Source organism: Phaseolus vulgaris, chromosome 9, assembly GCF_051622355.1.
Source record: "Phaseolus vulgaris cultivar YP4 chromosome 9, ASM5162235v1, whole genome shotgun sequence".
In the NCBI taxonomy this organism is placed as follows: domain Eukaryota; kingdom Viridiplantae; phylum Streptophyta; class Magnoliopsida; order Fabales; family Fabaceae; genus Phaseolus; species Phaseolus vulgaris.
This window is the reverse complement of record NC_143506.1, coordinates 5432555-5504643: the sequence shown is the minus strand read 5'-3', so window position 1 is coordinate 5504643 and position 72089 is coordinate 5432555. Positions and strand designations below refer to the sequence as shown.

Sequence of the window (72089 nt, the reverse complement as noted above, 5' to 3'; positions counted from 1 at the left end):
ATGCTCTGGTTTTATTATATGAGTTGGGACACTTATGAAGTGTTTCTTTTAATTTATTAATTTTTTTCGATAAAAAAAAATAGAAACTATATTAGATATCAATGATTTTTTTAGTCTCTACAATACTATCTAATTTAGTCAATATAACAACTTATTATTTTTTGTCTGTAAAATTGGTTTTTATTTAGTTATTTTCAAGTAGTATATTATTATTATTTATGTTTTTATTGATTTAAGAATTAGAGAATCTTCCCCATATAGACCTCCCTTTACACGAAAGACATCTCCTCATCTCCTTAACAATACATAGGTAGAACTAATCGTATATGTTTGAAACTCCCCAACCTCCCCAACCCATTTATCCTTCTCTTCCTAGTCCAACTTCAACCCTTACAAAACCTGAAAAAATGACTCACCAAAGGCTTCTCTCATTCGAAAAAAGACCTTCGTGAGTCTAAGTGCAAAACCCAAACACCATTAGTTTATACCCCAATTTGTTATATGCAAATATAAATAAAGGTTTTGCAATTTAAAGTTAGTTGAGATGCAATTAAAGTTGAAGTATTATTTTGTATAAAAGTGTCTAATTTAAAGATGATTTGATATAAAACTAATGTTAATTAAAAACATTTATTTATTTATATATAGAAGAAATACAATTTAAAATAGTTTATTACTGTCACACCCAAATAAAACACTTTAATAAAAAAATAAAACAGAGGAGTCACTACAAGAAAATCATTGAATAAAAATCAATTTTAGAAACAAAAAATAGTTAGTTGCTATATTGGCTAAATTAGAGACCATTTTAGAGAATAAATTTTTATTTATTTATAAATTAGTTTCTATTATTGATAAATAGTTTACAAATTGGTATATAATTAGCTACCAAAGTTTTTGCTAACAAATTTAGAATCTAAATAATTGGTAGTTAAAAACTAACTTAGAAACCAATAATTCTTTTAGTCTCTAAAATGATTTCTAATTTAATCACTATAGCAACTAATTATTTTTTCTCTCTAAAATTGGTTTTTGTTTAATGATTTTCTTGTAATGAGTTGAAAAAAAATACTTATTGTAATAAGATTTTATTTAACATTTTAAAATGTGAAATCTCACTGGAAAAAAATATAGAATTTTCTTTGTGTGAAGAAAAGGCGTATCCGAGAAGAATTTTGTGATGAAGATTTGGGGTTCTTTTTCGGAAAAAATAGGACAGGATCAATTATGTTTATTTGAATATAACATTAAATAATTTGTATAGATATTATAATTTGGTTAATCAATTATTTTGTCTGGTCATTTCCGAGGGAGCTTGAAAGGCGTTCTTGTTCTTCACATTCACAATCACAAGCATTTTTGGGGCCACATTTAAATTAAATTTGATACACAAATGCCACCTAACTTTTATAGTTGTTAGATAACAGATACAATTTAAAAAAGTGGGGAATATCAAATCATATCATATGCACTGAATAAACCCTAATTCCACTGTCACGCCACTTGTCCAACCTCCATTGCTCCGCTAGTTGCTACATGCCAATCGCCAACTTCCAACAAATCAAATACCTTAATTACATTTTTAATCTTTAATTCTGGATTAATCCAATTTCAACCTTTCAAAAAAATTGAGTTTTTTTTTATATCAGATTTACTATAAAAAAATACTTTTTTAAATACTTTTAGTTTATCAAATTTAATTCTTAGTATTCTAGTGTGGATAAACAATAATAGAATATTTTAGTAATAAATTTTAAAAATCAAATCAAATACCCAAAATTCAAAAGCATAGAGAAGTCATAAAAATTATTTAAAACTATTAGTTTAAAAGGGAAATTTTTTGTGGTGATATATTTTCCTTTATTTCATCACTAAAATGAGGATTATAGATAATATAAATTTAGGCCATTAGTTTTAAATATAAATATTTTAAGAACTATTTTACTCTTTAAAATGATATGACTTGTCATGTATCTAGCATTTAATTTAATTTAATTTAATTATTTTAGTTAAATATTTTATTTTTCCTAATTAGATTGCTCTATCTAATTTAAATTTGATATTTTTGGAAATTAAATTTCAATCACGACATATATCACCCTATCACTAAAAAAAATATTTTAACGGAAGTTTATTTTTACAGTATCGAGGATTAAAACTTCTATTAAGTTATTTATCAGGGTTGTAGTTTCCCCCACTAAACCATTTATGGGAAAAGTGTTCATTGGGTTTTTTTAAACCTTAGGGAAAGTCTTTCACAACCCTTGTTACTATGATTTAAGAACCTCTGTTAAATACCATGAGTTTAAAAACCTTCGTTAAATACCATAGGTTTTAAGAACCTCTGTAAAATACCAATGGTTTAAGAACCTTAGTAAAATACCATGAGTTTCAAATTTTCGTAAAATGACTTGTCCTTTGAAATAACCTTCAATCCCATTTTCCATCATCTCTAATGATCCTCCTGACTTCTCTCTTCCATTGTAGACACACTACTCTCTGACATGGGTTTAATGACCGCCGATGGAAGTCTTAAAAAGGAATCATAATTCAGCCACACTTACGTCTATTATATCTAAGGAGAAGAAACACTATTGCTCCAATATTGCTTCTTCCATCACCTTACTACCCCAACTTGGGTCACAAGTCACTCTTTACTTAGCTAAAAAACAACTGGTGTTTATCACTGATTTATATATCCTAAATAATTGCATTATCTATCAGATGTGGACTTCAAAACCATGTTTGTTCTTGGCTAAAGATTGCAAGAACATATTACGAGGAGAAATTAAATTTATCACTTCTCACTTTCACAGTCAATTAATTATTAGATGCATTTTAAAATAAAAACCTTAATTTAAAATATTTCAAAATTATGAGAATTAAATATCAACAATTATAACTAAAACTAAAATTGCATATAAAATATACGTACATCAAAATTTAAAACAAAATAAGTCAAGTTTTTTGAAGTATGAGTTCGTAATAAAAAAAAACTAGGAATTATATAAACCAACTACCATCAATCATAAAAAATATGCAAATACGGTTAAAATACTTATTATCCAAGATTAGTGTTTGATATACTTATTATCCAATGTTATTTTGCTGAGTTTTTAAAATAATTTTTTAAAACTTTAGAAAACTTATTTGTAATGTAAAGTTACACTTTCAAAATTTTAGAGAATTTAGTTATAAAATATATTAAATAGATTTTATAAATTCAATACATTTATGTAGTTTTTAATTATTTATTTATAAATAGATTTAATTTTATTTATTTATTGAAGTTCAAAAAAATTGGAGTGTTTTATTGAGGTTCTACAATAAATCTTTGGAATTTAACGAAAGTTAAAAAAACCTCTGTTATTTTGTTGAGGTTTTAGAAAAAACCATTGGAATTTAGCAAAGGTTAAAAAAGCCTCCGTTATTTTACTGAGGGTTTTGAATAAATCTTTGAAATTTAACAAAGATTAAAAAACCCTTCGTTGTTTTGCTGAGGTTTTAGAATAAACCTTTAGAATTTAACAAAGGTTAAAAAAACCTCCATTATTTTGATGAGGTTTTTGAATAAACTTTGGAACTTAAAGAAGGTTAAAAAAACTTCCATTATTTTGTTGAGATTTTTGAATAATTTTTGGAACTTAACGAAGGTTAAAAAAACCCTCCATTAATTAAATCAATTCCTATGGTTATATGAACATTCGCTAAATAACCTCTGTTAAACCATTTCTTCTTATAGTGATAGTTATAACCGTCATTATAAAGCATTGAAAATTCAAATTATTCACGACAATGCCACCACGCTTTTTGCTACAACAGGTTTCTATCAAGTGTCATTATTCGTAGTCGTGATTAAGTTTTTTGTGCATGATCTTAACCTATGGTTCATGAATGAAGTTTTACCACCCATCCGGTGACAATTTAGTTTTCTTGAATTAAGTCTCATTTTCCTTCTGATGCTTTTTTCATAGTAAAATAAAAGCTTCCTTTTGTTTATTTTTTTAATATATTTATATTATAAGAAAATTATTTAATAGAAATAAAAAATAATTAGTCACTAATAAATTAAATTAAATACTATTTTAAAAAATTAAAAATATTGATATTTAAAATAATTATTATCAATAAAAATTTATAAAATAGTTTCTATAATTCATGAAAACTTATAAAATAATTTCTAAATTATTATCAAGCTTTCTTTATTAAGATCTTAGTTAATTATTTTATATTCTAAATTACTCGTTTCAAGCAACTTTTATTTTTTACGCGTCTCCATCGGACTTTTCTATCAAAAATTATGATCGTTTGAAGTTTTTTCATGCTAATTTTTGGAAACTCCAAATCTATCACTCTTCTCTTAAATCTCAGGACTCCTCCATCAAATATCCACTAAATTAAGTTCCCACAAACCCTAAACCATACGTGCAAATATTAATTAAAAATTTTAAACAATTCTAACAAACCTTTTATAGTGGAGTTGTGGGTAAAGCAAAGTCTGCGATGGGCAGCGAGATCTCCAGCGTGGTGGTGAGGTGAAAAGGAGGTTCGAAAGGTGTTGGTGGCATGCAAAGATGTTGTTGGTGTAAAGGGTTGGCAACAGAGCGAAGGAGCTGTTTGCGCACGCTGAAGAGAGATGCGACACAACGGCTCGAGTGAGACGACGAGGTTGTTGCAGGGTTTGATGACAAGTGCCGAGGGAAAGGTCTTGCAATGATGGTGGCACGAAGGAGAGGAGTGGAGCAAGATGAGGAGAGGAAGAAAGGAGGCAGTGACGCGAATAGAACGTTGGATAGAGGAGAAAAAGAGAGGGTGCGGATTGGAGAAGAAGAGTGAGTGCGAGAGCACGACGAATGGAAAATTTTTCATTTTTATTCACCTTTATAATGACGGTTAAGTGGGTAACAATCATTATTTTTCAGAAAAATCATTTATAACAACGATTAGGTGGGAGAACTGTCGTTATTTCTCACTATGGTCACTATTAGCGACGGTTATAGCTATAACCATCGAAAATTCAAATCATTCACGGAAATGCTATCGTTGTTTTTGCTACAACAAGTTTCTATCAAGTGTTGTTATTCATAGTCGTGATTAAGCTTTTTTGTAGTAGTGCATGATCTCAACCTTGTGCATGCATGCAACTTTACCACCCATCCAGTGACAATTAGATTGTCTTGAATTAAGTCTCATTTTCCTTCTCATGCTTGTTACATAGTACAACAAAAGCTTCCTTTTGCTTAGTTTTTAAATATATTTATATTACAAGAAAATCATTTAACAACAAATAATTTAGAGATAATAAATAACTAATCACTATAATAATCAAATTAAATAATATTTTATAAATTTAAAAATTATTGATATCTAAAATAATTATTATTAATAAAAATTTATAAAATAGTTTCTATAATTATTGAAAACTTATAAAATAATTTTTAAATTATTATCAAACATTATCTATTAAGATCTTAGTTAACTATTTTATATTCTAAATTACTTGTTTCAAACAACTTTCATTTTTTACGCGTCTTCATCCAACTTTTCTGTCAAAAGTTATGATCATTTGAAGTTTTTTCATTCTAATTTTTGGCAACTCCAAATCTATCACTCTTCTCTTCAATGTCAGGACTTCTCCATCAAATATTCACTAAATGAAGTTCCCACAAACCCTAAACTACTAAACACTAAACCCATAAATACAAATATTAATTAAAAAATTTAAACTAGACTAACTAACCTTTTATAGTGGAGTTATGGGTGCAAGAAAGTTTGCAGTGGACAGCGAGATATCCGACACGATGGTGCAGTGAAAAGGAGGTCCAAAGATGCTTGCGACATGCGAAGGTGTTGTTGGCGTGAAAAGTTGGTGACGAAGCGAGGGAGCTATTTGCGTGCACGGAGGAGAGATACAACGTGATGGCTTTAGTGAGATGACACGGTGGTTGCAGCGACCAACGACGAGCGCAGAAGGAGAGGACTTGTAGTGATGGCAGCGCGAAGGAGAGGAATGGAGCACGATGAGGAGAGGAAGAAATTAGGCGGAGACGTGAATGAAGCGTTTGATGGAGAATAAGAAGTGAGTGTGCGGGCTGGAGAAGAAAAAGTGAGGGTGTGAGTTGGAGAAGAAAAGTGAGTGCAAGAGCACGGGGACTGGATAAATTTTCGTTTCTATTCACCTTTATAATGACGGTTAGGTGGGTAACAATCGTTATTTTTCACAAAAAATCATTTATACTCACTGTGGCCATTATTAACGATGACTATAACTGTCGTTATAAAACATCAAAAATTCAAAATTCAAATTATTCACGGAAATGTCACCACACTTTTTGCTACGATAAATTTCTATCAAGTGTCATTATTTGTGATCGTGATTAAGCTCTTTTGTACTAGTGTACTAGTGCATGATCTCAACCTATGGTGCATGTATGTAGCTTTACCACCCATCCAGTGACAATTTGTTTGTCTTGAATTAAGTTTTATTTTCCTTCGGATGTTGGTTACATAGTAAAATAAAAGCTTCATTTTACTTTTTTTTAATATATTTATATTATAAAATTTAACAGCAAATAATTTAAATATAAAAAATAGTTAACCACTATAATAATTAAATTAAATACTATTTTTATAAATTTAAAAAATATTAATATTTAAAATAATTATTATTAATAAAAATTTATAAAATAGTTTCTATAATTAATGAAATTTTTTAAAATAATTTTTAAATTATTATCAAATATTATGTGTAAGAATTTAGAATTTGGATAATTTTACTATATTTTAATACTTATAGAATAACTTACCTTATTTAGATGATGATTATGTTTTGTTAGATAAATTTTTATTTATATAATTTCTTAAATTTATCAAATGATATATTTTCATCTATTACTAAATTAAACACAATACTTTATAGAATTTTTATAATTTATTAACTTATTTTTAAAATATTAAATTGTCCAATTCATAAAATAAAATGGTGATACATTACGATAAATATGTAATTATATATATATATATATATATATATATATATTTTGTCGTAATGTATTTACACACAAGTAAATGATACTAAATATAAAGAATTCATATTATTATAATGAAATATTTATGCTAATTATATTTTTGGTGTTACATTTTTGTATGGATAATGTTTATAATTATGTATCTATTTTGACTTTTAAAATCAATCTGTTTGAGTATTTTAAAATTAGTTATTAAAGGTTCAATTATTTATATATGCTCATTTTAAAACCTAAACTTAGTCTTTTCAAATCTTTACTAACTAAAAAGGCTAAGGTGTATTTTTTGAAAAAAGAGTTTTTGCTAAAGATTTAAAAATCGTAGTCATTCATGTGACACGCATTGATATTAGTTCGTTTAAAAACTATGGTATATTTGTTTAGGAAAATGATTGTTTCTAACCAATTGCTACACCTACATCCTACTAAATATTAATATTTTAATTTTAAAAATTATTTTAACATTTTACATTTTGTTTATATTTTTATTAAAGATATTTTTTTTATTCTTTTATTACAAAAATTAATATTTTATTGTGGATGTAAACTAGAGCAGGATGTCAAAATATCATCACCCATATATGTTTTATCAAATATCCATATATGCTTTCTTAAAAACGTTATAAATTAAAAAACTAGCAAAATCATTTTATAGATTTTGAACAAATAAGGATAGTGAATACCACGACCAATTTGTGGGTTAAAAAAATATTTTATCGTTCTTAAGAAATTTCCATTAAATGAGTACAAATTTCTGTATATACAAAATTATTTATGAAAAAGACTATAACTTTGTATATTATTAAGAAGTGAACTTTAAGTCTAACTCAACCCCATAAAATCAGCTCATGAGGTGAGAGTCCTCATTGTGAGATCTCCAACATCACTCGCTAGGATAGACTTGAAATGACTATGATACCATATTAAGAAATAGACTTTAAGCCTAACTCGATATCATAAAACAGGTTCATGAGATGAGATTTACACCCACTTATATACAATGAATTATTTTCATCTCTAGTCGATGTGAAATGTCTAACATATATGAATGATCGTGATTTAATCACAAATTACTACAGCATTGAAGGTAACTTATTTCAGCTTCTGTGTGAAAATAGTATACTGATATATACACATGAACCTTGTGCTTTGGAGGATTTAGAAACAGTTCCCTAAGATGAAGGGTATGTTAATGGGTTGTCCCCTGATTGGCAATCGGCAACTATTGCAGTCTTTGCAGAAGCAAGATAGCCCCAACCTCATTAATTAATCCACCTTGCTTCTGTTTCCGGTTTAATTCCATTCACAAAATTATTTATCAGTCATTCATACTTGCATGTAAAAACACTGCATCTAATGTCTTTTAAAAGTAATTATTATTGAAATGAATTTTATTTCTTTTCGAATATTCATTGAAAGAAGATAAATGTTAGGTGTTAGACAGAAATAATTGACAGTAAAAAATAAATGATTAATAATATTTATTTTTTCACCAAAATTTTTATTTTTATTTTGTTTTCATGCTAACCAAAGCACCACCATGATGTCAACAAAATCAAGTGTAATTGGCGTACTAATAGGAATTATTACAACCACTGATGCAACATCAAATCCACCATTAGGTAGGTACTCCATGGCCGATCGATACCATGTCTCGTAATTCGATCACTATGCCGATTGACACCACAAAGACCATTACGTCTAAGCAGGATTAGTAAGATTAATCAACAATCAAGAGTTTGGTAATACACTTCTAAACATGACCTAACTCCATAATTTAACCCAATAAGAAAAGGTCCATAATAACTGTACTGGGATGACCGACCGGTCCAAGGACCCGGTCAACCCACATGTCAAGACCATACTTTAAGGTACGAGGTCGACCATGTGTCACACGTGGCCGACCGACACCGAGTGCTCAAGTCAAAGGTTGACCCAATTAACGAAGGTTAACCCATGGTTAGGAAACGGCCTAATCCAACCCTAATTGCTAAACAACCCCCTAATCCGGCCCAACAGCGAGGGTCCATCAAGGTAATATAAATATCACGCATTCCAAGGAATAAGGTACGTCATTATCTACAGTATTCCTGCCAGCCGAATACGATACCCCACTGACTTGAGCGTTGGAGTGCCATTTGCAGGTACCCCACCCGCCTGAGGAGTCATCCAGCAAGAAGAACCGAAAGAGGAAGTGAAGCACGACCGACCGAGTGACATTCGAAGACAATAGTTCTCCCGGTCCCCAACCTAGTTTGAGAACAATTGGCGCCCACCGTGGGGCCGAGGAGAGCCAGCAACAACCACAGCAGTAGATGGTATCAACCCGCAGCATGGCAAGCATGACCGAAGCAGACCAAACAGCAATGATGATGGCCCTTCAGAAGGAGCTAGCAGAGATGAAGAAGGCACATGAGGAGACGGCTAAGAAGAATGAAGAGGAGATAAAAAACCTCCAAGAAGAAAACAAGCGGATGAAAAGATTGGTCGAGGGGGTGCCATCCCTCGCTGTGACTAATCAGGCCGGCAGGTCCCACGCTACCGGGGCCGGCGTCCAGGCCGAGAAAGACACCAAGAATGATTTCACCCTGGAGATGGATGGGGAATCCCACCCCAGCAAGACCATCAACACCACCGCTCCAGCGGGCCCGTACCGACGCCATCCCTTTACTGACCGTGTCATGGAAACCCCCTTGCCAGACAAATGGAAAGGCTTTAACAGGGACCGTTATGATGGGACGACCGACCCAGATGAACATGTGGACGCGTACACGACCCATATGAGCCTGTACACCACGGACGACGCAGTATTCTGCCGAGTCTTTCCAACCTCACTGAAGGGCAGCGCTCTGAGCTGGTTCACCAAACTCCTAGCACACTCAATAGACTGCTTCGAAACACTGGTAGCTAAGTTTGACATCCAGTTCGCAACCAGCCGCCCCCACCATCTAACATCCATAGCCCTGGTCGGCATTCGTCAAGAGAGGGGAGAGTCCCTCCGAACGTTCATTGACCGGTTCAGCAAGACCGCTATGAGCATTCGCAACCTCAGCCCTGAGGTGGCGATGCACCACATGCTGACCGCCCTCAGACCCGGCCCGTTCGCTGACAGCCTGTGCATGCAGCCTGCTACCAATCTAGATGACCTTAGGCGCCGAGCGGCCAAGTTCATGCAGCTGGAGGAACTTCGTGAATTCAGAAACAACGCCCGAGCCGAGGCAAGCGGGGAAAAGAAAGAAGATAGAGAACGGCCAGGAAGGTCCCGAACCGGTTAGGACCAGAAAAGGGACAATCGCGGACCCCGTTTCTCCCGCTACACACCTTTGAACGCGGAGAGGAGCAAAATTTTACAAGAGGCCCTGAGCGCCGAGTTAATACCACCGCCCCGAAGGGCCTTGAGCCCAGAAAATGCCGACCGCAACAAACGATGTCGGTACCATAAGAATACCGGCCATTCAACCGAGGAGTGCCAAGCCCTGAAGGACAAAATTGAGGAACTTATCCAAGCCGGGCACCTCAGGCGCTTCGTCCGCGGAACCCGAGAAACGCGCCGCTCCCCATGCAAGGAGCATATGGTCAGGAGACGAGACCGAACCCCCCCAGGCCCACGAGATGGCGAGAGGCGGGGAGACCGACGGGGACGAAGAGACGACCCCCCACAAACCGACGCCCGCAGAGGCCGAGAAGTGATTAATACCATAGCCGGAGGGTTCGGTGGCGGAGGCAGTACCAACAGCGCACGCAAGAAGCACCTCCGCGCCGTCCACCAAGTAAATCTTGTCTCCGTCCGACCAAGGATGCCACCAATCACGTTCACAGATGAAGATTTCAAGGGGATAGACCCAACCCAGGACGACCCCATGGTGATATCGGTCGACATCGATAACTTCACGATCAAAAAGACCCTCGTGGACCAGGGGAGCTCGGTCGACATATTGTACTGGAAGACCTTCAAAGCCATGAGAATACCGGAGGAGGAAATGATGCCCTACAACGACCACGTGGTCGGCTTCTCAGGGGAGCGCGTAGGAACGAGAGGGTACATAGAGCTGTACACGACGTTCGACCTGGAAGGGGCCAGCAAAACCCTCAAGATCAGATACCTGGTCATAAACGCCAACACGTCTTACAACATCCTCCTCGGCAGGTCGTCCCTCAACAAACTTGGAGCGATCGTCTCCACACCCCATCTGGCAATGAAGTTCCCTTCCCTCTCAGGCGACATCCTGACCATACATGTAGATCAAAAGGTCGCCCGAGAATGTTACGCCGAAAGCCTGCGGGTCGAGCCCACACAACAGGGGCCCAGCGGCAGCCGCTCGCCCAGGCGAAAGATAGCCGGTCGCGGAAGAAGCCCCCGCCGACACTCACCCCAACCCAAGAAGGGCATCACCATGGCAGACCTGGACCCCAGAGAAGTTGAGCCGAGACTTGAAGCCAAGGACGAGCTGCGACAAGCCGAACTCGACGGGGAGGATCGGTATATAAGCATAGGCACGGCAATGGCCGCCGCCGATGCAAACTTCGTTCACCAAACCCTCAAGAGAAACGTAGACCTTTTCGCGTGGACGACGGCCGATGTACCAGGCGTCCACCCGGACATCATCACCCATCGCCTCTCGGTATATAAAGAAGCCCGACCGGTCGCGCAAAAGAAGAGGAACCATGGAGAAGACAAGCGGCTGGCCGCCAGAAGTGAGGCCGAGAAGCTCTTGAAAGCCGGCTTCATAGCCGAGGCACGATACTCCACTTGGCTAGCCAACGTCGTGATGGTTAAAAAGCCGAGCGGAAAACGGCGAATGTGCGTAGACTACAAGGACCTCAACAAGGCGTGCCCCAAGGACTCATATCCCCTTCCCAACATCGACCGGCTCGTAGACGGAGCGGCCGGCCACAAGATATTGAGCTTCCGGAACGCCTACTCCAGCTACAACCAGATCAGCATGCACCATAGCGATAGAGGTAAAACGGCCTTCACGACGGACGGTGCAAACTACTTCTACAAGGTGATGTCGTTCGGCCTAAAAAACGCCGGAGCTACTTACCAGAGGCTCATGGACAAAATTTTCAAGGGGATGATTGGCCGAAGCGTAGAAGTCTACGTAGACGATATCGTGGTGAAGTCCGACTCGTGCGGCCAACACATCAAAGATCTACAAGAAGTCTTCGACGCTTTAAGAAAGGTCAACATGCGCCTTAACCCCGAGAAGTGCGCGTTCGGCGTCGAAGGCGGCAAGTTCCTCGGCTTCATGCTGACCCACAGAGGAATCGAAGCAAACCCCGACAAGTGCAAGGCCATAACGGAGATGAGGAGCCCAAAAAACTTGAAGGAAATTCAACAGCTGCTTGGCCGACTGACAGCACTGTCCAGATTCGTACCCCGCCTCGCCGAACGGATCAGACCGATAGCCGCTATGCTCCGCAAAACTTCGAAATTCAGCTGGAACGAGGAGTGCGAGCAAATCTTCGGCCAGCTCAAAGAATTCCTGTCCTCGCCGATCGTCATCCAAAAGCCCCGCCTAGACCTACCCATAGTAGTCTACTTAGCGGTATCGGAGGAGGCGGTCAGTGCCGCCCTTGTCCAGGAGGTAGACCGCGAAGAACACCCGGTATACTTTGTCAGCCGGACGCTCCATGCAGCCGAGACCAGGTACCAAATGATAGAGAAGGTGGCACTGGCCCTAGTGCTGACAGCAAGGAGAATGCGCCCATACTTCCAGAACCACGAAATCAGGGTAAAAACCAACTATCCCATATATAAAATTTTGTCTAAACCCGATCTTGCAGAACGAATGATAGGGTGGTCGGTCGAGCTTTCAGAGTTCGACATCAAGTACGAACCGAGGGGCGCCATCAAATCCCAATGCCTAGCGGATTTCGCAGCCGAGCTCCCCAAGAACACAGAAGTCTCAACCAAATGGGTCCTCTACGTGGACGGCTCTTCCAATAAAACAGCCTGCGGAGCCGGGGTCGTCCTCGAAGGGCCTGGGGATTTACTGATTGAGCAAGCCCTCCAGTTCTCCTTCAAGGCAACGAACAACCAGGCGGAATACGAGGCCATACTGGCCGGCCTCAACTTGGCGAACGACCTGGGCGCGCGAGAGGTCGCATGCAAGAGCGACTCCCAGCTGGTCGTCGGCCAAATCAAAGGAGAATTCGAAGTCAAGGAGCCCCTCCTCCAACGATATTACCACACCGTTCGTAACGTCATGGCCAAGTTTGACGCGGCGGCGGTGCACGAGAGGAAAACGAGCGCGCCGATGCACTCTCTCGCCTGGCATCCACGAAAAAACAAAGCCATCATCGATCGGTCGTCCAGGTACGACTAGCACAGCCGAGTGTGGGCGACGCCGAGTGCATGACAGTCACCGAGACCCACACATGGATGACCCCAATCACTCAGTACTTGGAGCATGGGACATGCCAGCCGGGGGAAGAGAAGAATATCAGACGGCAGTGCGCCCGGTACACCATGATCGGTCAGGATCTATACCGAAGAGGGTACTCCACGCAACTCCTAAAGTGCCTCACCAAGGAGCAATCCCAATATGTGCTGCAAGAGATCCACGAAGGGGCATGCGGGAGCCACTCCGGAGCCCGAACGATGGCAGCCAAAATAATCCGCGCAGGGTATTATTGGCCGACCGTCCACGGAGACAGTGCCGACTACGTCAAGAAGTGCCAAAAATGCCAAGAGTTTGGCCCTCTCCACCACCGAAAACCAGAGGAACTGCATAGCATGACGTCGCCCTGGCCGTTCGCTCTGTGGGGAATGGACATCATCGGCCCATTTTCCCCAGGCAAAGGCCAGACTAAACATCTGCTGGTCGCGGTGGATTACTTCACCAAGTGGATAGAGGCCGAACCACTAGCCACAATCACCGCCCGAAACGTCCAAAACTTCGTATGGAAAAACATAGTATGCCGGTTCGGCATACCACACTCAATAGTCTCCAACAACGGCCGACAGTTCATCGATCAAGGCCTCATGACCTTCTACGGCGACCTCGGCATCAAATCCCTCACAAGCTCAGTCGAGCACCCACAGACGAACGGACAAGCTGAAGCGGCCAACAAGGTCCTGTTGAACGAACTAAGGAAGAGGCTCGGCACGGCCAAGGGAAGATGGACGGAGGAATTGCCCGAGGTCCTATGGGCATACCGCTGCACCCCACAATCCACCACACAAGAAACCCCTTACAGCCTCACGTACGGCACCGAGGCCATGATACCAGTAGAAGTCGGGGAGCCATCCATCCGACGCCAACTCTTCGACTTATCCCTCAACAAGGAAAGTCTGGCGGTCGGCCTCGACCTCTTGAACGAGCTTCGAGATAAGAGCAAGATACGAGAAGCGGCGTGCAAGCTCCGAGCGGCAAGGAGATACAACTCGAAGGTCCAGCCCAGAAGCTTTCAGTAAGGTGACCTCGTCTGGAGAATGCGCAACAACGCTAGGAAGTCGGACGGCAAGTTCTCATCAAATTGGGAGGGACCATTCCGAATCCGAGAAGTGGGAGAAGGGGGAGCTTACCATTTAGAGCACCTATCAGGAAAATTTGTACCTAGGACGTGGAATGCCACGCACCTAAAATTTTATTTTAGCTAAACATGAATAAAATATACGCACTCTTTCCTCGCCCGGCCTGTCTATCGGTCGGAGAGGTTTTAACGAGGTGTTTCATATATAAGTGCATACAATGAACGACAATAACGGTTCGGCCAGGACGAAGCCTTAACCGGCATACCCTCCCGAACCCGTACCCACTCGGCCAGGATGTAGCCTTAACCGGCATACCCTCCCGAACCCGTACCCGCTCGGCCAGGATGTAGCCTTAACCGGCATACCCTCCCGAACCCGTACCCGCTCGGCCAGGATGTAGCCTTAACCGGCATACCCTCCCGAACTCACTCGGCCAGGATGTAGCCTTAACCGGCATACCCTCCCGAACCCACTCGGCCAGGATGTAGCCCTAATCGGCATACCCCCCGAGACATACACAACGATCGGCACAATCACTTGGTTGATTTTAGCTATCACAACGATCGCTAAAGGGACGACCGACTTACCGAACTCTGTTACAATCACTTGGCTGATTTTTAGCTATCACAAGTTACTCAATTAGTTACGCCTACCGACCGGTTACTCCGTTCTTTTTACTTCGTTAATGTTACGAGTTAAGTTTAAGGGTTCAAGTCCGTTCGGCTAGTAAAGGCTCGATCGTCCAGAAATGCAGAAATAATTGAAGAAAACTGATAACATTAAATTGAAGAAAGGTGGGGGCCACACCCCGGCCCCAAGGGTCTAAAAGTAAAGCCGACCGCCTAATCTACGATATTCAACACCTCATTAGAGGGGTCAGCTTCAACTTCTTCAACTTGAGGAGGACCGGCCGCTGCAGGGACCAGACGACCATCCACAACTTCCATGTCTTGGTCAAATTGACCAGATGGAGGTGGACCGCCATATAGCACCTCAGCCTGTTGGACGGCGAGATCGAAGCTCTGGCCGATGAGCACCATGGTGTCCTCCATGGTCTTCAGAACTTCGGCCTCCGCCACCCTCCTGGCCTCGCTTTCGGCCACAGCTTCCTCCTCCTTCAAGCGGGCCCGACGGTCGGCATCTTCCAACGCCTTGCGAAGGAGAATAACCTCCGCAGCCTTCTCGGCATCGGCCCTCTCCAGCTCGGCCACCCTTTGCTGACGCAGCTCCAGCTCGGCCCCCTGCGCACACAACTTCTTTTCGTAAGTTGTGTTGGCCTCCACGGCTTGCTTCAGGTTATGGCCGGCCTCCTGGAGTTCGTGTTCAAGGCGCGATATGTCCTTGACCCGGCTTCTCCGAGCGTCTGTGCCCCGGCGGGCCAAGAATAGACCCCGGCAGATCATCTCGATGCCGCCATCCAGGAGGTCGTCGTCAGGGACCGACCGGATCTCACCCTCAATGTTGGAGGGCAGTTTGAAGCTCACGGCCCTGGAGAAAGACCGGTCATCCCCAAGAACGAGCATCGATCCGCCCGCCGTAGCCAAAGGCACCGCCACCCCCGTCGGAATTGGGCGGTTGAAGTCGTCGGTAGGGGGGGCAGTCGGCCTAGATAACCGCGCTGGAGGGGGGGTGGGCATCTGACCCGCCGCCCGAACCGTTCGGGCAATGTTGCCGCCCTCGCGGCCACGCTTCTTGGAGGGGCCAGCCTCCTCCGCCCGGGGCTTAGCACTGGTGGCCCCTCTCTTCTCGTTTAGCTTGTTTTTAAATGAATGCAGCATCCCGACGGCCTGGGGGACTTCTCTCTTGGCGATTTCTACAAACAAACGACAAACGGTCAGTCGGAACATGGCATAAAAAAAAACAATAAGACCAAGTGCATGAAAAAGAACATACCCTCGAAAGCCTCCGCGCGATCGGTCGCATTGTACAGCGACATGAGCGGTCGTGCGGGGAGCTTCCTGGGGAGACTATCAAATAAAGAAAAAACGAGCCGCTCATGCTCGCTCGGATGCGCCGGCCTCGGCCAATCCGTTATCTTTGTCGGACTCCTCGACCAAAAAAGGGGGAAGCGGGACCGGCCAACCTCATAAAAAAAATAGCGTGTCCCGGCCGGCTCCACGTACACTTTAAAGAACTTCTCCTTGAAGTTCTTATAAGAGGCCGTGAAGGGCTTGAACAAAACACTACCCGCCCGGCTGACCAGCGATTGCCAACTGGCAAGCTTGGCCGGGTATGACGAGTAGAAATGAAGAAAGCAGGAAGGAAGAGGGCGCAACCCAAACGTCCGGCAAACAATGCGGAACGCTTGCATCGACGCCCACGAGTTGGGGTGAAGCTGAGTCGGAGCCACGTTCAGCTCCTTCAGAACCCCGGCCGTAAAGGCATCAAAGGGCAGAGACGCATGCAAGTCTGAAAAAAGACAAGCATACATGAAGAAAAAAGGAGGCTCGGTAGATGACCGCTCCCGATACACACGGTCCTCCAAAGAGCAAGGACCGAACGCCATCAAAGATTCCTCGGCCGAAGCCTTCAAGACAGGAACCTCATCCAAAAATCCGGCAACGGAGGCGTCGGTAAGAAAAGAGGACGACACCTCACATACCCGGGGATCTACCCAGGCCGGCCCCACATGGGGGCGCGGCCCCTCAAAAGGGGCCGACCGGTCGGATGCATTACCAGCGTCCTCCCTCACCAAACCTGGAGAGGGGACCCTCTCCACTTCCCCGACCGGGGAAGCCTGGCCAGAAGAAGAAGAAGAAGAAGAAGAAGACGAAGACGAACAAGCCGGGGGAGACTCGGCAAGGACAGACATAACTAACCTTGAAGATGGACGAGGGAAGCAACAGAAGACGGTCGGATTGGTAATAGGTGTCGGAGCTCAAGCAAAGATAACGCGTGGAACGCTACTATTCCCAGCCCCTATTTATAGCCCGGGAGGGCCTCGGAATTCCAAACGTCACAAGAACCCCAACTGTTGGATTCGTTTGATCCAACGGTTCGCATCGCTTCGCGCTCAGAAAAACCCCTCATTAATGCGCGTCATGTCAATCGCTCAGACGCCCCCAAACATCACTTCATTCATCATTACACAAACCGCCCGAGGCCCATTCTTCAGACTCTTCGGCTGTACCACCTCTCGAGCCTGGGAGGCAACTGTACTGGGATGACCGACCGGTCCAAGGACCCGGTCAACCCACATATCAAGACCATACTTTAAGGTACGAGGTCGACCATGTGTCACACGTGGCCGACCGACACCGAGTGCTCAAGTCAAAGGTTGACCCAATTAACGAAGGTTAACCCATGGTTAGGAAACGGCCTAATCCAACCCTAATTGCTAAACAACCCCCTAATCCGGCCCAACAGCGAGGGTCCATCAAGGTAATATAAATATCACGCATTCCAAGGAATAAGGTACGTCATTATCTACAGTATTCCTGCCAGCCGAATACGATACCCCACTGACTTGAGCGTTGGAGTGCCATTTGCAGGTACCCCACCCGCCTGAGGAGTCATCCAGCAAGAAGAACCGAAAGAGGAAGTGAAGCACGACCGACCGAGTGACATTCGAAGACAATAGTTCTCCCGGTCCCCAACCTAGTTCGAGAACAATAACCATATAAACCGGAACAAAATCTAAGAACCAGGTACGTCATCATACCGTGCTCATAATATCGAGTGCCAAATATTCAATTCTGACTTGAGTATTGAAGGTACCATCCGAGTCTGAAATTCGTGGAGACCGAGAGACAAATTAAGAGGAGGAGCATACAAAACTTGCTTGAAGAGGAATAAAAGTACATAATAACCGACCGAAGAGTCAGATGAGCGACTCAAATAGTTTTCTTGGTTTCAAAAAACAATTCGTTCTCCCAACCGTTATGAGCATATGAGAAATAAATGTGTAACATAATTAGGTTTTGTTACATTGAAGAAGGATAAGAAACCTTCGCAGGAGACAGTTTTTTTTTAATTGTTTCTTTTTAATTTAATATTTATTTATTTTTCATTGTAATTGTATAATGTCTTGTTTAGTCTCTATTTATTATATTTTTTATTAATATATTTTTTAATCTCATTATTTATATTAAAATAGTTTAAAGATTTCAACATTGTTATTGAAATTCACTTATTAAATGAATTTAGTTGTATTTTACTCTTTTAGATAGATAAATCATCTATAAAAAAATATTACAAAAATGAAGTCAAAGAGATTGAAATTAAACCATAACAATATATAATCCAAAGTATAAGTGAAAACTTGTTTTAATCACGTCGACATTCTGACTACTATTACATATATTCTCAAGTTTGAGTGGAAACAAATCGGATCCAAAGAGATCATACTTAAACCATAACACTACACAACCTCCAAGTCTGAGTGAAAACTTGGCCAACCTCCATACCAAGTGAATAGACTTGGTGATGACCCATACCAAGTGCTTAGACTTGATGACGAGAAACAATATCGTGACGACCTACAAAACGAAAGGACTTGGTGACGAAAACGGCTACCAAACGGCATAGACCTACCAAATGGTTTAGTACGTTTTTCTGATTAGTTTTATTTGTCTGATGTGTTATACGTGCCTCATTTTCAATTAAACTTAATATCTGTTTCTAAACTCACACACCAACTTAAATGCACTTTAACTTTCACTTCAACCCACTGCATTATACAAGACAATCTCACTCAAGAGAGGATTGGTACAGTTAAAGCCACCGCTGGCTTGTATCTTGTAACTACCTTGCCTGCTTCTAGTCATTCTAAACCGCATTGTTTTGCTCCTTTTATTAATTGTAATATCACAGACAAAACACTATGGCATTATAGACTAGGACACCCTTCACATGAAAGATTACATGTCTTAAGCAAACAATACTCTTTTATTACTGTTGATACTCATCATGTATGTGACACTTGTAGTCGTGCAAAACAGAGAAAACTTCCTTTCACTTTAAGTAATACTGTTACCTCTGCTATTTTTGATCTTGTACACTTTGATATTTGGGGACCATGCTCCATAATTTCTATGCAAGGTTTTCGTTATTTCTTGACTATTTTTGATGATTACTCGCGTTATACTTGGGTTATTCTGCTGCATAACAAATCTGAAGTGCGTCAACACATCATTAACTTCACTGTTTTCGTTCAAAATCATTTCAAAACTAATATCAAAACGATTCGTACTGACAATGGTGTTGAGTTTGCTATGTCAAATTTTTATGCTTCAAAGGGAATTATACATCAAAAATCTTGTGTTGAAACACCACAACAAAATGGCATTGTAGAACGTAAACATCAACACATACTAAATGTAACTCGGGCTTTACTTTTTCAAGCAAATCTTCCTCCTATTTTTTGGGAATTTGCTGTAAATCATGTTGTTTTCTTAATAAATGTTATTCCTACTCCATTACTTGATAACATCACTCCTCATGAAAAGTTGTTTGGAAAACCATGTGACATTTCCTTTCTAAAAGTGTTTGGTTGTCTCTGTTATGCTAGTACCATTACTGCACATAGGAAAAAAATTAGATGATAGATCTATCAAAGGTATTTTTCTTGGCTTCCCGCAAAATACAAAAGGTTATATTATCTTAAATTTAAAGTTTCATAGCATAGAGATATCAAGATATATAATCTTTCATGAAAACCACTTTCCATATAAATTGGACATTGGCTTGCCTAAGGACCCTAACACTTTATCTCTCCCTATTTCTAATGCATATAATTCTGCTTTTGATTTTTTTTCTGATACTGCACCTCCTGTTGAGCCATGTGCCTCTACTCCTGCACCCAATACTGTTCCTTCACCAGTCTCATTATCCTATGATCTTCCAACAAATAGTGCCTCTGCTCCTGCATCCAACATTGCACCTCCATCAGAATTATCACCGCCTGCATCTCCAGGAAGCATCTCACCCCAATTTCCAAGAAGATCAGCTCGTCCTCACCGACAACCTGCCTATCTTGCAGATTTTCACACTGCAACCAACACTGTAAGTAGTAGATATCCTATTCATAATTACTTGTCTTACAATTCCTTATCTTCCAATTTTAGAAATGTTATTTCCTCTATCAATTCTCATCCTGAACCTCGGACATATAACGAAGCCTCCAAACATGCTTCTTGGCAATCTGCCATGCAAGATGAGCTTCAAGCTCTTGCTGCTAACAATACTTGGCAACTTACCCCTCTCCCTCCAGGAAAGAAAACTATTGGTTGTAAATGGGTATATAAAATCAAATACCATTCTGATGGCACTGTTGAGCGCCACAAAGCTAGAGTTGTTGCCAAAGGGTTTACCCAACTTGAAGGACTTGATTTCTTAGACACTTTTGCACCTGTTGCTAAACTCACTACCCTCCGCCTTCTGCTTGCTATTGCCACTACCAAAAATTGGATTTTAAAACAACTTGATGTCAATAATGCATTTCTTCATGGTGATCTCCATGAAGAGATATACATGACCCCCCCACCTGGCCTCTCTCTTCCTTCTCCCCAGCATGTTTGCAAGCTTCAACGGTCTTTGTATGGCCTTCGTCAAGCTGGTCGCCAATGGTACGCCAAACTTTCAACTTTTCTTTTATCAAATAATTACTCTATTTCTGTTGCTGATCACTCTCTTTTTCTTAAATATAATAATGATAAACTCACTGTTATTCTTGTTTATGTTGATGACTTGCTCTTAACTGGTGATGACACAGAGGAAATCAATACAATTACTGCATCCCTTCACCATCACTTCAAGATAAAAAATTTAGGTAATCTCACTTACTTTTTGGGACTGGAAATTGCTCGCAACAGTACTGGTCTTCATTTAAGTCAACGCAAGTATACTCTTGATCTCCTTCAAGAAACTGGCATGCTTGACTCTGCACCTGTGGCCACTCCTATGACTCACACCTCCCGTCTCTCTCCCGACCAAGGCTCACCTCTCGATGCTGATGCCACTTCTCAATACAGAAGACTCCTTGGACGTCTAATTTACTTAACCAACACGCGACCAGACATCGCCTTCGCTGTCCACAATTTAAGCCAATTCATATCTGCACCCACAACTCATCATCAACAAGCTGTCTCACGTCTTTTGCGTTACCTCAAGGGCACCCCTGGTGAAGGACTATATTTTTCTCACACTAGTTCACTTCACCTTTGTGGTTTTAGTGACTCTGACTGGGCAACATGTCCTACCACACGCAAATCTGTCACTGGATATTCCATCTACTTAGAAGACTCCCTAATATCATGGAAATCAAAGAAGCAGTCAACTATCTCCCGCAGCTCCTCTGAAGCCGAGTATAGAGCCATTGCCATCACCACATGTGAGTTACAATGGTTGTCTTACCTCCTTCAGGATTTACATCTTCCTCTCTCCCAGCCCGCAACCCTGTACTGTGACAACAAATCTGCCCTTCAACTAGCTTCCAATCAAGTTTTTCATGAACGAACCAAGCATATCGAAATTGATTGCCACCTAGTTCGTGAAAAACTTAACTCTGGTCTCCTCAAACTACTACCCATTACTTCTACAATGCAAGTTGCTGACATATTCACCAAGCCCCTTGCTTCCGCACAATTCTCTACTCTCAAATTCAAGCTGGGCCTGACAAATATCTACTCCCCAGCTTGAGGGGGGGTGTTAATATATTTAATTTTCTATTTTAAATTATTGGGCTTTGTTTGTTTGACCCAACTTTCCTTTTCTGTTTCAGCTAGGTCTTAATCTTTTTCTTATATATACACCATGTATTTTACTATCTAATATACGAGTGAATAAAAGTTTCTTTTATATTTATTTTTCTCTACAATTAGGGTTCATCAAAACCTCTCTTTCTTCATTATGATTACGTGCGATTACGTACGCTACATTAAAGCATCACATCAGACAAGGAATATTCATCTTCATTTACTGTAATATGGTATCAGAGCCATTTCGAGCCTATCCTAGAGAGTGTTTGTGTTGGGCCTATCGTGCCACTCGCTATCGGGCCGCTATCGGACCACCCATAATATATAGTCTCACGCACGAGTTGGCAGTCTCGGCGTGAGGGGGGTGTGTTGGAGATCCCACATCGACTAGAGATTAGAGCCTTTCATTGTATATAAGTGGGTGCAAACCTCAACCCTAAGAGCCGATTTTATGGGGTTGAGTTAGGCTTAAAGTTCACTTCTTAATAAATGGCTAAATCTTGTGTTTTGATTCATATTTAACCAGCATTTGCAGGTGAGTTGTATTGGATTTTTTTAGAGTTATTTGTATTAAGGTAGCTGTGTGGTGAGATTGTTGGAAGTGTTACTTGATTAATTTAATTGATTTAAAATTGAAAATTGATGAGTTACAAAATGAAATTTACATGAATTTGGGAGATTATACAGGTTTGCAGGTTTATTAGTTTCCTACAAATTAAAATGTTTTTTTTTATAAATTTTGTGGGCTTTAGTCTCAGCTTAATCCACACATAGTTTTTTTTTTTAATTTATGTGAGATTGGAATTTAACTTTGACCTAGCCTACAAATAATTTTTTTTATTTGTTTATTTTGTTGTAGGTATTAGCGCTGGCCTAGTCCACATTTTTGCGTGGGTATTAGCGCTGACCTAGTCCACAATTTTCAAAAATATTAAAATATTTTACATCACTGACGTCGACTTGGTTCTTATTACCAGTGTCTCTTCCAAAGTAAACACTAAGTGAACTAGCTTCCAAGATTTTAGTGTCTTTGTTAAATTGAGGGAGTGCCCACTCTTAATAACAATTTTATCACTTTTGCATTTTTTTTTCGACCCTAATATTTACTTTTCTTGTAAGTCAAATAAATGGTAAAATTCTAAATTAAAATCTGAAAAGAAACATTGATAAATTGGTAGAATTCCCAATTTTCACAACCAATAAGAAATAAATATATCAGAATAAATCAATATATAAGAAGAATAACATTTACCAACAATAATGTCACGTCCATTGTTTGATCAAGAGTTTGATACAAGAACACATTGCCTCATAAAGAGTAATCACCTTTTGTTTCAATACTTCAGTAATTAGATACTCAACTTGCAATGATCACCAACAACATTATACTTGAGTACAATTAGTGCATTAATACTCATAATGGGACATCTAATAATTTGATTCTTCATATTGGGGTGACAAATGATGTCTTCCACTCTACCAGAATACTAGTGTTGCAAACAAATGAATCGCATCTCAACTCTCATATCCAATAACAGATAGATCCTCTCAAATATCAGGAATAGTTTATTTATCTTCTCAAATATATTAGGAATAATTTATTTAACTTTGTCTCAGTGTTGATGATTTGTATATACTCTGGGTGGGATATGATTCACCTTTGCCGTTTTCTTTGCATAATTGAGAGGTTACTTACCGTTCACAATTAATTGAAATCATTGAAAAGTTACTCACCGTTTGATAAAGTATATATGTTTTGTTTTTATTGGGCCTCTGTATCTTTGAGCTTTTTCTATTTTAAGGCTTTCTGTTTTTACTTTCCAACACCATATATTCCCTCTTGTACTGTTTTAAGATATATTGAATAATAATAGAATTGATATTCTTTCCTTTTCTTCCTCTATTGTTTTTCGTCGCTGCCTTTCCCTATCTCTGTTCTTTTCAGTGCTACATTAGGGTTTCTTTATCTCTGGCTTCTTGATTCTCTCTTGCTAAGCAGGGCTTATTTCTTCGACTCCTTTCTAGCTTCCGCAGGTTTGCTCTACCAATCCCAAAGACTCGCGTCAACTCAGTTATGGTATCAGAGCTCTTCCTTTGAAGAGCTCTGCTGCGCACTCTATTCCTCTTTCATCTTCTCTATCTTTATGAATCTTTTATGTGCTTACGATCTATTTCTTGTATTCTTTTAACGAAATGGCAGAAGAGCGAACAACGAGAACAAATACACCTACGCTGGAACCCTCCACAAACAGTTACCTTTATCTCCATCCTGGTGAGAATCCAGCAGCTTCATTGGTCTCGCCAGTGCTTGACTCGACGAATTACCATTCCTAGAGCAGGTCCATCATAACAGCGCTGAGTACGAAGAATAAGGTGGAATTCGTTTTGGGTACTCACCCCTGTCCACCAACGAACGACTCTACACATTCAGCTTGGATCAGATGCAACAACATGGTTGTTTCGTGGTTAGTACATTCGGTATCTCTCCCAATTAGAAAGATCATTATTTGGATGGATGTAGCTGTCGATATCTGGAATGACTTGAAAACTAGATATTCGCAAGGTGATCTCTCTAAGATTTTTGATTTGCAATCTGAAGCATCTTCTTTCATTCAGAACGACTTATCTGTAACTGACTATTTTACAAAACTCAGAATTATTTGGGATGAGCTTGATAACTTCCGACCTAACCCTATATGTGTTTATCAAATTAAGTGTATTTGCTATGTAGCTTGTGATATCAGTAAAAGAAAACGCGAGGACAAAGCTATGCAATTTCTACATGGGCTTAATGATCAATTCAACAACATTCGATCGCACATACTCCTTATGGAACCAGTACCACCTATTTCTAAATTTTTTTCTTTAGTGGCTTAGCAAGAACTCCAATTAGCAAGTAACTTTCTGATTCCGAATATTAACCATACTAGTGTCAGTCGTAATTCTGCTCCTACTTGCTCTTTCTGTGGAAAATTTGGTCACACTGAGAATATTTGTTTCAAAAGGGTGGGGTTCCCCAATCAGAAAAATAAAAAATTTAGGTTTAGTGGCAATAGGAAGATTTGTACCCATTGTGGCAAGAATGGTCATACCATTGATACTTGTTATAGGAAACATGGTTTCCCTCCGGGTTATAACCCACCTAATAGCAGGACCATTCCTTTACTCAATGCTAATGTAACTGATGATGTTTCTTTTGAAATTTGTCAACAAGAATAGGTAAATGGGGACATGCCGTCTGTATTCACAGCCCAATAATATCAAGTTTTATCAGCACTGATCAAGCAAAATTCCATCAATAGTGTTGCGAACTAGCCCCTTGTACAGTTGAATCAAGTGGGCTCCTTCGTTGTCAATAAAGATCAAAAGGATTCTTCAACGGGTAATGCTATCTTCTCTAATCTCTATACTACTGTTAAAGGTTCTTGGATACTAGATTCAGGAGCAACTGATCATGTTTGCACTTGTTTATCTGACTTTACATCATATAAAATTATAAAACTTGTCCTTATTAGTTTGTCGAATGGTCATCGGTTTTATACTAGTTGTTCTGGAACTGTGGTTTTTAGTAATAAACTTTACCTTACTGATGTTCTATATGTGCTTTAGTTTACCTACAATCTTGTTTCTGCATCTAAATTTTCTTTAAATTTGAACTGTCATTTGATTTTCTCATCTAAGGATTGTGAGATACAGGAAAATTTAACGAAAGAGAAGATTGGTATAGTTCAGGCCAAAAATGGCTTGTATATTTTTCATTCTTCTATCTTTCAAAGAAATGTCACAAACAGATACATTCCTTCTATCCATTGTGTTTCTAAGGATGTTAATGTGTGGCACGATAGACTGGGACATCTTTCTAATGAAAGACTGCATGTTTTGAGATCTATATACCCCTGTATTTCTGTTCAAAAACCTTATCTGTGTGATACTTGCCATAGAGCAAAGCAAAGAAAACTCTTTTTCCCTTTAAGTCATTCCAATACTTCTCATATCTTTGATCTTTTACATATGGATATTTGGGGCCCTTGTTCTATTATTTCTATGCATGGTTTTTGATATTTTTTAACTATTGTGGACGATTTTTCACGCTATACTTAGGTAATCCCTATGTGCACGAAATCTGAAGTTAGAACCCACATAGTTAGTTTTTTTTATCTTATGTTGAAAACCATTTTCACACCACTGTCAAAACTATACGTTCTGATAATGGTGCTGAGTTTGCCAAGACTAATTTGTTTTCTTCTAAAGGCATCATTCATCAAAAAACCTGTGTTGAAACACCTGAACAAAACGGTATTGTCGAACGTAAACACCAGCATATTCTTAATGTTACACGTGCTTTGCTTTTCAAGCCAATTTACCCCCCTTTTTTGGCAATTTGTTGTTTTGCATGTTGTTTTACTCATTAATTGTATTCCAACCCCTTTATTGCAAAACATGACTCCTTATGAAAAGTTACATGGCTCTCTTTATGATATTTCTTCTTTGCGTGTTTTCGGTTGTCTTTGTTACTCTAGCACTATTATTTCTCACAGAAAGAAACTTAATGACAGATCTGTATTTGTTTTTTTTTTAGGTTTTCAACCTCTTACTAAAGGTTACCTTTTTCTTAATCTTAGAAATCATAAAATTTAGATCTCACGACATACTGTCTTTTATGAAAATATTTTTCCATATAATTTGAAAGATGATAAAAATGATAGTCCCAACAATTTTTCTCTGCCTATTCCACAGTCTTATAATTCAAATTATGATTATTTTTTTTTACAATTGCAATACTGCTACTGAGCTCATTATACCCACTGGAAATATGAATACTACTCCACCAAAGAGATCAACTAGGGCCAAGAGACCTCCAGCTTACCTTCAGGATTTTCATACTGATTTGCCATCTACACACAGTGTAAGTTCTAAGTATCCCATTAACAATTTCACATCATATTCTGCTTTATCTTCTAATTTTAAAAGTCTTATTGCTTCTTTTTCTTCTTCTATTGAACCTAAAAGCTATGAGGATGCTTCCAAACATGACTGCTGGAAAAAGGCTATGGCGAACGAATTGGAAAGACAACTTGAAGGACTCGACTTCTTTGACACGTTTGCCCTTGTTGCAAAGCTGACCACCTTGCGCCTTTTACTTGCGCTAGCTGCATCTCATAACTGGAATCTCAAACAGCTAGACGTTAACAACGCTTTTGTTCATGGAGATTTGCTTGAAGAGGTCTACATGAAGCCACCACCTGGAGTTGTTGTTCCTAATTCAAATTTTTTCTGCAAACTTCAACGCTCCCTTTATGGTCTTCGTCAGGCTGGCAGACAATGGTACGCCAAATTATCCAACTTTTTACTTAATAATGGTTATATTCTATTTGTTGTTGATCACTCATTATTTTTAAAAACTACTGATACTCACATAATTGCTCTTCTTGTGTATGTTGATGACATCGTTCTCACCGGGAATAATACTGAGGAAATCACCCACATCACCAATCTGCTGCATCAACATTTTAAATCAAAAAATCTGGGCGATCTCACTTTCTTCCTTGGTTTGGAAGTTGCCAAAAACAGCACTGGAATCCACCTTTCACAACACAAATATACCATGGACCTTCTTCATGAAACAGGAATGTTTGGATGTGCTCCTGTTCCAACACCTATGGTTCATTCTTCACCTCCATCTAGCACTCAAGGTGTTCCTCTAAATGCTGTAGAATCATCCTCTTACCGAAGACTGCTAGGACGCCTTATCTATTTGACAAACATAAGACCAAACATTGCCTTCAGCGTGAACAAGCTCAGTCAATTTGTTTCTGCACCCACCACAGTTCATCATTAGGTTGTTTTTTGTATTCTTAGATACCTCAAGAATGCACCTGGTAATGGTATTTTTCTTTCAGCAGCAAGCACAACCCAGCTCAAGGCATACAGTGATTCAGATTGGGCAGCTTGTACTGAGACAAGAAATCAGTTACTGGTTTCTCTATTTATCTTAGTGACTCTCTCATTTCCTGGAAATCGAAAAAGCAACAGACTATATCCAGAAGTTCATCTGAAGCTGAGTATAGAGCTCTTGCAGCCACCACTTGCGAGATACAATGGTTATCCTATCTGCTCCATGATCTCCACATTCCTTTCATTCAACCAGCCACACTTTACTGTGATAATCAGTCAGCAATACAAATTGCTTCCAATCAAGTTTTCCACGAACGAACCAAACATATAGAAATCGACTGTCATCTTGTTAGGGAAAAACTAAATGTTGGACTGATCAAACTACTCCCCATCCCTTCCTCCATGCAAACAGCAGATATCTTCACCAAGCCTCTCCCTCCTTCCATCTTCAACGTGTTTCAATCCAAGCTGGGAATGAAGAACTTATACTCCCAGCTTGAGGGGGGGTGATAAAGTATATATGTTCTGTTTTTATTGGGCCCCTGTATCTTTGGGCTTTTTCTATTTTAAGGCTTTTTGTTTTTACTTTCCAACACCATATATTCCCTCTTTTACTGTTTTGAGATACATTGAATAATAATAAAATTGATATTCTTTCCTTTTCTTCCTCTATTGTTTTTGTCGCTGCCTTTCCCTATCTTTGTTCTTTTCAGTGTTACATTAAGGTTTCTCTATCTCTAGCTTCTTGATTCTCTCTTGTTAAGCAGGGCTTCTTTTTTCGACTCCTTTCTAGCTTCCGTAGGTTTGCTCTACCAATCCCAAAGACTCACGTCAACTTTGTTACTGTTCACAATTAATTGTTATCAAAGGGAGGTTACTTACCATTAATTGTTTTTATTATTGTTGTCTCCTAGAACCACGGTATATAGTGGCTTCCTTCAAGCAATGTAACACAACAACAACATACACTTTCTTCCTCTCTCTTTTCATATACTCTCTATTTCTTTTCTTATGTGTTAGGGAAAAACCCATACAAAGAGAATTTGTTTTGGGACTATTTATTTATTAGCCTAAGAGGAATTCATTTTACTCCCAGTACGATTATAGTGGAAGTTTTGGCTCTCTCGCCAATGGTTTTTTACCTCTATTTAAAGGGGTTTTCTACCTAAAAATTCTGGTACATTCTCATTTTTCTTGTTACTATAATCTAGTACTGTGTAGAGAAGATTTCTACATTGAAGACAATTGACATGGCTGAATCTAGAGGGAGCTTTACCAACCTTCCAGGGACAAATTGATTGCCTTGAATGAAGTTTCATTTTCAACTTTTGTTACACAGCAAACTAAAAGCTTCCTTTTGATATATTAAGTTTGAAAATTTGAGTCTATTTTATTACTACCTCTCTTCGGTTATCTTTATTTCCTTACCAAGATTAATGACTACATACTTATTTAATTAAAGGAAAATGTTGGTTGAACAACCGGTTATGCAATTGCTTCAGTGTACAACTGCCCAGGAGGCAAAAAAACTAATATTAAAATGTTGTACGGGGCCCACTATTTTTTTAAAATGTTTAATATTTGGTTAAAATTTTCATTAGGGTTAGGATTTACATTTACCCAAAGTCTCCCTCTATCAATTTCTTCTTCTTTTGGTTTACCTGAACTGTCCCTCTTTCAATTTCTTCTTGTTTTGGTCTACCTGAACTGTCTCTCTTTCATTTTCTTCTTGTTTTGGTGTCGTGGTTCAAGACGACACCGTTCCCTCTTTCAATTTCTTCTTCGCAAAGTTGTGGATGTTTTGCAGTTGTTTTGTGGTGTTGTTCGTCGTCGGCGTTGTCATTCGGTGTGAGCTCGGTGGACGCCCTCCATCTCTTTTCACGGTGGTTAGGTGATAAAGGGTTTAGGGTTACCCGAAGTCTCCCTCTTTCAATTTCTTCTTTGCAAAGGTGTCGTGGTTCTGCAGTGGTTTCGTGGTGTTGTTCGTCGTCGTCGTCATTCGGTGTGAGCTCGGTGGACGCCCTACATCTCTTTTCACGATGGTTAGGTGATAAAGGTAATATATTTTTGATCAACTGGGTTTTAATTAAAATTGATGATTCAATTTTAGTTTGAGTTTCTTGAAGCTTTTCTTCCTTGAATGCTGAACTGTTGGTTTTTTGTGTTATTAGTAGAGACATTGATATAAAATTGTTAAATGTTTTTCACAGTGATGAAGTTAGAGCATATAAATTGTATGGTGTAATTGTTGAACAAATGAGTTTTGTATTTGTTGGTTTAGGGTTTAGTAGGAATATGTGGTTGGGGTGGTTAGAGTCCATCAACATTGTGACTAAGCGGTAGACCATCAACATTTGCCATGTGCTCCATTTCCTGCATGTATTGCATCTTGAGCTTTGAAGCTATTATTAGTAGAGGATAATTGTTTGAAAGACTTTGCAGGCAAGGCCAATGGGCAATGTAAGAATATAATTCCAAACAGCTTCGTACAAGTAGATTAATTGAAAACAGAACACGATAGGGTAACCTCATCAGAAAAACTACATACAAATTACTTATTACCCCAACTTTGTGTTGTGCACAGATATGTATTATGTCTTTCATGTTGTTGACAACCTCCGAAATCTGTCAAGGTTTGTAGTAAGTAATATATTGGTTGAGAAAATACATAGCATAGCATATGAAATAAGAGGTTTTGTCTATAGTACTGAACACTGTACATACACTTTGAGGTAGTATTTAATATCATACCTACAAACATCTCACATATCTTTTAGAAAAACCCAAGTGATTAAGCGATTGCAACTCCAAAATCTATGGAAGCTGCCACCATGCTGTCAATACCCTGATGCAAAATAAACATTACATTAGGCTTTGAAGCTTGAGTCTAGTGTAATTGTAATTGTTTGTTACCTAGATGTGATATAGACTGTTCTAAGCAGCAGATACTTTTTAAGCAATCATTGTTATAAAATGCTAAAAAAGAGAGTGTTGTTGACAAAAAGGAATGAGAATATGAATTTGTATATTTAAGAAATTACCATGACATGGTCTTAATTTTGTATAGCATCATTGTAAAAATATGAATGTGTGACTTTGCATCTGTGTATGTATAAAAACATGTTATTTCTTTGAAGCAAGGCACCAGAATGCAACCAAACATGCCCATGGGGTAAACTGTCATACTACAATAAAATGTTTTTGTTTCCAATTTAACGGTTCATGATTTCTAGCAATACTTTATTCTAGCAATACCCAATAAATATGAAGAAACATAGTTTGCACCATATCCTTTGTGTTGAGCTGTTTTTATCCATCTATATACCGAAATCATAGTATGCAACATGAGTATAGGGCAGTGCGTAGTGATCACAAATTGACTAAATTTACAGGTTAGTTGTATGTGGTGACCGTAGTAGGAATATGTGGTGACCACATTAGACTTCTTGCACAGTCCCTTTGCAAACTTATTCTGTGAAGTGGTTGTTGGTGTTGCTTTGGGTAGGCATGATGTCGATAGAAAAGGCGTTAGATCATATTTTAGATCACAAATTCACTCAACTTAGGAAATTGTTGTATGTGGTGACCTTATTAGGAATATGTGGTGACCACATTATGTAAATTTGAAGAGCGTGTTAGTGTTGGTTGGGTTGGGCATGATGTGGGCAAAAAGTGTGTTATATCAGGTTTTGAGAGTCTATTAGTGTAGGCAGTGTCCAATGATAAGAAATTCACCCAACATAGAGGATTGCATTATGTGGTGACCCAAGTAGGAACATGTGGTGACCCACATTAGACTTCCTGTACACACCCAGTACAAACTTCTTTTGGAAATGTGAAGTGCGTGTTGGTTGGGGTGAGCATGACGTTGGAAGAAAGTGTGTTAGATCAGGTCTTTAGAGGGTATGAGTGCAAGGCATTGTGAAGTGAGCAATTATTCACTCAACTTAGAGGATTGCAGTAGGTGGTGACCCAAGTAGGAACATGTGGTGACCCACATTAGACTTGTTGTACAGACCCAAGTGCAAAGTTATTCTGGAAATGTGAAGTGCATGTTGCTTGGGATGGGCATGATGCGGGCATAATTTGAGTTAGATCAGGTTTTGAGAGTCCATGAGTGTAGAGGATTGCAGTAGGTGGTGACCCAAGTAGGAACATGTGGTGACCCACATTAGACTTGCTGTACAGACCCAAGTGCAAAGTTATTCTGGAAATGTGAAGTGCATGTTGCTTGGGATGGGCATGATGCAGGCAGAATTTGAGTTAGATCAGGTTTTGAGAGTCCATGAGTGTAAAGGATTGCAGTAGGTGGTGACCCAAGTAGGAACATGTGGTGACCGACATTAGACTTCCCGTACACACCCAGTGCAACTTTATTTTGAAAATGTGAAGTGCGTGTTGGTTGGGTGGGCATGATGTGTGGGCAGAAAGTGAGTGACATGAAGTCTTTAGAGGGCATGAGTGCAAGGCAGTGTGAAGTGAGCAATCATTCAGTCAAATTAGAGGATTTCAGTATGTGGTGACCCATGTAGGAACATCTGGTGACCCACATTACAGTTGTTGCACATAATCAGGGAAACTGTTCTTGAAAATGTCAAGTGAGTGTTCGTCTTGGTTGGGTTGGGGCATGAGGTGGGGATAAACTGAATTAAATTAGATGTTCTTGCACACACACATTTTCAGAATTTGTTGTCTCTTAATTTGTTTATTTTCTTTTGGACAGTTTTGAAAAGGCTTATCCTGGTTGGATGGGGAAGTATGACGGTGAAAAGTTTGATCATGAAGGAAGCAAAATGAAGGTTTGATTTACTATATTACTAGGTTGATAGTTGATAGTTAATTATGAAATTGTGTAATTATATTGAATTTAAACATTTCCCTTGCACGTTTATTTTGTAGATTCGAGTAAGACACAGAGTGCAACCTGAACATATTGTTAACATCAATAGAAATTTAACTTCATTGCAGCGGCAAAGAATAGAGGCAACCCCCTTTAAGTGGATGCTCCACTTAGAAGAAGAATTTGACATATCAAGTCCCCTTCTTCGCGAATTGATTAGTAGGTGGAGTGTTGATGATAATTGTTTTAGGATCAGACAACATTTAGTACCTTTTTAAGGTTGTTGATGTGTTTTTTGCATTGGGGTTGCGAGTGGTGGGTGAAGAATTATGTTTGCAAGATGATGGTGGTGGGTTGGTGAATAAGGTCTTTGGAGGAGAGGACATAAAGATAGATATTCTTTTGGAAAAATTGAGAAACAAAGTTTATAGGAAAAAAAAATGTTCATAAATTCTGCCGATTGTACAAACTTCTTTTATTATATGTTTTCTTTTTGTCTAGGACTTCTAGAACTTTTTCTTCATTTCCTTTTAAGGTTTTAGATAATTTAGATGCATTGGATGGGTACAATTGGGGTGGTGCAGTGTATGAGTTAATAGTTTCCAGTTTAACCCGGTCATCCGAGGTATATAACAACCAAACGAATGGCCGTGAAATTTATTTGGCAGGTTGCGTTCCTGTTTTGAAGGTTAGTGGTAATTATGAGAAATAATTATGTACTTGAACTTTATTACATTTATTTTGTTTTAAATGAATAACATTAATTTTTTGGGAGCAGCTTTGGGTTGTTCAACATGTTGGCCTTGGCATCCCTGTGGAAAGCCAAGCAATATCTTTTCCGAGGTTTTTGCAGTGGCCGTGTGTAAAGATTCGATCAAGCAGTTTAAATGAAGCGTTCTCTGTTGCTGAGGTATTTAATTGTGTGTTTAAGACCTTGACTAACATTTGTGTATTTTTATATGTTGATCATAACAAAGAAGTTGTTATTGTAGATTGTATGGGATTGGCCAGTGACTGAAGTCGAGCGAGGACTAAACATTGTTAAAGAAGCCCTCGAAATTGGAGAGGAACATCATCAATATACTGCCTATTCTCCAAGTTCGTGGGAGAAAGTTTGTAACGAGCATAATATGTGTGAATTTGTACTTCTTCAGAACAACAAGAGAATACGTGATGTTGAGGACCAATTACGAGTGCTAAAAGAACTAGTGGACAAACAAAACCATTCGTCATGTTCCAGAGTTGTACCTAAGGACAGTACGAGGTCACGTCCTCGAAGGTCACCTCCTTCAGACTCAGGTGGTCGAAGCCCACATCCTATTGACATGTTGAAGATGTATACAATGTTGTGTTTGTTGGTAGGAATTGCTAGAAATCGGTAAGTTAATATACTGAATAACCATTAATTTTCAATTTTTTTTGTATACTGAAGAATTTATGTTCTTGTTATAGTGTTGTTGTTAACATTGAAGGCAACATATTGACCGGTTCAGACCTGCAATCTTTATCTCCGGAAGCCAGAGTTGACAACATGGTATAATTACAAGTGATAGTTGTTTGTTGTATTATGTAACTATTTGAAAACTTCATTCGTTGGAATCTGTTTTTAGGTGATTCTCTTTGCAATGGGGTTGTTCATGGTTGATCAACTTCAAAAGAATGGAAGGGTCCAACGTTTTTGCTTTAACCCTTTTTTTGCTGTGAGTGGATTGTGGAATTTAAGTTTTTGTTTTGATATGTATAGTTTCTATTAATAGCACTACATTTTTTGTTTAATAAAGGATCGTGTTATTCAAGAAATGAAAACAACTTCGGAAAAGAAAGAGTGGGACACGAAGGATTACTGTTCGTTTGCAAAAGATTTGATTCCATTTGAATCACTATCATATTGCGATTTTGTAAGTTTGTATTATATAATTTTGTAATGGTTTTGGTGCATAATTTTTTATGTGTTTAATTAAGTTATATTATTCATATTTAGGTATTCATCCCAACGGTGCACAATGACCATTGGTGACCATTGATGGGTGTATGCCTTTAATTTTCTTAGTAGGGAATTGCATGTCTTGGACCCCCTCGGCCATAGAAGGGGACAACGCAACAAAATTGATAAAGCCATGGTAAAGAGTACAATATGATGTCTGGAGGGTTCGACCATTGGTTGTTTTCCTTCAGCGTGTGATGTGGACCCCTTCTGTGTGCGCTTTACTGTTTTTGGAGCCATCTGTGACAAGTTCCTTCATCAAACAAAGCACATTTTTCGAACTAGAAAACATTATAAAGCCATAATCAATATATGAAACAGTTACTGTGGATTCAAATTTGGCACATATAAAAGGCATCCATATGTATGTCAGTTATAAAAACCATCCATAACAATGGCTGTTTATTTTCCTAAATAAAGAACGTTTTAAAGCCATAACCAATATATGAAACAGTTACTGTGGATTCAAATTTGGCACATACAAAAGGCATCCATATGTATGTCAGTTATAAAAACCATCCATAACAATGGCTGCTTATTTTCCTAAATAAAGAACGTTTTAAAGCCATAACCAATATATGAAACAGTTACTGTTGATTCAAATTTGGCACATATAGGCATCCATATGTATGTCAGTTATAAAAACCATCCATAACAATGGCTGCTTATTTTCCTAAATAAAGAACGTTTTAAAGACATAAGCAATATATCAAACAGTTACTGTGCATTCAAATTTGGCACATATAAAAGGCATCCATAACAATGTATGCATATTTTCCTAAATAAATAACGTTTTAAACACATAAGCAATATAACAAACACTTAGTGTACAAAATAGGATAGCAACATAGTTATGTTCATGCACACATGGATGTATAAATTACCTCGTCCTATTGTAGGGTTAATAGTGTGGAAGAGGATAGAATTGGTTGGGGGGGGGGGGGGGGGGAACGATCCTTCAGAAAGAATGTCCTTGGCCAAATTCTTTGGTGAACCCTAAATTTAACTTTCCACTGTATGCATGTGGGAGACTTTGGTGAGAGACCTTGTGAGAGAGAAGAAACTGTTACCTTATTCTCAAATATTGCCTCAGTCTAAAACTGCATCTTTGGAATCATTTGAATTTTTGTATTGCAACCTAAAGTGACCTATTCCATGACTGCACCTATTTCGTGTAATCCATAGATTTTGGTTTAACCTAAACTAGACCCATTAACCACTGGCCCATTTAAGGTCAATCCAAATATTTTTCGTGCAACCTAAAATTGGCCCATTTCAGCACTGGCGCATTTTCGCTCAACCCAAATTTTTTTCGTGCAAGCTAAAATGGCCCTTTCAGCACTGTCCTATTTTCGCTCAACCCAAGTTATTTTCGTGCAACATAAAATTGGCCCATTTCAGCACTGTCCCATTTTCGCTCAACCCAAGTTATTTTCGTGCAAGCTAAAATGGCCCTTTCAGCATTGTCCTATTTTCGCTCAATCCATGTTATTTTCGTGCAAGCTAAAATTGGCCCTTCACCACTGTCCCATTTTCGCTCAACCGAAGTTACTTTCGTGCAAGCTAAAATGGCCCTTTCAGCACTGTCCTATTTTCGCTCAACCCAAGTTATTTTCGTGCAAGCTAAAATGGCCCATTTCAGCACTGTCCTATTTTCGCTCAACCCAAGTTATTTTCGTGCAAGCTAAAATGGCCCTTCACCACTGTCCTATTTTCACTCAACCCAAATTTTTTTCATGCAAGCTAAAATGGCCCTTTCAGCACTGTCCTATTTTCGCTCAACCCAAGTTATTTTCGTGCAACCTAAAATTGGCCCATTTCAGCACTGTCCCATTTTCGCTCAACCCAAGTTATTTTCGTGCAAGCTAAAATGGCCCTTTCAGCACTGTCCTATTTTCGCTCAACCCATGTTATTTTCGTGCAAGCTAAAATTGGCCCTTCACCACTGTCCTATTTTCGCTCAACCCAAGTTATTTTCGTGCAACCTAAAATTGGCCCATTTCAGCACTGTCCTATTTTCGCTCAACCCAAGTTATTTTCGTGCAAACTAAAATGGGCCCCTTCAGCAGTGACCCGTTTTCGCTCAATAAATTTTTTTGCAGTACAACAAATAGTGCAAGCATTGAGGGAAAATGCATGACTTCTAACACTACGCACATCATTGATCGATTAAAAATCAATTTTTAATACGGTCAAAACTCTTTTATACAAATATACAACCAGTGATTGCATGTGGGTGCTTGAACATGTACCACAATTGTTCAAGATTACATAACAAAATTGTACATGTGTGATTAATAAACTTCATCCTTAATACATTGTTCACATCCATCAAAAATTGACTGAGTGCCTTGTTTTGCACCTGCAACTGAATAACAAACATGACTTCAAAACATCTTCATGTATAAAAAATTAACTGAATAACAAATTCGAATAAGTTATAGTAGAATTAACTAAATGACCTGACCTGCACTTTAGTGGTGTCAAATATTCAAATTACTATGTAATGATGTCAATAGCGAAACAAATCCAATAGAAGGACTGCTTGAGACCTGACAATGGATACAATAGCATTACTTGTTTGTACATATTATTCAGAGATATACATCATATGCAAGAGTTCAGTTCTTCAACAACATTCATATTTTGTACATACCCCCTGATTTGAATAACGTATCTCATTCAGTGTATTTAGGTTCACTTCACTTTCAGCCATGACCCTAGAACACATAACTTCTGAATTTGCAGTCTCGTCTGTGGCCTATAGCAAGTACAATTTAGTTCAATTTAAAAAATGTTGTGCATAGTTATAAGGATAACAATTGTTATAAGAAATGGAAATTAAGTCCAAGGTCAAATATGTTATGCATTTCACTAACCGTAGTGCGATCAATAGGAATTTGGCATGCCATAGAAGATTTTTTCTGTTTTCCGCCCTTTTCAGAGCATGATTTCTTTCGTGTTGAGCGTGGTCTTCCCTTTCGTTTGACAATGATGGGGCTACGCACTTCATTCACCGGGTTATTCAAACTTGTACGAATAGGTGACATTGGTTGTTCATTAACATCACGCACGCGTGGCTGACCAACATTTTTCTTTGTTGTCCAATTAGGGTGTGTTGGTTGAACATGTATGACGAAAAAATCATCAAGATGCTTGTGCAAAAGTTCTGTTGTATCAGTTGTCCCACTAGCACTTTCAGCTATATCATAGAATTTCTTACACAACCCATCATATCGTTGAACTTGTGGATCTTTGTCCTTGCTCCCATATGAAGCTCTTATATATGTGTGCTTACGGCGAACATTTTTACTCCACCTGGTCAAAATATACTTAGTCGGCACTTTTATCACTTTTTCTTGTGCAAGGACAACCAAGCAATGTCGACACAAGATCCCCCTAAATTCAAATAATAAACATGTGCAACAAACATCAAGGTTTTCGCGGTCAAATAACACTACCCAATTTGAGTGGTTTGTTCGGCCATCCCGGAATGACTCTTCCATAACATTGAATCGACAGGTATGTCCGTCAACAAAAAAATTATTAACAGCACAATTCATCTTCCCTCTAAATTCAGCTTGGACTTCGTAGAATTTTGCATGGGTGTATTCTGCTTGAAACTGTCTTTCAATGGCTGATTGTGAGCTACAAGGAATAACTTTGTTGAGAGAAGCAAAGTCGGCTTCACACTCCAATTCTACCTTATGTTGCAATGCATTATCATATTGGTGCACAAATTGTTGGAGACATGTCATGGAATTAATATACCCATCGAAAAATGCATTCATGCTCTCACTTCGTTGTGTTGTGGACATGCCTGCCCAGAAAAACCCTTTAAGGTAACAAGGAACCCACCGTGCCCGTTCTTCAAATAACGTGTTCAACCAATCATTGTTGCATAAGTCATACTCACTTATGAAATTCCCCCACTAGGACATAAAAACATCAACATTTGTCGACTCATACACTACACTTTTTAAAACACGTTTCATATCTTTATATTGCGTATATCCTTGAAGTTTTTCGGGTATTTTCTTCATCATGTGCCATAAGCACCACCTGTGTCGCGCATTGGGAAAGACAACTTCAACAGCATTTTTCATTGCCCTACATTGATCTGTGACAATGCCTTGGGGTGGTTTGTGTGACATACAACGAAGCCAACTTTGAAATAACCACACGAATGCTTCGGTGTTTTCTGAAGAAAGGAGTCCACATCCTAACAAAATTGACTGCCCGTGGTGATTAACACCGACAAATGGTGCAAATGGCATATCATACTTATTCGTCAAATATGTCGTATCAAAACACAAAACATCTCCAAAACTATCCCATGTTGCACGACTTCTTGCATCTGCCCAAAATACATGACGTATGCGATTATCATCATCTAAATCAATGTCAAAGTAAAATTGGGGGTTAAGTTCCCTCATATGATAAAAATGGTTTAAGAGTGCTTTGCCATCTCCTTCCTTCCCCAACGCTCTTCTACTTTTGGCAACATAGTTACGGACATCTCGTTCAACAAATTCCATATTCTCATACCCACTCGCTGCAGAAACAAAAGATCAAAAAGTCTTATTTATCCGAACTCCAGCGTCGATTTATATCAACCACTCTTTTTGCGTGTAAACTTATTCTTCTATTTCCTCTAAACAACCTAGACTTGGTTAGGCTCATGTCGTGTGAATGTTCTTCATGCACTGACATGATATACCACTTATTGTCTTTGATGCCAACAGTAATACGAGCTGGACATTCATGCTTCTGAGTTGGAAGGGTGTTAACTTCTGTGGGAATGGTTGATGTATATTTACCTGCTCTTGCACAAACCAACATGAAATATCTTAATTCTTTGTCTTTTCCTCTCTTTGAACTTCTTGTTCTAATTCCAAAACCTTTTCTGATGGCATATTCTCTATAGAAATTTTTAACAGCATCTGCATTGTCAAATGACATGCCAACGGTAGGAACTATTTCACTAACATCATTAACATCAGGACCTATGTTATCAATTTGTTGTGAAGGTTGACCGTCTTCAAACAAGGAAATGTCATCAAGAGAAAAATTATCCATGTCTATCCAAAGCTGCATTATATACAAATTTTATATCGCAAATTAACACATGTTATTTGTTAACAAATATGTCCAAATTTGTATCAAAACTAGGGTTATTTTTTTTACTTTGGAACTAAAATATGTAATAAGGTCCCACAATATTTGGTGCAAAAAATTACATATTATTTATAAAAAAAAACACATTGTTCAAAAATTATACTTTTGGAAATAGAATGAGAACTACGGTTTTTTTTTCCTTGTACAAGTGAAATGTCCAAATATTGCATGTTTTGACATAAAAAAATGAAGGTTCATGTATGAACTCCATCCAAAAAAAGAAAACTTTAATTACAATGCCCTAACATTCTGTATAACTGTAATAGGAATGCATGTGTATTAAATATGTGCCCTAACCTGTGGGTCCTGCATTGGAGTACATGGAATGAAGGAGGTCAATGGAAACTGAATGTATTAATAGCTGCGGGTGCCACCTTCAACAGCACTGCAGAAAAATAAATTTTTCACGCTGCAAGAGGCCAAATGTTGCTGCTGGAAGATGAGAATGGAAGCTGGTAGGTGTTATACACAATAAAGCCACCAAAATGGTGCTACTTGTGGGAAAGGAGTTCCATTAATGCAACTCAACTACCACTGGCCTGAAGTGATAATTGGGGCAGAATAATAAAGGGTTCTGCTGTCATAATTAATTAAAGTGGTTGAAATTAATGTTTCCATAAAAGGTGCTTCAATTAAATGCTGTCAAAAAAACTGGTTCAAATTAATGCTATAAATATGTAAAATGGTCCCGAGCAATTACATAACCGGTTGTTCAACCAACATTTTCCATGCTATAAATATGTAAAATTGAATACTGCACCACCGTATGAATGGTTGTTTCTTAGAGAAAGAAGAAACACTATTTCGTCATACTTTAGTTTTGCTGGGTTCAATATCACTTTCAATGGAGCAATGGGAAAACCTTGACATTGACACCGGTGACCTTGCAAGCTTCGTGCGTCGTTGTAACACCAACAAAAGTCTCATTGCAGGCCCAGCCGGTAATGTGCAAGCAGTTATCCTTAATCGCAACTCCAAAGAACCAGTCAACACTCAAGAATTTATAAACAATATAGCTGACGAAAATCATAGACGTGATTTTGATTCCAACCCATGGAATTGGGCACAACATTTTCTTCACTTTCATGGTAATGTTTATGACAATCATTTTCAGTTTAACAGTTATTGGTGTGCAACAACTAATTTTGTATTTTTTTGTTTTAAGGACAAATTGATGGACATGATTGTGAGCAGATATCTTCTTTGGCTAACATTAAGCAACATTCTGTTTTTCCCTTGCTTACTTGTGTTGTGAAAGAATGCCAACCAAATGGTTTAGGAGACATGTTAATAACTATTAAGGTAATATATGGCTTATGTACTGTTTCAATCCTTTCACTTTATGCAACACAAAAATGACTATTATACACATCTTTATTACAGGATCCAACTGGAACAGTTAGAGCAAGTGTACACGAAAAGGTGTTAAAAGATCCGAAATTTGGATCACAAATTGCAGTAGGATCAGTCTTGGTGCTAAAGAATGTATTTATCTTTCATAAAACTTTTCTTTCAAATAAGTCCATATCATATTTCATTAAAGCATTGATGTTGTTATAGGTAGCCATATTTAGTCCAAATCAAAGAGCATTCTACCTTAATATAACCGTAAAAAACATTGTTAAGGTATGTGGCTTTCATTATAACTATAGTACAAAGAAGTGTGTCTTTCGTTACAATATTCATGCCTATACGTTTTAAAATTTGACATATGTACACCATCTAATTCATGCCTATAGGTTTTCAAATTTGACATATGTCCACCATCTGAAGAGGAAGTTCGTTCTTGTCATCCAGTAATACGCGATCCACCGACTTTAGGTACACTTTCAAAAAATTTCTATACTTAAAAAACAATGTCCTATATCCAATATTGTAATTCACATTTCAATATCCAAAATATATTCAGATGCAAAGCAATTGGAGTTATTGAATAAGATGGAGGAAGATAGAATCCGACGTTCTAAGATGGTTTAAACTTCCACATCTACAAGCATGCCTATATGCACAATGAAGACTATTATTGTATAATTGAGGATACAAAATTCTATTTATAATTTATAAGCACATGTTTGAACAATGCTTATTACATGTGTTAAGTGAATTGTTTGGTTACTTGTCCTTCTTAGCTTCTATGAACTTAGTTTATGTGTGTTCATACTGCCATACATTCAAATTTAAAAAATATCTTCAATTCAACAACATAAATGAAAGACAATTAAAATTAAAATAAAAACTTCAAAAAGTCCAACTAAATTACAGTTACTAAAATTACAACGCAGTTGCTAAATACATGTGTTAAATTCTCTAAGAACATTACACCCAATGAAATAAACATGTATCATTCCTAACAACTACTTCGTAATAAACATACTTAAGTCCTAAACACATCATATACGAACCCTGATTCAATTATGACTAACAAAATCATTTTTTTCCCCTACCATACCTAGTCCATGGTGATTTCATCACAGCCGACTTCACACGTTTCCTTGCTCTATGCTTCACTCGGGTGAATATGTTACTTTTTTCTTCTCCCCCATCTTGGTCTTCGGGTACGTCTTGCTCTTGGGGTATGTCTTGTTCTTGGGGTACGTCTTGCTCTTCAACTACGTCTTGCTCTTCGGGTAAGCCTTGGTCATCGGGTACGCCTTGCTCTTCGGGTAACCCTTGCCCTTCAGGTATGCCTTCCTCATCGGGTTCATCTTTATCATCAACATAAGACGCCTGCAGATGTTCGTCATCATCTACAAAAGGACTATCACGCACATAAGATTTTGCACGTGCACTTAAAAATTCTTGTAACTCTTTCAACTCCTTCTCCAAATTGTTGATGACAACCTCTTGTTCCTTTGCTTGGCGAAGCATATCAACTACTTTGACCTTCATTTTACCATAATCCTTTTTTTTTACATGTCAGATGTAAATCCACGTCGAACTACCTCAAATGCTTGAACAACAAATTCTTTTTCCAACTCTTCATTGGACGCAGATAAGTCCACAATAACCTGTTCAGGCATACAACAAATACCAACATAAATGAAAAAAAAAAAGTATTGTACATTAAATAAAAAATTTCAATGTATTGAACACACCACATTTTGTTGCAGTCCAGATGCAATTTCAATGTCACCCAGCCTAACAACCATCCAATGTCTGATACGAGGATATCTATTTCCAATCCTCGGCATTTGTCGCTTGTAAGAGAACAAATGTTCAAGAGCCCATATCTACACAATTCATGTCAAATTAATGTCAGTAACCAGAAAATGTATGGGAATCATTACACATACGAAGTAAACATTTTAAATTACCTGCATTAAGTACACACAACCACGAACATGGATATATGTAGCATTAGTTTTCCTCCTCATACACATTGAAGCTGAACACAAACTCTGAATCAAAAAGTCATAAACTAAACCTCCCCAATTAAACCTACCCAATTCGCCCAGATCATCCACAACCCTAAACAACCCACCAAGAACTAAACCCATTCTACTTGGAAATAAAAACTCTGACATTCCTAACAAGATGTACAACCTGCAAAAGTCATCTATGGAACATTCGTTGCGATGTTTAACAATTTCATCATAAATCATTTTCACAGTTACATGACTACTTTTGAAAAAACTCCTACTCTTACAATTGTTTTCTATTTTTTCTAAGTCAAATTTGTCTCCCACAACTCTAAGACCTATACCTAAACAAACATCTAACAAACTAAATGGGACAACTCTAGAGCTGACTACAAAACCATGAGTTCTCTCCACCCACCTGCTACATAACTCCCTTAAAGGGCAGCGACTCAATTTCAGCTTCCCATCCAACACAATTAGCCAACCAAAGAGGGTTGACTCAATAATAAACTTTTCTTCAGCACTTAAAGTTTTGTTCAAACTTCCCAAAAATTTAGGCCTGCAATAATGCCTAAACACCTGCATTTATAAAAACATGTACACTTTACTAAGAATGTCATGTCATCGTATGCCTAACAAAATTAAGCATATTCTAATCAAACCTTATCATCCACAAAAGATTTTGCATGACTACTTTCTTGAGTTGTCATTATATCCTACAAAACAAAAAAAAATCCACAATGAATACGTTACTCAAAACCAAACAACAATGAAAGAACATCAATGTTTATAAAATCAAACAATTCACAAATACTGTATTTTGTAAATGTGCTTATGCAATCAACTGACTTTGGGTCAACACAAAGAACATAAGAAGGGCAAAAACCTTACATTATTCCCCTTCCCCACCCTAACTAATAACAGAACAAACCTCAGATTTTAAGAAAAAGTTACCCTGCCTCTGTCATACAACTATAATGTGGGTCACCAGATATTCCCTCTAGGGTCACCACATTCTGCAACTGTCTAAGTTGAGTGAATTTTGTGGTTAGTTGGCACTTTCCTACTCTCACGGGTTCTAAAGAAGCCCACCCTTCACCAACACGAACACACACTTCTCATATCCAGGAAAAAGTTTGACTAGGTCTGTGCACTAAGTGTAATGTGGGTCACCACATCTTCCCTATAGGGTCACCATTTCATGATATTCTTAGTTGAGTGAATTTTGTGCCCACTTCACAATGCTCTAAACTCATGGCCTTTAAAGACCTCAACTAAACCACTTTATCCCCAGCTCATGCCCCACTACAACCAAGACAAACACTCAATTCCCATTAGGGTCACCACATATTCCCTATAGGGTCACCATTTCATATATTCACTTAGTTGAATGAATTTTCTGCACAGTTCACACTGGTCTACACTCATGGCCTCTAAACACTTCAATTAAACACTTCATGCCCCACTACAACCAACATGAACACTCACTTCCCATTTTTACAAAAAGTTTCCCCACGTCATGGCCATCCGAACAAACATGAACACTGACTTCATATTTTCATAACAAGTTTCACTGGGTTTGTACAGGAAATGTAAAGTGGGTCACCACATATTCCCTGAAGGGTCACTACATACTGTCACTCTCTAACTGAGTGAATTTTGTGGTTAATTCACATGATCATACTCTCACAACCTCTAAATAACTCATTTAACCCCTCTTTCTCCCCACCTTCTGTCCCTCCCTAACCAACACGAACACAATTGACATTTCAAGAAAAAGTTCCTCTTTTAGGTCTGTGCAGGAAGTGTAATGTGGGTCACCACATACTGCTACTGGGGTCACGACATACTGCAACCCTCTAAGTTTACTGGAATTCTGCTCACTTCACACTGTCTTACACTCATGCCCTCTAAAGTTCTGATCTAACACACTTTCTCCCCACATCATGCCCATCCCAACAAACATGAACACTCAGTTCATATTTCCATAACAAGTTTCACTGGGTTTGTGCAGGAAGTCTAAACGGGGTCACCACATATTCCCTGAAGGGTCACCACATACTGTCACTCTCTAACTTGACCAAATTTTGTGGTTAATTCACAACGTCCTACTCTCACAACCTCTAAATAACTCATTTAACCCACTTTCTCCCCACCTCTTGTCCCTCCCTAACCAACACGAACACAATTGACATTTAAAAAAAAAAAGTTCCCCTGTTAGGACTGTGCAGGAATTCTAATGTGGGTCACCACATACTCCTACTAGGGTCACCATATACTGTGAACTGTGAACATTGTGGTTACTTCACATTATCCTACTTTGATGGCCTATAAAAACCTGATTTAACCCACTTTCTCCCCACCTCTGCCCCTCCCCAACCAACGTCAACAATAACACTAATACTCTCTTTTAACCTTTTTTATCCATGTCAACATTACAGGATTTCCTTAAAAAAATTTGTACCTCATGAACCTAACATTTCAAACAATCATTTTGCATTATTTATACATCAAGACACATATTTCCAACAACAATACTTTCCACAAAAAATGAAGTCATATTCCAGAAAAATGGGTCACGGTTTTTGGACAACTCTAACTGAGTTGCTCCACCAATCCCTTTTCTTTGTGTATCCTAACATGGAACTATGAAATAAAATACTACAATAATAGTGAAATACAGACCCACAAAGTAAACCCAACATGAAATACGAATATCAAATTCAGCTTTGGATCATACAAGGGTGACCACAGGACAAATAACAGGAATGACCCAACAACAAAAATCACACAACATCAAGGTTTCACTTAATAAAGAAATGAAAAAAATAAATGTATTACCTTTGAAAACAAGATGTCCAAGAGGAGAACGCCACCCAACCACCGTGAAAACAAGATGTCCAAGACGACACTGCCACCCAACCACCGTCAAAGGAGGATGTCGAAGATGACACCACCGCCAAACCACCCTAAAAATAGATGCACCTACAACGACCACGAACGTCCTTGAACATAAAGGTTGCGTAGAACTTCGAACAAATACCTTGCAGAGAGGACGATGTGGTGGAGAAGACGATGTGCTGGAGAAGACGATGTGCTGGAGAAGACGAGTTCGTGGAGAAGAAACCTAAATTCAGCCCCTTTCTAAAAACCTAATTTCACATTCTACTAATTTCACATTCTACTGCTAAACACTCAATTTCAGATTTTTCGTGGACCCCACAATCTAAATAAAATAATATTTTTTTGTGCCACGTTGACAGTTGTATTGTGGAGCAACACATTTAGGATTGTCCAAAAATCGGGACCCTTAATTAAACTAGAAGTTACTCAAAAGCAAAACCAAATTAACATGAAACTTCTTTTATTTTATTAGTATATCAGTATATTTAAATTAAAATCAATAATCACTCTCATGTCTTACAAGAGTGTCAAACTATGCATACATATATAAAAGTAATAAGAAGGTGATATCAGATGAACTGGTACAAATATTTTTTAAGAATAGGAGGCACGAGCTTTCTGTAAACATTTTCTGAAGGATGAAAACTATCCCAAAAAACATAGTCTCCCACATTTTGACACGTGGTGTCCAAAGGGTTGCAGAACACTGCAGACTCTATTTTGCCCGTACCACAACATCCCCTGTCTCCCACTTTAAAACCTGCAATGCAGTTGTAAAAGCATCACAAAATTATAATTTCATGTTTTCTTATATTTTCTTACTTCAGAATTTTCACATGCAAGCACTGTCTTAGCAGACTCAATTATACACAACCTACTGAAATCGGTTAATAACAGTTAGAAATTTGGATAATTGGTGTGAGATTTATGCAATCAGTGGCTATTGTGTGTGGTATAACACATCTGTTATAATTTGCACTGATAATATTCTACTTGTGAATCTCTGATGAAGTTGATTTAGGGTTTAGTAACCTCATGATAGTTGATTTCTTAAAAAATAGTAAAGAATAAATAGTGAGTTTGTAATAAAAGTGAAAGTTGAGATTACCATAATTTTGGTAATTTACAATGATATCAAGTAGAGGGCTGTAAACATCAAGGTAAACCATCCTTGCATGAGGCAAGTTCCGGTTAAGGGAAGCCAACTCCTTTGCCAGTTTGTCGTTGAATAACTTGGCCGCGTCATTATACTTTTCTGCACATTTTTTTTCTATTCCTCCCAATATTGTTCTCTGAAATGGCACACACCCAATTGGTGGAGCACTGAATACGCCTATCCTCCGAGCACCCAGTTGATATATTTCCTTTCAATTATATTGAGAATAATTAATGTATGCACATTTTGGTGAGATAATTAATCAAAATAACATTAAAAGAGTGTTCATTGCATATATTCTTAATGAACTTATACACAAATGTGCATGATTTGCTGAGACTGAGATTAAATTTGTGCATACCTTTAAGAAACTAGCAGCTGAGCTAACCATAAGGTCAGTGTAGGTTGGGATATCATACTGCACTTCTCTAGCATGACTCAAAAAGTAAGTGTTGGAAATGTCGTTGCTACCTTCCACCACAAGAACAATACTATTGGCCAGGATGAACTTCGTTCTGTCTTCCCCAACAAGTTCTTCAAGCTTTCTTATGTACTCTCTGAACATGTCTATTTGACCAGACAATGATATAGCTGTCTGGAATTAACCAAAATAGTAATCAAGTAAGAATATATAGAAGAAGCAAACACCTTTTTCTGTTATTAACCAAAATTTAGGAGCTGAAGGAGAACAATGAAACTGAAAGTATCCCTACCGCCATTTTAGATGTGAGAGGATCGTACCCTGAACCACCAGATGCAAAACAAACACCAGTGAGAAGATCATTGGGTTGGAGATTTGGATCGAAATATGCTGGTAAAAGATCCTTAATGCCTAGTTCTTCAGCTGATCATGATCATATAAGAATAACAAATCTTGTTACAATAACAATAAAATAAATTATATAATAAGATCTCGTTTTAAAATATATTTGGAGTCTGCTTGATTTATTTAAAAAATATAAAATTAAAACAAAGAAATAAATTATATATATATATTATTATTATTATTATTAGTCTAGTTAACCAAAACCTTGCTTTTAGAGAGAAAATTTATTTATTACACTGGTGTTTTAAAATATCACGATGCATTTGTCTTCCAAAATACATCAACTAAGTTGAATAAGCCTTTCCTAGAAAAAAAAAAGAAACAGAATCTTCTTCAGAAATACATCAACAAGTTGAATAACTTTTGTTACGAACTCGGAACATTAAATACTACAATATATTTTAATATAAAATATAAATGAATACTATTTATACGGTGTATGATTTCTCACCACACATTTCTTTCCACACCTCCCAAGTTGTCTATGTACTTCACACAGGACTGTTAGAAGATTAAATTTCTCCCCTTACCCTCCCAAGACCCTTTGCACTTGTAATGATTTGTTGTTGGATAATAATATATTGACAATTCGAACTTTTTTATAGAATTATATTATAATTTTTTTATTATATATATTTATTTTACATTTTGTATATATAATCTTAAGAATTGTCGAATTATATTTTTGTTGTTGTTATTGTAACCTTTTTCTATGAGTAGTGTGGCTCAATGAATAAAATATTTTAAATTACACTATTTAAAAATTATTTTTTACGTTAAAACAAACTTTAAGATTGTTATTTAACATACTGAAAGTTAAAAAATCACTTCTAATTCACACAATCCAAAAAAAAAAATCGTGTAAAAGATTATTTCCTTTGGGATTAAAATAACTTCGTATAAATCCAGAAGCTATTTAAGTCAAAAAATGACTTTGTAAATTCAACAGATCACAGTATGCGGCATTATATGAGAGAGAAAATGTTAACGTTAAAAAACAATTTGTTTCATTCCCATATTTGTTTTTTAACGTTGTGAAACATAATAAAGTTGGATAACAAACTAACGCAGGTACTGTTAGTAAAAGAAAAATAGGATTACAAAAATACGAAAGATAGTGGACGATTTACTTATTAAAAAGCTTATTTAAAACACACCAATACTTTTATTTTAAATTACAAATATAACATATTTTCGAACAATTTCCACTAATTTAAAATTTAAAAAAAAATATAAAAACATAAAAAATAATATAAAACTAACATAAAAATATTCGATAAAAACATCAAAGTAATATATTTTAGTAATTGGTAGCTGGATTTTTCCAATTTCGACGATATAAAATGTGTTTCAATGGATATTTAAAGCCAATGATGAACAAATGTTTAACCATTGTTGCAAATCACTTAAATAAGGAGGTCGTTCCATAATAAAAAAGTGATGTGTCGTGTTGGTTCGTTCAATTCTTGTGTGACTTTTACTAGAGCTCTTAAATTAAAATAGTATTTTCAAAAATTTAGAAATTCTAATTGATTCAAAATATTAATTAACTTTTCACAAAGTTATTTCCCAAAATTAAGTGGAAATGAGTATAAAAATATTATATCAATTGAATTATTTGAAAATGTGTTGTAATAATAATTAAAAGATGATACGACATATATGTATATTTAACTATAACACAGACACTGACATGGACACTAATACGATACGGATACGGACACGAAGATACGTATAATATCTAAAATGTAGGATACGGGGACACGAATCTATAAATTATATAATTATGAATTATATAAATTGACAATAAAGATTTATGTGTATAAGTATGTTCCAGATTATTTTTTGGAGCAGAACAATATTTTTCATGATAACTGGTTAAAAAGATTTGTTTCTTATTTTTATAATCATAATAAAAATTTATTATTAAATTTTTAGAAAATTAATGTACTTTTCCTTTTTAAAATTGTGTTAGAACCGTACTAGAATTGTCAGAAATCTAACAAATGCTTTTTAAATTGGATACTTCACGAATACGTGTCCTACAAGTATTATACGAGTGTTGGTGTCCGATATGAGTATCCGACACCGACCCATTATTTAAGAAAAGTGTCTGATCTTCATAGATATTTAGTATTTAAAATTTTCGTTTAACGGTTAAAATATCTTAAATTACAATATTTGAGCACTATATACATATAACACTGTCATGATTGAAATGAAAATAAAATTGAAGGAAAAAAACTGAAAAGAATGATGTACCTATAAGGTCGGAAGGAACCTTGCCATTACCGAATCGACCAGTTGGAATGGCTCCTTGAAAATCTCTGCCATAGGGAGGGAAATTGCACTTTGCAAGTGTCTGTGTGTTGTTGTTGTTGTTGCCCGTGTCCATTATCGAATCTCCGAACACCAACACTGCAGGAACCCGGAAATTTGGTGGAAGTTTCACTGCACCCTTCGTTTTCCAACAAACCATCGTCAGTATTAACATCAAACGGAGCACAACTGAAGAAGGAATTAAAGAACAATATTCCATGGCGCTGCTACTTCTTTCTCACTTCAGCTGCATTTAAATAACTCACTCCGACACAACAAAACCTGTGTGCCACGCAATTGTGTTAGTTTAAGCTCATTCATTGCACGCAAGAAATTTTTTCATCTAACTTCTGACTGCACGGACAATTTATTTATGATCTGTTTCTACTTTTTCTTCCATATATATAAATATTTATATATTTAATGTCACGCAAAAGAATATTTTCTGTCCATTGATCACAGGTTCATTAAATAATAATCTGGTGTCAATCATCTGCGGCATGTTGTGAACAAAGGATGGGAAAAAGATATTCACAAGAGTCTTACCGGATAAAGATTTTACAGATAAAACTCGTTAGGCATTCAAATGAATAATCAAACCAAACCAACACTTCTTTAACAAGACAAAATGTTAACAAGACAAAATGTTAGTTAAGAAAATTAGAAACTAATTTTAGAAACTAAAATAATTAGTTACAATAATAATTAAATTAGAGACATTTTTTAAATTAAAAAAAAAATTTAAATTAGTTTCTGTTATTATTAAATAATTTTTAAATTGGTATTTAATTAGCAATTAAGATTTTAACTACCAATTATTTAAATTCTAAATTTGATAGAAAAACCTTGGTTGCTAATTAAATACTAATTTAGAAACCATTTAACAATAATATAAACTAATTTAGAAATCAAAAATTTATTTAGTTCTTAAAATAATTTCTAATTTAATAATTATAACAATTAATTAGTTTATTTTTCTAAAATTAGTTTTTGTTTCATAATTTTAATAAGAATATGATCCTTTACCTAATATTTTTGCCTCGGACTTAAAAGTAGAGAGAAAAATTGTAGAAAATGATGAAATATTAAAATTAGTAATATAAAATATTATAACATTTTTGTATTTGTTCTATACTCTTTAGGGCACAGTGTATAGTAAGAATGGTAAACATTTAACAGTACAGAAAGAGACCCATACTGGCAATGGCAAGACATTGACTCACTTGCAGTGACTTTATTACCCGCAGAAGAACGTAAAGGGGAAACTGGACCGCTTTGTTTATTATTTTCGAATGTAGAATTGATTTATGCAATTCACCTTTTTGGCACGGAATTTACATCTTTTTTCAATTTTGGTCATGGGAACTATCTTCAAATTCAGTTTTTGAAAGGCTTAGATAATGTAATTTTTATATTTAAAAATAGAAAAAGTGAGTTTGTGTTTTTTTAGCTCAGTAGAGTGAGGAAGAATAATGGGAAAAAATATAAAAAAAAACATTTGTAAGTATGTATTAATATAAAATCAATAAAATTATATGTATGTGTGAGGCTAGGTAATGAATATATGGTAAAAAATTATGATTTATGTTTGAGGTTGGGTTGTGAAGTAAGGGATCAAACCCAATTATAAAATAAAATATCCTCCAAATAATGAAAAACATATTAATTTATTTTTTGTTAGGAGCACTGATTTCGAAAATCAACTGTATATGTAAAATTGTGATTAGTTTAGAATATAACTATAAATACAAGACAAGAGAAAAGAGGACATTAGTCATTATAAAATAAAGAGAATCATATTTTATTTTATCTGTTTTTAGAATTTTTTATGAATATGTATAGTTTACATATGTATTGTTTTTGTTAAGATGTGTTTTGGTTTAGTTCTTTCGTATTTTTGTATTTTTTTTAATAATACTTTTTTTATGTGATGACAAATGATTGTTGTTACTTGAGGTGTTAGTCTAGCTGAGATCTTAAGTTGCATAATAATATCTAAAATAAAAGCTTTTATTTAAAAAAAAGGAGATAATTATATAAAAAAAATAGAATAATTTAATTGAAAATTATTGTTTCTAGCTAAACTAAATCTTCTATTTAGTTTTAATTAAGAAACGTACCTGACTAGAACACTAACATAATTTGTATATTTAAAAATAAAAATATATATTGTATTAAAAATGTATTACAAATTAAATTAAAATTTGGGGGTGGATTAAAGAGGAGAAGAAAAATAGAAAAGAATGTAGGTAGAGAAATAATTTTATTTAGTGAGTAACCTACACCCAGAGAATACAACCTCTTTTGACGAAATCCCCACTGAATCCTAGGCAACACTTGATATGGGTGATGATTTTTTGACACTCTGCTCCAATTTACACTCATAATAAAATATTAATATTTATAATAAAAAAAAATTAAAAAAAAATTAAAAAACGTTTTTAATGAAAATATAGATAATATTAAAATGTTAAAATAATTTTAAAATTAAAAAAATTTAAAAAAATTAAAATATTAATATTTATAAAGTGTTGGGGGAAGCATGTGAAAAAATCATTTTCCACTTGATATATTGATGTCAAGTTGTCCCTGTTGAGTAATAGAAGTTGTACTGTTATAATAAGGTCCTCTTTCATTCAAAGTTTCAATTCCACCTCTTTGCATCCAATAACTCATGTATGTTCTCTCTCCTCCTTTTGTTCTCTGTTAAAACCTCTTTTTCACAAAATATGTGAAAAAACTTGAAATTGAAAATGAAGAATTTGTTCATAAAAAAGTATGTTGTTTAGGAGGATAATTTTGGGTTTAAACTAATTCCTAATTCCTAATTCCTAATAAGTAATATAACATGATATCCTGAATGCATAGTTAATATATAATTTGAGAATTATTGATTTTGATTTTAATTTATTGACAAGTTTGAGTTGACCCTCACCTACTAATTGAAGAAATATTAATTTCCTCATCTGTTCCTCCAACTGTATTAGGGTAATGAAGAGAGTAGTTGTGTTTCTTTTGGGCTAAAGGTCGGCAGTGGGCCAAGTGTACGTTTGTTCGCAATTGTGTTCTTCAAACTTAATTCATGTATTAAACATACAGATATGCAAAAACTCTCATGAGATATTTTGTAATACTTATTATATTTAAAATTTTGAAAATATTAAAAATATATTTAAATAGAACATAAACTAAATAACTTTAAAAAAGTTAAGATTACACATATTAATTAGTTGTTTAAGATGTTATAAAATATTTATATTAATTATACTGTAAAATGTATTTATAGTATCTAGCACACATTGATAATAAATTTTACACACAAAAAAACAATGTATTAATTATTTCATAAAAAATAATTACGTCGTGATAATAATTATACAACGGAAATAAATTATAACAGGTCTTTGATGTAATTTGATATCCAAAATATTTTTTAAAGATTCATATTATGACTTGTTCCAATCCATGCATTTAAAACCAAAAACATGATAGAATCATATAAACGATATGGTCATAAAACAAAACAAAAAAGGAAAAATGAAAAACATATATATAAGAAATTGAGATATAACAGTTATTAGAGTATATCAAACCTAACACATATAGTATTCTTAGTTTACTCATTGCATTAACATTCATGAAATGTTAATAGATAATATTTAAATATCAAGTCAGAAAGTAAAATTTAATTATCAAATAAGAAATTTCAATAATTAAAAAATAATAATTATTGTAAAAAAAAAATAGAGAGGAGGATGTTGGAAACCATCTTGTCAATTGAGTGCAATGCCTTAAATATAAGTGGGACTAAATATGGTTGGTTTTCTACCGCTAAAAAAAACATGATTTTTGGTGGGTCAAAAATGGAATAAAATTGGCAAAAATTGACGTATAAGTGTCGGATTTATGTGAGCCAACAATCTCATAAAAAAACTGTGAAAGCAATTGGACATTATCGTCAGACAGTGAATGTGACGCATATTGCATGGACCAAATCGATGTAAAACGGACGCAAATTTCGTTAGTCAAACTGACGCAATTACGGTGGCTTTTGCGTGGGCCAAACCGACGCACATTTATGAAATCATCAATGCGTCGATTTAACCGACGAACAGGAAAAAAATGGCATCAGATTTTGCGTGGGTCTGGCCCATGCAAAAGCTGACAAATGAATTAATTAATATAAAATAAAATAAAATATTGCGTGAGCTTGGCTGACGCATAAATGGAATGAAAAAAAAAATTATATTTTGTTCTAGCCATTTTACCTGTAAACAAGACATACTAACCAATTTACAATCTGGATTTAATATAACAAATTATTTTCATTCACACCACAATCACAATACAAAAATAATTCAAATAGTTAAACAAAGTCATTTAGATAATTTGATGCATCCAAATATTCAAAGTGGATATAAATACGTATAACAAAACTTAAAATTAAAAGTGTACTTTAGAATTTGACTAAAAGTAGTAAAACTTAAAATGTTGAATAATTCAATTACGTAAAAGAATGTTAATGAAAGTATAAAATGAATCCCATAGTGATATGATATGTGAAAACCTGTAAAAAAATATACAAACAATATGAATAAATAAATGAAATAATTAAAATACTTAGTAGATAATAAAAATGTCAAATAATTAAACTTACCGTCTAGAATGCAGTTTAAGGGACAAGTTGGTCATCCTGCTCTGGATCATACTCTTGATCGAATTGAGTTGTGCTAGTAGAAGCATTTTTGTCACGTTCCTAAATCATTTCTAAACGATAAAAAACTTTTTTTCCCCAAACAAATTATGATATTTTTTATTAATTTTGTATCCTTTTATTAATTACGTAGACTTTTATTATTTAATTCTCCAAAATTTCCAGTCATATTCTATCAATTATTAAACCCAAACTTTAATTTCATTCTCATTCCAAACAACATTAACAAAAGGTCCATATTAACTATGTCGATATTAACCGTGTACATATTAACAATGCATACAGATTTAAAAAGTTCAAACATATGTCCATTAACTTATTCAAAAAAATTGAAACTTTAGTCTCATCATAATGTTCATTCACACCGCAATATTCATAAATCAACACACAGCCCACCAGAGACCACAGGTGGAACAGAGCAATAAAATTAATTAAAAAAAATTTAAATTTTAAAATTGTACCTGTCCAAGCTGACCTTTGTGAAGTAGGAGGTGGGCTCAACAAAGAGGCGGGAAGAAGGCAATATCTGAAATGAAAAATAAGAAAAAAACTTTGAGGGGGATCGCAAATGGAAAAGAAGCAAAAAATGAAGACTAAAATATGAGAAGAGAAACAACAAGTGCAACGGATGACGGGGCAGTGAACGACGGCGACAACCATAGAAGCGAAGCAAAGCTCTGATGACGACGGTGGAGCGCTGACGGTGACAATAGAGTGCAACATCGATGGTGGAGCATTGACAGTAACAGTACACTACAACGAAACAATGGAGTGCAACGTGCAGCTAGAGGCAAATTAAAAGAGAGGAAAAATCAATTTAGGATTTGTTATTTGGGGAAAACATGAGTGGGGCACACCGTGAAAATTTTGCTTAAATAGGTAGACTATGCGTCGGATGCGGCCGCATGGCTTAAATACAACTTAATTTAATTAAAAAATAAATTAAAACTTTAAATTTTTTAATTCAATTTATTTTAAATTTATACAACAAATAAATGAATTTAATGTATAAAAGAAATGCATTTAATTAAAAAAACTTTCTTTAAATTATACAAAAACAAATTAATTTAATTTATAAAAAATTAATTTAATTTATAACAAATTAATTTAATTTATAACAAATTAATTTAATTTATACAAAAAATATTCATTTGATTTATACAATAAAAAGTTAATTTAATTTATACAACATAATATATATTTAATTTATTCAAAAAAAACTATATTTAATTTATACAACCAAAATTTCTTTTAATTTATACAACAAAAATAAATACATAATTAAATTAAACTTTGGTTTAGAAAACCATTTATCCTTACAAGTGTTCTTTATATGTATTATGATTTAAAAATAATCAATTTATTAATGTCTTCGACGAAATCAAAAAATAACTTTTAATGTGCAAAATTGAAAAAAAAAAGTTTCCTATCAACCATTCTATCAATTTAAGTATAATTTGTACGGGTCATAACATCTATTATCACGAATATCAATGAATCTTATTATTGAAATTGCTCATGAAGTTCTCTTTTAGCCTTTATAATCGAGTTCTTAGTTCAACTCTTACCTTATTAACTAGAATAAAAAACACAAGTACATATGCTCCACGCAAAATGTTAATGGGCTAGAGTTATGAACTTATAATCCAAAATCTAATGATCAACTCTATTCCATGATTATAAATTTATTCTATACCAGACTCGATCGAAATGGAGGTATATATGTTACATTTATTAAGAACTAAGTCTACTAAAATTACTATGTCAAAAACCTATTATTCATGCAATGAGAATTGTTTTACATGTTCTTTAATACAAGGTCAATGACATACAGTAAAATAACCTAAATCTATGAATTTGTTCTTTAGTGTATTGAGAAACTATATGAACACACTTATATAGAATATTGCACATTATTATGTCATCTCGTGACTCAAAACTTACTACATTATTATGTGTTTCAGTTGGAAAACATCAATTTCTTTTGTATATCATATCCAATAACTATAAGAATTACATTTATAGAACATGTGGTCAAATTTGGGGTAATCTAAGAATTAGGAATAAGTTACTTACTCACACACTTAGTCTTAATATATATGTTTCTATCATAAATATTTTCGATAAATCTTTAAAATGATCTTATGCTTCATTTATAACAAGTAACATCTTTTAAATCACAATGAATATCAAAGTAAAATTACCAGTTCATTTAACCATTACACAAATATGACATTCAAATTTATTTAAGTTATCGATAAAAAGTTTTATTTTATTTTCTTAACTTTACTTTCAAATTTTAGGATAAATTGATTCTCTATTTTAAACAGATCCATTATATTTTATATTAACTAATTACTTCATGTTAAATTCATATTATTAAATTTATGTATATTTTACATAATATTTACAAAATTAAAATAAGTATTTCTTTTTACTCAATTATTATTTTTCAATTCTTTTTAAACTTTTTAAGATAATTTCTTTAAATAATTTAAAATCAAACACTTAATCAATTTAATTTGACTAACATATATCAAAATTATTAAAATTAAAAAATTATAATAATATTAAAATAAATAAAATTTAACATAAATACAATAAACTATTAAAAATTAAAATATTTATTACCATATTATACATTAAATAAATATAAAATCAATAAATTCTAAAATTTAAATATTAAAATATAACTATGCGTGGGCTATAACCCAAGTACAATTATTTTTCCTACTACTTGCATCGGTTAGGCCGACGCACAATTTAAATTAAGCATCGATCGTGGTCGATACAAAATAATTTTTTTTTAAATCTCTTTCTGTGTCCGTTATGTGTCAGACAATCCACGAAAAAATTACTTTACGTCGATTTTGTCGTCGAAAAACGCGTCTATATTAAGCCCACACATGTGAAAGCTAATGGGTTGTTTACTTATAATGTACAAAAATTGAGTAATTTATGTTTTTACTTACGAAAATATATAACATTAAAAGTACTTATAAAAAAAAGTTAAATCGTACTTCAAACTACGACTTCATTATAAAAGACATTTCTTTCAAACAAGTTTTTTTTTTCAATTAAAACAAGTCACATTTTCAAGCATAATTTCCGTTATTTTTAATTCATTTGAAACTGAATACGATTGTTTATATTCAATTTTAAGAAAATAAAAGAAAATTGTGGTTGCAGTAATGTAATTATAAAATGAAATTAACTTTTTTATATTATTTTGTGACCAGTATTTTTATATTGTTTAAAATGAAATTAACTTAGCTCTCGAAGAACCATGACTCATGATACCAAATGATGGATTGTGCCTTCATAGCTGATTGAAATTCTTTGAATGTTGAGATGAATTGCAGAAGCTTTAATTGAGGAGGCGTGCAAGGATGCTCACTTGGAGCTATGGATTCCTTGAAGGTGGATGCTAAGTATGGAGAGTGATTGGTTGGGCCATATCACTTGAGCTAGGTGGAGAAGAAGACTAAAGTGTCTATCCTAAGGAGGCAAGACAAGAGTGAGAATTTGGCTAGCAACTTTGGCAGCAGTTTCACTCATTCATTAATCTTACAAAAACATAAGCCAAGCACCTCAATTTATAGGAGAGAGGACTGAACATTTTGGAGCCAAAATTTGAAAATTCAAAATAAAACTCTCCAATGAGAAGGTGTCATGTGGAGTCATGTTTTCCATGTTTAGCTCACACCTTCCATGCTAAATCCTCTCCACTCCTAGGTTGCCATGTGGACGTCTATGTGCTCCATGCCAAGGTGATTTTCGTCCTCCAATATACCCTAGACGTTTTAGGGTTATATTGGGTTCAAAGAAGCCCGATTGTTACCCTAACTAGTCACTTTTAACCATAACTAGACCTATTTTACTATTGGCTCAAATACAAGCCCAAAAACCTATGCTACTTGCCCAAATATTTGGTCCAATTATTTTATGCTACTAAGCTCAATACATAGCCCATGAAATCCTAAACAACTTTATACAATTTATTTAAGCTAAATCTTGACCCACAAATAATGTTGACCAGTCAGCAAAAACTCAGTCTTCTTGTGTTCTTCTGACTAAAGCTTTAGTTTATGTTTTGATTACTTGGAGGTCTTCTTGGATATATTTGTACATTCCTTCACCCTAGAGTTGTCCTCTTGAATGGGCCTACAAAAATAAACAAAAGCTCAATTAGACCCATATTTGCAATTAAATCAATAAACAACCTCTAGGTCTCCATCCTCCTTATTATGGAGTTGTGTGTGGTTGGACGGTTTCCATCACATTCTCTAATGACAGTCACATTATGCATCAACAAGTTTGGTTGGAATTAATTATGACAATGACAGTGTCATCTCATTTTTCTCTTTTTGAATGTTCCCAACTCTTTCAGTATTTATTCACAATGTGCATAGACTTCATAAACTTGGTCTTGCATCTATAGAATCATTTACTAGTATACTTTGGTTTCAACACCTATTTACTAGTTATGACAACTTACCCTTCAAACTTGTTCAAAACTAATTTTCATTCTGTTTTGTGTTTATATTTAAATTTAATTGATATATGAATTTGTTTGGGAACTTATGAAGTGGGGAAAATATCATTTGATTGAGGTGACTTGCGGTTCAAAACCTCTTAGAATTTCAAATCATTCACTAAGCTAATTAGTTAGAACATGTTGGTGCATACAGTTGTTGGTGAACTAATAAAGTGGTGCATGAATGTGAAAAAAATTAATATAATTTTAAAATTATTATATTATTTTATATCTTGATACCTGACCTGAGAAGGACTTAATAAACAAATCCGTATTAATGTTATAAGTAAAATAAAGGATTGTGATTTTATTACAAGGAAAAAATTGTTAATTCAAGATAATAAAAAAAGTATGAAAGGTTATATTTGCAAATAATTGTATTATTTTATATCATAGTAGGACCTGTCATATAATGAGCTTAGCTTAATAAGTAATATGTTGTGTTATAATTATAAAATTGTTAGTAATGAGATGAGTTTACATAAATGGGTCCAGGTAACATAAATGTCCCAAAAGTAATAACACAGGTCTAAGAAAATCGTTGGGTTATTTTAGTTCAACATTTTTATTATTTGTCACCTATTTTTTTTATATATGCACCTCTTAAAAGTAAAGGGGGTTTGAAAAGTCGGGAATAACGAGAGTTTCCAAACCGTCGAGAATAACAATGATTTATAAACTGTCGGGAGTAATGGGGTTTCAAAGAATCACCGAAAAGTAATTATTTTCCAAAGGTTCGTAAAAACCGTCGGTAATCCGTTAGCTACGCTGGACTTCCAGGAGAAAATCAAATTACGGATAACATACTTAACGGGGGTTAAAATCGTCAAAAACGCCAAAAATAATTTTCGTTAAAAATAAAAAAAATTTGTAGTGCTATTATAGTATGTTGTTATGTTTTTCTTTTTATATTGGTGAGTAGTTTTCATTTGTTCTTGTTTTGCTCTACAATATAACTATTGAGTAATATAACTTTTTTTTCACATTATTATCATTAGCGAGAACACAAGTCTTATAATTATGTATCTGTAATTTTTATTTTATTATTTATATATAATTATGTTTAATATTAAAAATTGAATAAAAGAGGTTATATGTATTTATTATATATTTAATAAGATTTATTAAAACTAAATCCATCAATTAAATATACAAATGAGAAATAATATTTTAATAACTTTAGTGTCACTAATAATGTTACATATAAACAAATACAAATATAAGATTGCATCATCTTTTAGAAACCATCTTTCCTTTAGATAAAATAGTTAATGGGAATAAATAAATAAACACTCTTGTTTCCATCTTCATCTTTGTGCTTTATCATCTGGGTCTTCTTTATCTCTGGATTAATCTACACCTTCGTATCCAAGAAGCCTGAGAACAAAACAAAAACATGTAAATAAGCTTAATAAAACATTTATCTCTTTTTAGTTTTAAAGGCTTAAAAAATTATTTTTGAAGATAGAAAAGAAGTAGTGAATGCTTAATGTTTACAAAACAATCATTCTAGTGCTCTTGATAAAAAAAAAAATGTTTGAGTCTTTGATAAGAAAAAAGGAATTAGAGAGGAAATAGTGAATAAATAAGCAACATACGTCGTGTCGATATTTGAAACACAAAAAACAAAACGTGGTTAGGTTTATAGTTGTAATGTCTTATGAAAAAAAATTGAGAAACTTACTCATTTGAGAGTGGAGGAAATAGAGTGAGTGAGGGGAGGTGGGTAAGAGAGTGCGCTGGATGAAAAGTTGTTGAAAATGAAGCTTTGATGCCTCCAAATCTGTGAAGAGAACTTGATGCATGTGCTGTTATGTTTGGGGCTTAGTTCTATGTAGTTTAGAATTTGTAAAATTCATTCTTAATCCAAAGCACAGCTAAATCAATTTGGTTTTGAAAATGAAAAGTGTTTTTCTAAGCTAAGTGAAAAACAACCGATTGATTTCTCGGTTTAGGCAGTTGTTTTACACCCAGCTTGTTTTGAGAGTTTTCAAACTGATTTTGACTTGGTTGACTAACTGTCTAAACCAATTCAACCGGTTAAAACAACATTTCAATCGGTTGATTTTAGAATTTCTTAACCGCTTTTCAAAAACCCGTTAAATTGGTTTTCAGTTGATTTAAAACTGTTTTGGCCCGTGTTTAACTGCCTAAAACGGCTAGTTTGAAGAGCTATAAAACTGGGTTACCCTCCATATTTGAAAATACAGAAAGAGAGATTACGAAACTATTTTGAGAGATATTTGATTCAAGCTTTGCAAGATTGCCTAAGGTTGTTCAATTGGTTCAAGAAGTGAATTAGGAGCTATATGATTTCCTGTACACCAGGTGTAATCTGTTCCTTCTATTCTCGTAATTGTTTTTCATATTATATACTTGTAAAATAGTAAATCTGTAAGGTCAGAGGTTGTTCTGACTGTGTTTGTGTGAAAAGGCAAAGAGGGTGTGTGATCAAGATCACCTCTTTGTGGTGTTGTGTGATTGTAATTTGTTGTTGATTGCTTAGTGAAATACTCAGTGGTTTTCTGGGGACTGGATATAACTCTGGTAAGGAGTGAACCAGTATAAATTGATTGTATGATTTTTTATCTCTCTCTCTCTCTCACTCATTACAAACTGTTTGATGTGGTGTTTGTCTTTGCTGCTATAAACAACCGGTTAAATCGAAATTTCAACTGATTGTTTTTCTGCAAACAGTTTTAACAACTTTGATTTTTTGGCTTCCCTGATTGCTCTTTCTGTAATTCTTCATAAATCTTCATTCTTAACTATTATGTGCTAAAATCTTGTGTTAAACAATTCACAACCAAACTGTTTTTGCCCGTGTTTAACTACCTAAAACGGCTAATTTGAAGAGCTATAAAACTGGGTTACCCTCCATATTTGAAAATACAGAAAGAGAGATTACGAAACTATTTTGAGAGATATTTGATTCAAGCTTTGCAAGATTGCCTAAGGTTGTTCAATTGGTTCAAGAAGTGAATTAGGAGCTATATGATTTCCTGTACACCAGGTGTAATCTGTTCCTTCTATTCTCGTAATTGTTTTTCATATTATATACTTGTAAAATAGTAAATTTGTAAGGTCAGAGGTTGTTCTGACTGTGTTTGTGTGAAAAGGCAAAGAGGGTGTGTGATCAAGATCACCTCTTTGTGGTGTTGTGTGATTGTAATCTGTTGCTGATTGCTCGGTGAAATACTCAGTGGTTTTTTAGGGACTGGATATAACTCTGGTAAGGAGTGAACCAGTATAAATTGATTGTATGATTTTTTATCTCTCTCTCTCTCACTCATTACAAACTGTTTGATGTGGTGTTTGTCTTTGCTGCTATAAACAACCGGTTCAATCGAAATTTCAACTGATTCTTTTTCTGCAAACAGTTTTAACAACTTTGATTTTTTGGCTTCCCTGATTGCTCTTTCTGTAATTCTTCATAAATCTTTATTCTTAACTATTATTTGCAAAAATCTTGTGTTAAACAATTCACAACCAAACTGTTTTTGCCCGTGTTTAACTGCCTAAAACGGCTAGTTTGAAGAGCTATAAAAATGGGTTACCCTCCATATTTGAAAATACAGAAAGAGAGATTACGAAACTATTTTGAGAGATATTTGATTCAAGCTTTTCAAGATTGCCTAAGGTTGTTCAATTGGTTCAAGAAGTGAATTAGGAGCTATATGATTTCCTGTACACCAGGTGTAATCTGTTCCTTCTATTCTCGTAATTGTTTTTCATATTATATACTTGTAAAATAGTAAATTTGTAAGGTCAGAGGTTGTTCTGACTGTGTTTGTGTGAAAAGGCAAAGAGGGTGTGTGATCAAGATCACCTCTTTGTGGTGTTGTGTGATTGTAATTTGTTGTTGATTGCTTAGTGAAATACTCAGTGGTTTTTTGGGGACTGGATATAACTCTGGTAAGGAGTGAACCAGTATAAATTGATTGTATGATTTTTTATCTCTCTCTCTCTCACTCATTACAAACTGTTTGATGTGGTGTTTGTCTTTGCTGCTATAAACAACCGGTTAAATCGAAATTTCAACTGATTGTTTTTCTGCAAACAGTTTTAACAACTTTGATTTTTTGGCTTCCCTGATTGCTCTTTCTGTAATTCTTCATAAATCTTCATTCTTAACTATTATTTGCAAAAATCTTGTGTTAAACAATTCACAACCAAACTGTTTTTGCCCGTGTTTAACTGCCTAAAACGGCTAGTTTGAAGAGCTATAAAACTGGGTTACCCTCCATATTTGAAAATACAGAAAGAGAGATTACGAAACTATTTTGAGAGATATTTGATTCAAGCTTTGCAAGATTGCCTAAGGTTGTTCAATTGGTTCAAGAAGTGAATTAGGAGCTATATGATTTCCTGTACACCAGGTGTAATGTGTTCCTTCTATTCTCGTAATTGTTTTTCATATTATATACTTTAAAATAGTAAATTTGTAAGGTCAGAGGTTGTTCTGACTGTGTTTGTGTGAAAAGGCAAAGAGGGTGTGTGATCAAGATCACCTCTTTGTGGTGTTGTGTGATTGGAATTTGTTGCTGATTGCTTAGTGAAATACTCAGTGGTTTTCTGGGGACTGGATATAACTCTGGTAAGGAGTGAACCAGTATAAATAGATTGTATGATTTTTTATCTCTCTCTCTCTCTCACTCATTACAAACTGTTTGATGTGGTGTTTGTCTTTGCTGTTATGAACAACCGGTTAAATCGAAATTTCAACCGATTGTTTTCCTGCAAACAGTTTTAACAACTTTGATTTTTTGGCTTCCCAGATTGCTCTTTCTGTAATTCTTCATAAATCTTCATTCTTAACTATTATTTGCTAAAATCTTGTGTTAAACAATTCACAACCAAACTGTTTTTGCCCGTGTTTAACTACCTAAAACGGCTAGTTTGAAGAGCTATAAAACTGGGTTACCCTCCATATTTGAAAATACAGAAAGAGAGATTACGAAACTATTTTGAGAGATATTTGATTCAAGCTTTGCAAGATTGCCTAAGGTTGTTCAATTGGTTCAAGAAGTGAATTAGGAGCTATATGATTTCCTGTACACCAGGTGTAATCTGTTCCTTCTATTCTCGTAATTGTTTTTTATATTATATACTTGTAAAATAGTAAATCTATAAGGTCAGAGGTTGTTCTGACTGTGTTTGTGTGAAAAGGCAAAGAGGGTGTGTGATCAAGATCACCTCTTTGTGGTGTTGTGTGATTGTAATTTGTTGTTGATTGCTTAGTGAAATACTCAGTGGTTTTCTGGGGACTGGATATAACTCTGGTAAGGAGTGAACCAGTATAAATTGATTGTATGATTTTTTATCTCTCTCTCTCTCACTCATTACAAACTGTTTGATGTGGTGTTTATCTTTGCTGCTAAAACAACCGGTTCAATCGAAATTTCAACTGATTGTTTTTCTGCAAACAGTTTTAACAACTTTGATTTTTTGGCTTCCCTGATTGCTCTTTCTGTAATTCTTCATAAATCTTCATTCTTAACTATTATTTGCAAAAATCTTGTGTTAAACAATTCACAACCAAACTGTTTTTGCCCGTGTTTAACTGCCTAAAACGGCTAGTTTGAAGAGCTATAAAAATGGGTTACCCTCCATATTTGAAAATACAGAAAGAGAGATTACGAAACTATTTTGAGATATTTGATTCAAGCTTTTCAAGATTGCCTAAGGTTGTTCAATTGGTTCAAGAAGTGAATTAGGAGCTATATGATTTCCTGTACACCAGGTGTAATCTGTTCCTTCTATTCTCGTAATTGTTTTTCATATTATATACTTGTAAAATAGTAAATTTGTAAGGTCAGAGGTTGTTCTGACTGTGTTTGTGTGAAAAGGCAAAGAGGGTGTGTGATCAAGATCACCTCTTTGTGGTGTTGTGTGATTGTAATTTGTTGTTGATTGCTTAGTGAAATACTCAGTGGTTTTCTGGGGACTGGATATAACTCTGGTAAGGAGTGAACCAGTATAAATTGATTGTATGATTTTTTATCTCTCTCTCTCTCACTCATTACAAACTGTTTGATGTGGTGTTTGTCTTTGCTGCTATAAACAACCGGTTAAATCGAAATTTCAACTGATTGTTTTTCTGCAAACAGTTTTAACAACTTTGATTTTTTGGCTTCCCTGATTGCTCTTTCTGTAATTCTTCATAAATCTTCATTCTTAACTATTATTTGCAAAAATCTTGTGTTAAACAATTCACAACCAAACTGTTTTTGCCCGTGTTTAACTGCCTAAAACGGCTAGTTTGAAGAGCTATAAAACTGGGTTACCCTCCATATTTGAAAATACAGAAAGAGAGATTACGAAACTATTTTGAGAGATATTTGATTCAAGCTTTGCAAGATTGCCTAAGGTTGTTCAATTGGTTCAAGAAGTGAATTAGGAGCTATATGATTTCCTGTACACCAGGTGTAATTTGTTCCTTGTATTCTCGTAATTGTTTTTCATATTATATACTTGTAAAATAGTAAATTTGTAAGGTCAGAGGTTGTTCTGACTGTGTTTGTGTGAAAAGGCAAAGAGGGTGTGTGATCAAGATCACCTCTTTATGGTGTTGTGTGATTGTAATTTGTTGCTGATTGCTTAGTGAAATACTCAGTGGTTTTCTGGGGACTGGATATAACTCTGGTAAGGAGTGAACCAGTATAAATAGATTGTATGATTTTTTATCTCTCTCTCTCTCTCACTCATTACAAACTGTTTGATGTGGTGTTTGTCTTTGCTGTTATAAACAACCGGTTAAATCGAAATTTCAACCGATTGTTTTCCTGCAAACAGTTTTAACAACTTTGATTTTTTGGCTTCCCTGATTGCTCTTTCTGTAATTCTTCATAAATCTTCATTCTTAACTATTATTTCCTAAAATCTTGTGTTAAACAATTCACAACCAAACTGTTTTTGCCCGTGTTTAACTGCCTAAAACGGCTAGTTTGAAGAGCTATAAAACTGGGTTACCCTCCATATTTGAAAATAGAGAAAGAGAGATTACGAAACTATTTTGAGAGATATTTGATTCAAGCTTTGCAAGATTGCCTAAGGTTGTTCAATTGGTTCAAGAAGTGAATTAGGAGCTATATGATTTCCTGTACACCAGGTGTAATCTGTTCCTTCTATTCTCGTAATTGTTTTTCATATTATATACTTGTAAAATAGTAAATCTGTAAGGTCAGAGGTTGTTCTGACTGTGTTTGTGTGAAAAGGCAAAGAGGGTGTGTGATCAAGATCACCTCTTTGTGGTGTTGTGTGATTGTAATTTGTTGTTGATTGCTTAGTGAAATACTCAGTGGTTTTCTGGGGACTGGATATAACTCTGGTAAGGAGTGAACCAGTATAAATTGATTGTATGATTTTTTATCTCTCTCTCTCTCTCACTCATTACAAACTGTTTGATGTGGTGTTTGTCTTTGCTGCTATAAACAACCGGTTAAATCGAAATTTCAACTGATTGTTTTTCTGCAAACAGTTTTAACAACTTTGATTTTTTGGCTTCCCTGATTGCTCTTTCTGTAATTCTTCATAAATCTTCATTCTTAACTATTATGTGCTAAAATCTTGTGTTAAACAATTCACAACCAAACTGTTTTTGCCCGTGTTTAACTACCTAAAACGGCTAATTTGAAGAGCTATAAAACTGGGTTACCCTCCATATTTGAAAATACAGAAAGAGAGATTACGAAACTATTTTGAGAGATATTTGATTCAAGCTTTGCAAGATTGCCTAAGGTTGTTCAATTGGTTCAAGAAGTGAATTAGGAGCTATATGATTTCCTGTACACCAGGTGTAATCTGTTCCTTCTATTCTCGTAATTGTTTTTCATATTATATACTTGTAAAATAGTAAATTTGTAAGGTCAGAGGTTGTTCTGACTGTGTTTGTGTGAAAAGGCAAAGAGGGTGTGTGATCAAGATCACCTCTTTGTGGTGTTGTGTGATTGTAATCTGTTGCTGATTGCTCGGTGAAATACTCAGTGGTTTTTTAGGGACTGGATATAACTCTGGTAAGGAGTGAACCAGTATAAATTGATTGTATGATTTTTTATCTCTCTCTCTCTCACTCATTACAAACTGTTTGATGTGGTGTTTGTCTTTGCTGCTATAAACAACCGGTTCAATCGAAATTTCAACTGATTCTTTTTCTGCAAACAGTTTTAACAACTTTGATTTTTTGGCTTCCCTGATTGCTCTTTCTGTAATTCTTCATAAATCTTTATTCTTAACTATTATTTGCAAAAATCTTGTGTTAAACAATTCACAACCAAACTGTTTTTGCCCGTGTTTAACTGCCTAAAACGGCTAGTTTGAAGAGCTATAAAAATGGGTTACCCTCCATATTTGAAAATACAGAAAGAGAGATTACGAAACTATTTTGAGAGATATTTGATTCAAGCTTTTCAAGATTGCCTAAGGTTGTTCAATTGGTTCAAGAAGTGAATTAGGAGCTATATGATTTCCTGTACACCAGGTGTAATCTGTTCCTTCTATTCTCGTAATTGTTTTTCATATTATATACTTGTAAAATAGTAAATTTGTAAGGTCAGAGGTTGTTCTGACTGTGTTTGTGTGAAAAGGCAAAGAGGGTGTGTGATCAAGATCACCTCTTTGTGGTGTTGTGTGATTGTAATTTGTTGCTGATTGCTTAGTGAAATACTCAGTGGTTTTCTGGGGACTGGATATAACTCTGGTAAGGAGTGAACCAGTATAAATAGATTGTATGATTTTTTATCTCTCTCTCTCTCTCACTCATTACAAACTGTTTGATGTGGTGTTTGTCTTTGCTGTTATAAACAACCGGTTAAATCGAAATTTCAACCGATTGTTTTCCTGCAAACAGTTTTAACAACTTTGATTTTTTGGCTTCCCTGATTGCTCTTTCTGTAATTCTTCATAAATCTTCATTCTTAACTATTATTTCCTAAAATCTTGTGTTAAACAATTCACAACCAAACTGTTTTTGCCCGTGTTTAACTGCCTAAAACGGCTAGTTTGAAGAGCTATAAAACTGGGTTACCCTCCATATTTGAAAATACAGAAAGAGAGATTACGAAACTATTTTGAGAGATATTTGATTCAAGCTTTGCAAGATTGCCTAAGGTTGTTCAATTGGTTCAAGAAGTGAATTAGGAGCTATATGATTTCCTGTACACCAGGTGTAATCTGTTCCTTCTATTCTCGTAATTGTTTTTCATATTATATACTTGTAAAATAGTAAATTTGTAAGGTCAGAGGTTGTTCTGACTGTGTTTGTGTGAAAAGGCAAAGAGGGTGTGTGATCAAGATCACCTCTTTGTGGTGTTGTGTGATTGTAATTTGTTGCTGATTGCTTAGTGAAATACTCAGTGGTTTTCTGGGGACTGGATATAACTCTGGTAAGGAGTGAACCAGTATAAATAGATTGTATGATTTTTTATCTCTCTCTCTCTCTCACTCATTACAAACTGTTTGATGTGGTGTTTGTCTTTGCTGTTATAAACAACCGGTTAAATCGAAATTTCAACCGATTGTTTTCCTGCAAACAGTTTTAACAACTTTGATTTTTTGGCTTCCCTGATTGCTCTTTCTGTAATTCTTCATAAATCTTCATTCTTAACTATTATTTCCTAAAATCTTGTGTTAAACAATTCACAACCAAACTGTTTTTGCCCGTGTTTAACTGCCTAAAACGGCTAGTTTGAAGAGCTATAAAACTGGGTTACCCTCCATATTTGAAAATACAGAAAGAGAGATTACGAAACTATTTTGAGAGATATTTGATTCAAGCTTTGCAAGATTGCCTAAGGTTGTTCAATTGGTTCAAGAAGTGAATTAGGAGCTATATGATTTCCTGTACACCAGGTGTAATCTGTTCCTTCTATTCTCGTAATTGTTTTTCATATTATATACTTGTAAAATAGTAAATTTGTAAGGTCAGAGGTTGTTCTGACTGTGTTTGTGTGAAAAGGCAAAGAGGGTGTGTGATCAAGATCACCTCTTTGTGGTGTTGTGTGATTGTAATTTGTTGTTGATTGCTTAGTGAAATACTCAGTGGTTTTCTGGGGACTGGATATAACTCTGGTAAGGAGTGAACCAGTATAAATTGATTGTATGATTTTTTATCTCTCTCTCTCTCACTCATTACAAACTGTTTGATGTGGTGTTTGTCTTTGCTGCTATAAACAACCGGTTAAATCGAAATTTCAACTGATTGTTTTTCTGCAAACAGTTTTAACAACTTTGATTTTTTGGCTTCCCTGATTGCTCTTTCTGTAATTCTTCATAAATCTTCATTCTTAACTATTATTTGCAAAAATCTTGTGTTAAACAATTCACAACCAAACTGTTTTTGCCCGTGTTTAACTGCCTAAAACGGCTAGTTTGAAGAGCTATAAAAATGGGTTACCCTCCATATTTGAAAATACAGAAAGAGAGATTACGAAACTATTTTGAGAGATATTTGATTCAAGCTTTTCAAGATTGCCTAAGGTTGTTCAATTGGTTCAAGAAGTGAATTAGGAGCTATATGATTTCCTGTACACCAGGTGTAATCTGTTCCTTCTATTCTCGTAATTGTTTTTCATATTATATACTTGTAAAATAGTAAATTTGTAAGGTCAGAGGTTGTTCTGACTGTGTTTGTGTGAAAAGGCAAAGAGGGTGTGTGATCAAGATCACCTCTTTGTGGTGTTGTGTGATTGTAATTTGTTGTTGATTGCTTAGTGAAATACTCAGTGGTTTTCTGGGGACTGGATATAACTCTGGTAAGGAGTGAACCAGTATAAATTGATTGTATGATTTTTTATCTCTCTCTCTCTCACTCATTACAAACTGTTTGATGTGGTGTTTGTCTTTGCTGCTATAAACAACCGGTTCAATCGAAATTTCAACTGATTGTTTTTCTGCAAACAGTTTTAACAACTTTGATTTTTTGGCTTCCCTGATTGCTCTTTCTGTAATTCTTCATAAATCTTCATTCTTAACTATTATTTGCTAAAATCTTGTGTTAAACAATTCACAACCAAACTGTTTTTGCCCGTGTTTAACTGCCTAAAACGGCTAGTTTGAAGAGCTATAAAAATGGGTTACCCTCCATATTTGAAAATACAGAAAGAGAGATTACGAAACTATTTTGAGAGATATTTGATTCAAGCTTTGCAAGATTGCCTAAGGTTGTTCAATTGGTTCAAGAAGTGAATTAGGAGCTATATGATTTCCTGTACACCAGGTGTAATCTGTTCCTTCTATTCTCGTAATTGTTTTTTATATTATATACTTGTAAAATAGTAAATCTATAAGGTCAGAGGTTGTTCTGACTGTGTTTGTGTGAAAAGGCAAAGAGGGTGTGTGATCAAGATCACCTCTTTGTGGTGTTGTGTGATTGTAATTTGTTGTTGATTGCTTAGTGAAATACTCAGTGGTTTTCTGGGGACTGGATATAACTCTGGTAAGGAGTGAACCAGTATAAATTGATTGTATGATTTTTTATCTCTCTCTCTCTCACTCATTACAAACTGTTTGATGTGGTGTTTATCTTTGCTGCTAAAACAACCGGTTCAATCGAAATTTCAACTGATTGTTTTTCTGCAAACAGTTTTAACAACTTTGATTTTTTGGCTTCCCTGATTGCTCTTTCTGTAATTCTTCATAAATCTTCATTCTTAACTATTATTTGCAAAAATCTTGTGTTAAACAATTCACAACCAAACTGTTTTTGCCCGTGTTTAACTGCCTAAAACGGCTAGTTTGAAGAGCTATAAAAATGGGTTACCCTCCATATTTGAAAATACAGAAAGAGAGATTACGAAACTATTTTGAGATATTTGATTCAAGCTTTTCAAGATTGCCTAAGGTTGTTCAATTGGTTCAAGAAGTGAATTAGGAGCTATATGATTTCCTGTACACCAGGTGTAATCTGTTCCTTCTATTCTCGTAATTGTTTTTCATATTATATACTTGTAAAATAGTAAATTTGTAAGGTCAGAGGTTGTTCTGACTGTGTTTGTGTGAAAAGGCAAAGAGGGTGTGTGATCAAGATCACCTCTTTGTGGTGTTGTGTGATTGTAATTTGTTGTTGATTGCTTAGTGAAATACTCAGTGGTTTTCTGGGGACTGGATATAACTCTGGTAAGGAGTGAACCAGTATAAATTGATTGTATGATTTTTTATCTCTCTCTCTCTCACTCAT

General features: G+C 35.7%; 4 protein-coding genes, 1 long non-coding RNA gene and 2 pseudogenes across 5 annotated transcripts; 3 read left to right on the top strand and 4 right to left on the bottom strand.

Annotated features, from left to right (window-relative positions):
- Positions 1-9358: 9358 nt before the first annotated feature.
- Positions 9359-13354, top strand: LOC137820765 (uncharacterized; annotated as a pseudogene).
- An 18605-nt stretch (positions 13355-31959) lies between these two features.
- On the top strand, positions 31960-34954 carry LOC137820763 (uncharacterized). The gene is made up of 12 exons (XM_068625005.1): positions 31960-31989; positions 32286-32401; positions 32821-32896; positions 32997-33080; positions 33217-33360; positions 33473-33625; positions 33716-33847; positions 33930-34315; positions 34390-34471; positions 34548-34637; positions 34719-34835; positions 34919-34954. The coding sequence occupies exons 1-12, from the start codon at positions 31960-31962 to the stop codon at positions 34952-34954; spliced, it is 1446 nt and encodes a 481-aa protein (XP_068481106.1).
- Positions 34955-37404: 2450 nt separating this feature from the next.
- LOC137820761 (protein FAR-RED IMPAIRED RESPONSE 1-like) lies at positions 37405-40000 on the bottom strand (annotated as a pseudogene).
- A 943-nt stretch (positions 40001-40943) lies between these two features.
- LOC137820760 (uncharacterized) lies at positions 40944-42076 on the top strand. Its single transcript, XM_068625002.2, has 6 exons — positions 40944-41187; positions 41265-41401; positions 41483-41572; positions 41660-41725; positions 41839-41920; positions 42009-42076. The coding sequence occupies exons 1-6, from the start codon at positions 40944-40946 to the stop codon at positions 42074-42076; spliced, it is 687 nt and encodes a 228-aa protein (XP_068481103.2).
- Positions 42077-42347: 271 nt separating this feature from the next.
- LOC137821071 (serine/threonine-protein phosphatase 7 long form homolog) lies at positions 42348-46379 on the bottom strand. The gene is made up of 5 exons (XM_068625489.2): positions 46300-46379; positions 44121-44174; positions 43414-44037; positions 43195-43329; positions 42348-43107 (listed from the first exon to the last, which is right to left on the bottom strand). The coding sequence occupies exons 2-5, from the start codon at positions 44166-44168 to the stop codon at positions 43009-43011; spliced, it is 906 nt and encodes a 301-aa protein (XP_068481590.1). The 5' UTR covers positions 44169-44174; positions 46300-46379; the 3' UTR covers positions 42348-43008.
- Positions 46380-46805: 426 nt separating this feature from the next.
- On the bottom strand, positions 46806-51043 carry LOC137821069 (GDSL esterase/lipase EXL3). The gene is made up of 5 exons (XM_068625487.1): positions 50607-51043; positions 48232-48362; positions 47880-48113; positions 47471-47726; positions 46806-47122 (listed from the first exon to the last, which is right to left on the bottom strand). Exons 1-5 carry the CDS (start codon positions 50881-50883, stop codon positions 46932-46934), a joined length of 1089 nt encoding a protein of 362 aa, XP_068481588.1. The 5' UTR covers positions 50884-51043; the 3' UTR covers positions 46806-46931.
- Positions 51044-55026: 3983 nt separating this feature from the next.
- On the bottom strand, positions 55027-56225 carry LOC137821707 (uncharacterized). The gene is made up of 4 exons (XR_011082870.2): positions 55995-56225; positions 55839-55903; positions 55321-55419; positions 55027-55230 (listed from the first exon to the last, which is right to left on the bottom strand). It is a non-coding gene; the product is annotated as an uncharacterized LOC137821707 (long non-coding RNA).
- Between the last annotated feature and the right edge of the window lie 15864 nt (positions 56226-72089).

What these genes read in the sequence shown, in the direction of transcription:
- LOC137820763 (XM_068625005.1), top strand. Translation starts at nt 31,960, where the DNA reads ATGACGTTGGAAGAAAGTGTGTTAGATCAG. An exon ending in AAGAAAGTGTGTTAGATCAG is followed by an intron (nt 31,990 to 32,285) that starts GTCTTTAGAGGG and finishes CTTGCTGTACAG; the next exon opens with ACCCAAGTGCAAAGTTATTC. An exon ending in AAGCCAGAGTTGACAACATG is followed by an intron (nt 34,472 to 34,547) that starts GTATAATTACAA and finishes ATCTGTTTTTAG; the next exon opens with GTGATTCTCTTTGCAATGGG.
- LOC137820760 (XM_068625002.2), top strand. Translation starts at nt 40,944, where the DNA reads ATGGAGCAATGGGAAAACCTTGACATTGACACCGGTGACCTTGCAAGC. An exon ending in CCGTAAAAAACATTGTTAAG is followed by an intron (nt 41,726 to 41,838) that starts GTATGTGGCTTT and finishes TCATGCCTATAG; the next exon opens with GTTTTCAAATTTGACATATG. An exon ending in ACGCGATCCACCGACTTTAG is followed by an intron (nt 41,921 to 42,008) that starts GTACACTTTCAA and finishes AAATATATTCAG; the next exon opens with ATGCAAAGCAATTGGAGTTA.
- LOC137821071 (XM_068625489.2), bottom strand. Translation starts at nt 44,168, where the DNA reads ATGACAACTCAAGAAAGTAGTCATGCAAAATCTTTTGTGGATGATAAG. An exon ending in AATCTTTTGTGGATGATAAG is followed by an intron (nt 44,038 to 44,120) that starts GTTTGATTAGAA and finishes TTATAAATGCAG; the next exon opens with GTGTTTAGGCATTATTGCAG. An exon ending in GTTGTGTGTACTTAATGCAG is followed by an intron (nt 43,330 to 43,413) that starts GTAATTTAAAAT and finishes TGAATTGTGTAG; the next exon opens with ATATGGGCTCTTGAACATTT.
- LOC137821069 (XM_068625487.1), bottom strand. Translation starts at nt 50,883, where the DNA reads ATGGAATATTGTTCTTTAATTCCTTCTTCAGTTGTGCTCCGTTTGATG. An exon ending in GGTTCCTTCCGACCTTATAG is followed by an intron (nt 48,363 to 50,606) that starts GTACATCATTCT and finishes GATCATGATCAG; the next exon opens with CTGAAGAACTAGGCATTAAG. An exon ending in CTCTCACATCTAAAATGGCG is followed by an intron (nt 48,114 to 48,231) that starts GTAGGGATACTT and finishes GGTTAATTCCAG; the next exon opens with ACAGCTATATCATTGTCTGG.